Source organism: Mustela lutreola, chromosome 1 (assembly GCF_030435805.1).
Source record: "Mustela lutreola isolate mMusLut2 chromosome 1, mMusLut2.pri, whole genome shotgun sequence".
NCBI classification, from domain to species: domain Eukaryota; kingdom Metazoa; phylum Chordata; class Mammalia; order Carnivora; family Mustelidae; genus Mustela; species Mustela lutreola.
Genome location: NC_081290.1, coordinates 274,189,784 through 274,249,228, shown reverse-complemented (window position 1 = coordinate 274,249,228; position 59,445 = coordinate 274,189,784). Strand labels below are relative to the sequence as shown.

At 37.6% G+C, this 59,445-nt stretch overlaps 3 protein-coding genes and 1 pseudogene across 3 annotated transcripts; all 4 read right to left on the bottom strand.

Moving 5' to 3' along the window:
- Positions 1 to 17,809: 17,809 nt before the first annotated feature.
- LOC131822465 (olfactory receptor 4C11-like) lies at positions 17,810 to 18,724 on the bottom strand. Its single transcript, XM_059158785.1, has one exon. The coding sequence runs from the start codon at positions 18,722 to 18,724 to the stop codon at positions 17,810 to 17,812; it is 915 nt and encodes a 304-aa protein (XP_059014768.1).
- A 7,459-nt stretch (positions 18,725 to 26,183) lies between these two features.
- Positions 26,184 to 32,411, bottom strand: LOC131807870 (olfactory receptor 4C15-like; annotated as a pseudogene).
- A 2,788-nt stretch (positions 32,412 to 35,199) lies between these two features.
- Positions 35,200 to 36,162, bottom strand: LOC131807808 (olfactory receptor 4C6-like). The gene has a single exon (XM_059133497.1). It carries the CDS (start codon positions 36,160 to 36,162, stop codon positions 35,200 to 35,202), a length of 963 nt encoding a protein of 320 aa, XP_058989480.1.
- Positions 36,163 to 47,290: 11,128 nt separating this feature from the next.
- Positions 47,291 to 48,211, bottom strand: LOC131822450 (olfactory receptor 4C46-like). The gene has a single exon (XM_059158778.1). The coding sequence runs from the start codon at positions 48,209 to 48,211 to the stop codon at positions 47,291 to 47,293; it is 921 nt and encodes a 306-aa protein (XP_059014761.1).
- Between the last annotated feature and the right edge of the window lie 11,234 nt (positions 48,212 to 59,445).

The window sequence follows — 59,445 nt, the reverse complement described above, 5'->3', positions numbered from 1 at the left end:
CCAACTCCCTTCTCCTTTCCATCTCCCCACGTCTTCCATGTTATTTCTACTGCTCCACAAATAAGTGAAACCATATGATAATTGACTGTCTCTGCTTGATTTATTTCACTCAGCATAATCTCTTCCAGTCCCGTCCATGTTGATACAAAAGGTGGGTATTCATCCTTTCTGATGGAGGCATAAGACTCCATAGTGTATATGGACCACATCTTCCTTATCCATTCGTCCGTTGAAGGGCACCTTGGTTCTTTCCACAGTTTGGTGACCATGGCCATTGCTGCTATAAACATTGGGGTACATATGACCCTTCTTTTCACTACATTTGTATCTTTGGAGTAAATACTCAGAAGTGCAATTGCAGGGTCATAGGGAAGCTCTATTTTTAAATTCTTGAGGAATCTCCACACTGTTCTCCAAAGTAGCTGCACGAACTTGCAATCCCACCAACAGTGGAAGAGGGTTCCCCTTTCTCCACATCCTCTCCAACACATGTTGTTTCCTGTCTTGCTAATTTTGGCCATTCTAACTGGTGTAAGGTGGTATTTCACTGTGGCTTTAATTTGACTCCCCCTGATGGCTGGTGATGATGAACATTTTTTCATGTGTCTGATAGTCATTTGGATGTCTTCATTGGAGAAGTGTCTTGTTCATGTCTTCTTCCCATTTTTTGACATGATTATCTGTTTTGTGTGTGTTGAGTTTGTGAAGTTCTTTATAGATCCTGGATATCAACCTTTTGTCTGTACTGTCATGCAAATATCTTCTCCCATTTCGTGGGTTGCCTCTTTGTTTTGTTGTCTGTTTCCTTTGCGGTGCAGAAGCTTTTGATCTTGATGAAGTTTCAAAAGTTCATTTTTGCTTTTGTTTCCTTTGCCTTTGGAGACATATCTTGAAAGAAGTTGCTGTGGCTGATAACAAAGAGGTTACTGCCTACGTTCACCTCTAGGATTCTGATGGATTCCTGTCTCACGTTGAGGTCTCTTATCAATTTTGAGTTTATCTTTGTGTATGGTGTAAGAAAATGGTCGAGTTTCATTCTTCTACATATAGCTGTCTAATTTTCCCAGCACCCTTTATTGAAGAGACTGTCTTTTTTCCACTGTGTATTTTTTCCTGCTGTGTTGAAGATTATTTGACCATAGAGTTGAGGGTCCGTATCTGGGCTCTCTACTCTGTTTCATTGGTCTATATGTCTGAAACATACTTTAAAAAATAACATTTTGACAATCTTTTACTTACATCTCTTGTGTTCAATGTTAACTTCATTGATTGCCATTATGTAACAAATATCTGGAGAATTTTGAGGTTGGCAAAACTGAGGAAAACTCCTGTTTACCTTCTTTACTATACTGTTAATCTGAAATCGAGAACATGGAGAATCTTTGCATACGAATTCAATGTGGTATAAAATTTTAACAATGCCTATAGTCTAATATAGTCTATAATCTAATCTAGTGTTTTGACTTCTATATCTTTCTTTTTACCCTGAATTCCCCAGAATAATTCTTCTAGAAATATCATTTGAAAAATATTTCATAATTTTAATATAGTATGTCATGATTTTTCAATTTCATGTTCTTGCTCTTAGCATATGTAGTTTCATTGAAATTGTATATCATTTTCTGTTCTGATATAATTTGAAATTACTATACAGTTCTTTTCATACTACTACACTTCCCATCGTTTGTTTATTTATGTGACATTGTATAAATTTTTCTAAATGATATTTAATTGACTCTCTGTCCATTGAGATATTGATATTGCTTCTAATTTATACTCTCACAAGTAACGATTTTGAATAATTGATATATGACAACATGATATTGCCCCCCACACTAGAGATTATCAATGCTATTAATAATTACTAAAACGGGGGCCCCTGGGTGGCTCAGTGGGTTAATGCCTCTGCCTTCGGCTCAGGTCATGATCCCAGGGTCCTGGGACTGAGCCCCTGTTGGACTTTCTGCTCAGAAGGGAGCCTGCATCCTTTCCTTTCTCTCTCTGCCTGCCTCTCTGACTACTTGTGATCTCTGCCTGTCAAATAAATAAGTAAAACCTTTAAAAAAAATTACTAAAATGTTTTTCAGTATTTTGTATCCATTTATTAGCTATTTTTATTGCAGAATAATTCACAACTTATCATTAATTCTTCCAAGTACACAGAAGAATAAGAGAAGAAAATTAAAATCTGTCTCCATGTTATTGAATCTATCATCCTACTCTCCAGATATAACCCCTTTTGTTTTTTTGATATGTCCTTTTAGAAATAGTCTATCAGTATCCTTGCACCTGGATCTCTGCAACTGTTTTCTATATACAAGTATGGCCAATATTTCAATGTTGATGATATTGTAGAAAAGCTGATGAACACGCAGACAAACAAAAAAATTGTTTTGTGACATTGTCTTACTTTCTCACTTGGTAAGCTTTTGAAAAGAATGTATTTTATTAAGTGCACATACTTCTTATCACAAACCACGTTTTACATTTTTACTCTATTTTTTACTAAAATACTGCTCTTCTGAGAATTTTTCATCTCTTGTCAGTTTATATTTTGCAGTCTTGATATTTTATCTGGAATAGGTATTAATCTAGCAAAATAATTACATTCTTGGTCAAGAACACAGTTGCTAGACTTAAATGACCTGAGTTCAAATGCCATTTCCAATATTAACTGGCCTGGGAAAGCAATTTTTTAAACATAATCATGGTACCTCTCCAGATATAATGAGAAAACAATCTGGCTCATAGGAAATAAGTAAAAAATAAGATATTTGGAGTCGTACATAGTAAGAACTTAATTACATAATATTGCATAATAGTTGCATAATAAGTATGTACTATGTGAGTCCCAGGTTCTGCCTCTTTTACTATTAAAATTTTACCTTTTCTCTTTTTCTGTGATGTTTCTCTTGTCATATGGTCCAAGTCGTCAATTTCCCCATTTTAATTTATTCTCTTCTCAACACTTTTTTTTTTTTTTTCAATCACACGCGGATTTATTCAACAAGCTTAAGTTCGGGCCCAAGTATACCCAATGCAGTGGTGTAGGGACTTGAACCCTGAGCTTTGTTAGGGCAGGGGTATTTATGGGTTCTTGTTACTAAAGCAAGGTGGGGATTCCCGGAACCAAAGCAGGGTGGGGCTTGCTGAACCAAAACAGGGTGGGGCTTACTAAGGCAGGGTGGGGGAAAGTTCAGCCCTTGGGCACAGGGGTCTGAGATGGCTGCCAGAGCTAAGATGGCTTCTTTTCAACACATTTTAAAATTGTACTATCTATGGTCTTCTCTCATAATTTTATAATTACATTTTATTTAAATATTGAATCACAATTATCTGGAGTTATTAAAAGTGGACAAAATGCTCTCCTATTTGAAATTATGTAATATGAGTTTTAAGACCAAGGTAGATGAAATTATTCATTATGTAAGGGACTTTGTGATTGGTATTAGAAGAATACAAACCATCTGCCTGGGAACAGTGCAAATTCCCAAAGGATAGATTGACAGTAAAAATTCATAATTATGTTAACTAGACAGGTTCTAAACCAGATTTTCTGAGATGCAGCTATTATAAAGAAGAGCAGAGAGGTAGGTGAGCTCCTCTGTTAGCACCTAGTGCATAGAGGCTGAAGCCAGAGAGCCTAGATTCATACCCCATCCAACTGCCCACTATGGTTCTATGTTGAACAAGTCCCTTGATATCTCTGTGTTTCATTTTCTTCACCTGTAAACACTAAAAGTAAAATAAGCTATTCCATAGGGTTTTTAATGGAGGCTAAATCAGTATGCATAAAGCATGGGAGATGCAGGTCTATACTCCCTGCAATTGAAATGGTTACTTGTATTATGATTATTAGTATTAATTTTCCACTATGATTATTAATATTTACTTTCAAAATTGTTAATCCACCTTGCTCATTTACCTGTAATAGAGCTTCACAATGGTTTTACACACAAATTTCCTTTGCTTGATGGCTGAAATCATATCATTACTGTGGATCATGCCAATTGGCTCATGGTGGTCAGAGCCTGAGAATGATGTCTCCAAATGTCTTGAATAAAAACAAACAAACAAACAAACAAAAAACATAGAAAAGGGATATAACAGCTTCGTTATGTAGGGTCCATGATGAGAAGAAAGTAGAAATAAAATAGGCCCTTACTTGTAAAGAGTTTGTGATGCAAAGATATGATATGAAAAACAGAGGGGAGAGTATTGGAGATGAAAGAAATCAAATCAAAGTATTAGTAGAGATGATAGGGAAAAGAGTCAATATAAACCACAAAATTCTACACATTTTCTAAAGTCATAGTGGAAGAACTTGGAAAATCAAGTTTTCCTCAGCCAAAGGCCATGTAAACCAGGTTATGAAGTTTTAATATATTCTTGTGGTCAAGTATACAATTTGGAGACACAGAGAATATGAGAGCTGATTTTATTATGATTTATTCAGCACCTAAGAACAAAATTACTCAGTTTGTTTAAAAAAAAAAAAAACTATATTTATTTATTTGATACACAGATAAAAAGAGAGAGAGAAAGACCTCAAGTAGGGGGAACAGCAGGCAGAGAAGTAGAAGCCCGACACAGGGCTGGATTCCAGGAACCTGAGTTTAAAACCTGACCAAAACGCAGCCACTTAACCCGCTGAGTCACTCAAGTGCCCCATAAAAATCATTTAGTTGTTTAACAAAATTTAATCATCTTTTTTTTTTTTTTCTAAATGTAGTCCCATTGGACTTTGAGCTTATCTGTAATGCAGTGCTTACGTCCTTTAAGATGTTTGAGTTGCACTAAAGACATCCATCTTTGTATCCCCTGAACTGAGAAACTCAGGGAAAACCAAACAGGTACATTTGCTGTAACCCAACAAAATGAATCTGTGGTGACTTCAGAATTGTCACATCCCCTCATAGTGAAGGACCAGAAGTGCTCATTCTCAGGTGTCTCTGGGGCAGGATGGGTGCCAAACATAGACAGCAGCTTTCAGTGTTATTAACAATCATTCTGGTTTTTTTTGGCTTGTTTTGTTGTTGCTATCAAGCCTCTTTTTTTAGAGCAGTGTTAGATTCACTGCAAAGCCTAAGAAGGTACAGAGTCCCCATATAGTCCTGCCTCCACACAGATATCACTCCTGGCCATTATCAGCATCTCCCACCAAAATGGCACATTTGTCACAACTGATCATTTAACCATGACACATCACCATCACCCAGATGCCAGAGTTTAACCCAGGGTTCACTCTTGGTGTGGTACATTCTATGGAATTGGAATAATGTTAATGCCCTGCATCCATCATTATATATCATGCAGAGTATTTTCGTTGCCCTAAAAGCAGGGTCATCTCAGATTCCCAAAACATAGAAGATAAAAATTATTTTCACACAATGTCTAGTATTTGTTAAATTCTAAATAAAATGTCTTGCATTATTTTGTGTAAGAAAAAAAGAACACACTGAGTGAGAAATCTATGTGAGATTTCATTGTGAGCATTATCAGTTCATAGACACCACAGAAGCAGGTTGGTATTTCATAGACATGAGTATTATAAATGGCCAATTCTAGTCCAAAAGTGGACTTTCTAAGTTTCTAAACAGAATGAAAAAACGTCAGATATTCCCTCTCCTTCTCCTTTCTACCCTCTCCCTGTTTTTAGCTCCTTGGTATAACATGGAAAAGTAATCATTTTAAAAATATGATGAATCATAAAAATGATAAAATAGCTACTATTATTTTTCAAAAGCAATGGCTGAAATACTCACCATGACTTTCACAGACCTCAAATGCCATGTCAGAATTTTTCTTACCACCTTTTCTCTCACGGCCTCTGGACATGCATGCTCCAGCCACGCCTGACACTTGATATCCCTCATAAATATGCCCATACCATCTCATTCGATGAGAATTTAAACTCATCAAATTTTCATTATTCTTTAGTGCATAAATGACCTGCCTCTGAAACAATCTCCAGTCTCCATCATTACTTGTGCCCAGAATACCAGCTGCAGATACAGTGTCCTCAGCAAAGCCTTCCAAGATTTCCCAAACCACTTTCTTGCTAAAGAACTTAAACTAGTAAAATGTATGTGTGTATATGTGTTTAATGAATCATGCAACCCTTAATTATAGCCTTCTTTCTTTTGTTTTCATATCTTTGTTCACTTGAATTTATATCTCCTAAGGCAAGTTCACACTAATCTATTTTGTGCAATATAGGCTAGGCTGGCAGGCAGTTTAGCAGAGAGCAGTCAAAAAGAAACCAGTACCAGATCTGTAGCTTTTGTGCTCCATGGCAACTTCTCCATCTTGTACACTCCACCCTCCAACACCATACAAAACATCAGACTACAACCATAACAGTGTAGCCAGTATAAAGTCAGAAACCATAAACAGGTAAGGAAGAAAGCCATTGGTGTGTCCAGTACATGACCTGACTATCAAATGGATGGAAATTTTAAGATGTGTCAAAAAAAGAGACCAACACTTACATTTATACTTAAATACAAAACCCCAGTGCAAGGCTAAGTAAAGAACCTTGCTAGAGATGAAGAATGCTTCCTCCTAGGAATTTCCTAAAGACTTTGCTTCTCATTCATCCTCTCCATATATCATTCCTTACTCCAAAACCAGTAAGAGAATGTAATTCATAGGTGCCAGTGGGTTTGGACATTCAACAGTATCATTAATATCAGAACAACAAGGATCATAGTGTCATAGAATCATGGTATCAACAGTATCAGTGCATACCGATTGCATGTGGTTAGTACACATCCTTTCTTTCTCCTGACCTTCAACTTTGCAAATAAGAAATCTACCAGCAGAGGAGACTATATCTGCCACTTCAATGGGCCCTGTTTTCCATAAGAATTTCTCCTGAGGCAGTGCTGCATCAAGCAGAGGCCAGTGAAAGCCAGGAACCCTGACACATCAGAATCTTCTCATCAATGAGAGAAATATGTTTCTGGAACTTCATGCTTCTCAGGAGACAGAACTACAAAATGGCAACTGCCCGAAATACCCAGTCCCTAATGAGACTAAAGGACAAGATAAGGGACATTATTTAGTTGGGCTTGAAAACATACCTTATTTCTTAGACAGAAGGAGATGAGGTCCAATAGAGAGCTCATAGTTTTTGCTCTCACAATTCTGATTTATTTTGAAGATGAATCATGTGCAGTGTGTTTGCAACATGTAAACTGTACCTCAAATACGTCTACTTGGCTTTCTATTGCAGGATCTATGGGGAGAGAAGATACTCCACAGCAACCAGTCTTTTCTAGAAGGCTTGAGTTACACTCTTCTGAAGGGTCTGTAATACCAGCAGAAAGTTTATTACTGCTACTCTTAGAACTTTCTAGAATAAAAAGTAAATATCCTCACTGCTCTGTGACAGAAACATCTCTAAAGCCAGCTGTATTACCCCAGAACAATTCCCTGGCAGAACACATGGATGAAACATTTCTTCCTCAATCAGATAGTTATAGAGACTTTAGAGAGGTTCACAAATACCCAGTCATTTTTGTTTTTAATTTTTTTCTATTAACATATAATGTATTATTAGCCCCAGGGTTACAGGTCTGTGAATCACCAGGTTTACACACTTCACAGAACTCACCATAGCACATACCTTCTCCAATGTCCATAACCCAACAATCCTCTCCCTACCCCCTCCCCCAATGACCATTAGTTTGTTTTGTGAAATTGAGAGTTTCTTATGGTTTGTATCCCTCCTGATCCCATCTTGTTTTGTTTTTTCCTTCCCTAACCCCCAACCCTCCCACCTTGCCTCTCAACTTCCTCATATCAGGGAAATCCTATGACAAATACCCAGTCTTTGGAGGGATAAGGACTCTGTCCCTCCCACCCAACCCTAAATGATATGCTCTATAAACTACTTAGCTCAGGCAATGCTGAATCCCAGCAAACCATGGTGCCAAGGAATCCTGGACAAACCTGTCAACAGGCTGATTCTGTCCCCAGAGCCCTTCTCCTCTCCTAGTCCCGCGAAGGGAACCCGCTCATTTCATTTACCAACTGCTCCACTCATGTCCCTGCTCTAAGGAAAAAGGACACCTTTAAAGTCATTCTGAGGTATAGACTACTAAAATTTTCTAAAGACCCTGCTCTTTCTAAATAAACTGTCCAGACTTTTCTAAATAAACACAAATCTCTTAGCCCTAAAAAAAAAAAAAAAAAAAAAGCCCTAGTATATTTCAACAAAAGTGACAACATTCAATTCTAGTTTCATGATTTATGTCTCTGTGACTTTAGGGAAGTTTCTTAACTTCTCTCATCTTCCTATTCTAGAAAATCTTACTACAGATATAATAATTATTATCCATTTTAATGATGCTAATAAAACATAGATTATTACAATGGAAACTACTAATTAAAATTTCTGTATGTTCTAAAATATTTTGAAGTAATTAAGTTAGTAAGTAAGGAAAAAAGGTAAAGAAAGGGGAAATAAAAATTCTTTTAAATTTTTTCTATTTTAAAATGAAGTTGTTAAATGTAGTGATCCGAAGGGACACGAGCACCCATATGTTTATAGCAGCAATGTCCACAATAGCTAAACTATGGGAAGAACATAGATGTCCATCAACAGATGAATGGATAAAGAAGAGGTGGTATATATATGCAATGGAATACTATGCAGCCATCAAAAGTAATGAAATATTGCCATTTGCAATGACATGGATGGAACTAGAGGGTATTGTGCTTAGCAAAATAAGTCAGTTGGAGAAAGACAACTATCATATGATCTCTATTGATGATAAATATAAACTATAATGTGATCTGATATGAGGAAGTAGAGATGCAATGGGTGGGGTGAGGTGGGGGTTAGGAAAAGAATAAATGAAACAAAATGGGATCGGGAGGGAGACAAACCAAAAGAGACTCTTAATGTCACAAAAGAAACTGAGGGGGCCAGGGGAGGGGTGCAGGGGGAGGGTGGTGGGGTTATGGACATCGGGGAGTATATGTGCTATGGTGAGTGCTGTGAAGTGTGTAAACCTGGTGATTCACAGACCTGTATCCCTGGGGCTAATAATACATTATATGTTTATTAAAAAAAAAAAATGAAGTTGTTATAGTTTAAATACAATAAAATGCACCTTTTTTTTTTTTTTTTTTTTTTGGATTGAACAATTATATAGATTGCTCAGTGCTTGCCATGACTGGTTTATTCTCAAACCTTTCAATGTTTCACCCATTATCCACCTTGATGCCCTACACCAAGTCTTATCTCTTCTCTGATCAGTGCTCTCCAGCGGTACTCCATTGTTGCTCTCATCAAAAATGAAGTCATTAAATGTAACCTACAAGACTCTGCATGATCTGGACTCACCAATAATTCTCTGACCTCATCTAATACTCTCTGTGTTCCCATCTCACTGGATTCAAACCTTCTAACACATTTCTGCTGTGTATATCCACATGGGTGACGTACTCCCCTAATTCAACTATCTATTCAAATGTGATGTCCTCCATGAAGACTACTCTGACCACGTCTGTAAAGCTGCAGATTGGAGATAGAGTTAAGACGGTGGAGGAATAGGGGACCCTAATTTCATCTAGTCCCAGGAAATCAGCTAAATAGATATCAAATCATTCTGAACACCTGCAAAATCACCTGGAGACCTGAGAAAAGAAATGTTACAATTCTACAAGTGGAAAAGTGACAGTGTTTTGCAGGGTAGGAGCTGCAGAGACATAAATCCAAGGTAATCTCTGGGAAGATAAACCCTGGGAGGAGGAAGCCTCTGTAAGCTGGGTGCTGGAAAATGGTATAAGCAACAGAGCACAAAATTAAAACCTTTAGAAGTTTGCCTGAAAGGCGCTCAAGTGGTGAAGTGGGGCAAAATCCCTTGTGGACAATGTGGTCTCAGGATCCCCAGGGTCACAAAAAGAACGGGGATGCCTTACTGCACCTGAGTTCCCAGGTAGTAGCAAACAATGAGCCCAGGCACCAGCTTTCTGCTCAGTATTGCCATATACTGCAAACTGCAGCACATTCTGGTGACCAGTCTCTTGTCAGGGGTCCAGCAAGTGGGAGAACCATGGAGATATTTCCCCTCTCCCCTCCCTGGTAGAAACAGCAGTGGTAGCTCCTGCTGCTGTCCCTAATGTTTGGACACTAGAAATGGGGTTTGGTGCCTGAGATAGAAATTCTTGGTCACAGACTAGATGAACACAGTATGTGGACTGAAACCAGGCAGACAGGAGTGATTGAGTGTTCTTCTCTGAGGACTCACTAAAGGGTGAAAAGCATGAACTTTTTTCAGGCTTCTGCCATTTCATTCTCATCTTCTAAAGCCGTGGGAAAGTCTTCATGGAACAAAACCCACATAGAGCAATCTGGTGCCACTTAAACTGAGCCTAAACCCCTGGCAAACTCGGTGCAATTCCACCCTGGACAAAGACATCTGAGAGTCAGAATAACTTGACTTCCCCCAGAAGACCAGCAGGATTATCCAACTAACATCAAGTTTCTTGATCAACCAGAAATGCAAAAACCCAGTGCTAGAGGAAAAAAATATATAGGATTTGTGGTATTTTCTCATGATTCTTTAGACCTTTGATTTTTTTTTCTTTTCAACTAATTTCTTGTTTTATCCACACTTTTTAAAAGTATTTTTTAATCTTTATTTCCATATGTATAGTTTATCTTTTCATTGTATTTTATTTTATTTTATTTTATTTTTATTTATTTTATTTTATTTATATATATATATATATAAATATATATATATATATATATATATATATATATATATATATATATATATAAAAGTTTTCCTTTCCTGAAAATATGAGGATCTAGTTTCTTCTAACATACAGACCAAAATACACCCAGAATGCAGTGTATTGATTTGTTCTGTTCAACCATCTCATTCTCTTTTCTTTCTCTCTCTTTCTCTCTCTCTCTCTGTTTTTCTCTCTCTCTTTTTCCAGTTTCTGTCTCTTCTGAACAGGTGAATAGTTTAGTGTACATTTCTCTGGGGTTATTGCTCTTTTAGTATGCTGTTCTTTCATTAATCTATCCTACTTTGGACAGACTGATAAAATGGAAGAACTAACCCCAGAAAAGAGAACAAGAGGCATACTGACAGCCAGGAACAAGATCAGAGTCTACATAAGTAGGATGCTGGAAGTAGGGTTCAGAACAATGAATATAAAGATACTAGCTGGGGGATTCCAGGAGGCTTAGTCATTAAGTGTCTGCCTTCCACTCAGATCATGATCCCAAGGTCCTGAGATTGATTCCTGCATTGGCTCCCTGCTCAGCAGGAAGCCATTTTCTCTCTCTCCCACTCCCTCTGCTTGTATTCTCTCTCTTGCTGTCTCTGCCTCTGTCAAATAAAAGTAAATAAAATCTTAAAAAGAAAAGATACTATCTGGGCTTGAAAAAAAGCATAGAAGATACAAGATTATCCCTTTCTGGTGAAATAAAAGAACAAAAATCTAACCAGGTATAAATTAAAAAGGCTATTCATGAGATGAAATAAAAAAAAATGGAGACTCTAGCTGCTAGGGTAAATGAGGCAGAAGACAGAATCAGTGATATAAAAAACTAAATGATAAAAAATAAAGAAACTGAGAAAAAGAGGGATAAATTACTACTGAATCACAAGGAAAAAAATCGAAAGAAAAGTCATATCATAGAGCAAAACCATATTAGAAGAATGGGGTCCCAGAAGAAGAGGAAAGAAAAAGAGGGGCAGTAGGTATTTAGGAGCAAAGTATATGAGATATCATTCCTACTCTGGGGAAGGAACAGACTTTCAAGTCCAGGAGAAAAAGAGAACCCCCCTCAAAATCAATAAAATAGGTCAACACACCACGCTATATGTAATAGTGAAATTTGCAAATTTCAGAGACAAAGCAAAAGTCCTGAAACCAGCTCAGAACAAGACTTCCTTAACCTACATGGATAGAAACTTCAGAGACAGGCAACAGACCTATCCACAGACACCTGGCAGGCCAGAAAAGGTCTGGCATGATATATTCAGGGTGCTACATGAAAAACTATGCAGCCGAAACTACTTTATCCAGCAAGGCTGTCATAGAAGCAGAATAAGATAGGAGAGATAAAGAGAAGGAGAGATAAAGGGCTTTCAAGACAAACAGAAACTAAAAGAATTTGTGACACTAAACCAGCCCTTCAAGAAATATTAAAGGAGATCCTTTGTGTGAAGAGAGAGCCCAAGAGTAACATAGACTGGAAAGAAATAGAGACAATATACAGAAACAACAAGGGGCATGGAACCTGCTTAACATTTTCTCTCTCCCTCTGCCCCAAATCACTACCGCTCTGAAAGGGGGGGGGGAAGGAAAGGTAAAAAAGAATAAAAAGATCATGGGGTTATGGACATTGGGAAGGGTATGTTCTATGGTGAGTGCTGTGAAGTGTGTGTAAACCTGGAGATTCACAGACCTGTATTCCTGGGAATAAAAACACATTATATGTTTATAAAAAAATAAAAATTTTAAAAAAGAATAAAAAGATCAGGCATGCTAATAAGAATTTGGTATTAAATAACCATAAGAAAGACCTCACTGAGGAGAAATTAGAATAATGTCATACGTAGATGAAGCTATTGGGCAATCTCCCATATCTTAAGTAAGGAAAGTCTGCCTGATGTCCTAGAAATTGCAAGAAAGCCAACCAGTATGTCTGTAGCTAAGGGAGCAAGTATCGAAACACCAGAAGGTTCAAAGGGGCAATAGAAGGTCAAATCATTGTAAAAATTTGGTCTTTTTCTATGAGCAAAATGGAATCACTGCAGGGTGGAAGGAAGGACAATTCTGAGTTCATGACTATGATGGAAGTGAGAGATGATGGCAGCTCACAATAGATGGAAGGAGACGTGATGGTAAAAGAGATCATATTCTGCATATATTTTGAAGGCAAACAAATGTTTTTCTAACAGGTTAGGTGTGAGCTGTGATATTCTCAATTGTTTGGACTTCCATGATTTTGGCCTGAGAAACTAGAAGGATGGAATTTTCTGGGGAAGGCCACAGGTGTTTGACTGCAACAACAATCAGTCACTGTTGATCTCCCTGGCTGGGATGCGGCCAGTAGATGTGCTCAGCCTGGTGGTGGTCCCTGGGGAGGGGTCCTGGAGACACAGGGAGTCTAGGACCTGGAAGGGACTCAGGGGCCATCACTGCACCTCTTCCCCTGCAACACCATGTCTACTAAAAGTTTAGTAACTATTCACAGAAGACCTGGGCCTTATTTCCAAGTGGACTCCACCATGGCTGGGAATCTGGCAGACATGATTTTCACCATTGTGATACCCCTAACAGACCTGATCAAAACCAGGGTAATCGTGTAGAATGTGCTGGAACTATCTTACGGGGGGATCCTCTATGCTTTAAGCCCTTCTCAGAGAGGGGTCTACTTCTCCCCTTCCTCTACCCTTTACCCCCTGCTTTGCTCACTGTCCCTCTCTCCCCTACATAAATAAATAAAATCTTTTTAAAAGATTTTATTAAAAATAATTGTTACTTATTAATATTACTATTAATATAAAGTTATTTATTAATATAAACATTAATATAAATTAATATCAATAATAATTTTTTTAATTTAAAGAAAAGAAGTGGGGGGCACCTGGGTGGCTTAGTCAGCTAGTCATCTGCCTTCCATTCTGGTCATGGTCCCAGGATCCTGGAAAAGAGTTCTGATTCAAGCTCCCTGCTCAGTGGGGAGCCTGCTACTCCTTATCCCACTCCCCCCTTTTGTGTGTTCTCTCTCCCTCAAATAAATAAATAAAATCTTAAAAAAAAGAAAAGGAACAGAAAAAAAAAGGAAAGAACAAAAAGATGTGTACTGAAGGCATGCTACAGTCACAGGTAGATGTTGCATTATAGGACACACATGGAATGATGAGAGGATACTGATTTCTCCTGCTCTTGGAAATGTAAAGATTCAGCAATACACCACCTCAGAGCAATACACCATCTCAGAGCTCAAACCACCTATGAACACCTGCTCTTCAGGAAGCTTTCCCAACATGACTGTCTCATGAAAGAATTTCACCAGATTTGATAGCAAAACCTAGCAGTAATGAAATGTGCATTTTCATTCTGAATGTAAATTTGCAATTTACACAACACTAAAGAAAGGTAATCACCCAGAGCACCAGGGTGGCTCAATCATAAGTGCCTGCCTTTAGCTCAGATCATGATTTCAGGGTCCTGATTTCCAGCCACACCTCAGGATCCCTGCTCCAAGGGAAGCCCAACTTCTCCCTCTCCCACTCCCTCTGCCTGTGTTCCCTTTCTTGCTGTGTCCCCCTCTGTCAAATAAATAAATAAAATCTTTAAAAAAAAAAGAAAGAAAAAAGAAAAGAAAGGTAATTGCCCTGACACCTCAAAGCAACAAACAGTTGATGTGGCTGAGCAGATACCACATCATGAGCCCAGCCAAGGGTCACAGCTTGCACTAAACCACATCAGCCTAGTTTTGCTCAATTTGACCTAAGACTCCTCAGTACAGTCACTCTGGAATTCATCATCTTTGCTGTCTTCTGAGTACACACACCACAGTATAAATTATGCCTTAAAGAAACTAAATGAAAATAGTTAACATTTTAAAATTACATTATTCTGGCACCAGGGTGGCTCGGTGGGTTAAGCCGCTGCCTTCGGCTCAGGTCATGATCTCAGGGTCCTGGGATTGAGTCCTGCATCGGGCTCTCTGCTCAGCAGGGAGCCTGCTTCCCTCTCTCTCTCTCTCTGCCTGCCTCTCCATCTACTTGTGATTTCTCTCTGTCAAATAAATAAATAAAAATCTTTAAAAAAAATAAATAAAATAAAATAAAATAAAAATTATCATTATTCTAGTAGAACCATGCTTCTTTATGTGAAAGTGTAACAGCCCAGGCTCAGATGTTTCAGGAATCTTGTGTTTCAGGAAGGCAGTTTTTACCATGACTGTTTAATTATGCTAAAAAGATCTTCCAGGTGAAGTCATATACAACTTAAGTGGACTAAATACTATGCCATTTAATATATATATATATATTTATTTAAGAAAGGGAAAATGAGAGAGAGCATGAGAGGGGAAAAGGTCCGAGGGAGAAGCACAATCCCCTTGGAGCTGGGAGCCTGATATGGGACTCAATCCTGGGACTCCAGGATCATGACCTGAGCTGAAGGCAGTCACCCAACCAACTAAGGCACACAGGCACCTGAATACTACGCCTTTTCAACATGCTTTACATGTCTACTCTAAAAATAAATTGTTTAGTCAAGTTGCTAGAAAGAATCAAATAGAACATTTAACACAAATCAGAAAGAAAAATGTAACCTGACAGAAAAACTTTAGGCTAATCATCTTTACTAGATTTTTTTAAAAATCAGAGTTTAGATAGTTCCACCCAGAGGGACTGTATGTCCAGATTATATAATTGTCCTTTCAAAGAGTGCCTATCTGTGAATTTAAAATATCTAATATTGAGTTGTTAATTTATACACAAACAGGTTTCTAGAATATTAAACTGACTTTTGAAAGGGAAAAAATCAATCATTAAATATAAAGATATCTATAAATATATGAAAGCAAGTGTCAAGCAAGTGGTTGAGTGTACAAGTCTGGCATTCAAGGAGGAGGTCTGTAGTGGAAATGCAAATTTGTGAGTCATCAGCATAGAGACAGTATGTAAAGTCACAAAGACTCTTGATTTTATTTTACTTTTAATATAACATAAGGAAATGAAAATTTTCCTCTGAGCTTTAGTTTCCTAAATAAAGGTACTTTCAGAGAAATCTTAGATAAAGAGAACTGATTAAAAAAAGAAAAAGAAAAAAAATGCTTCCTGATTATCAGTGATCTTCCACAAACATTCACCTAATGAAGTTCCTAAAACTGAAGCTGAAAGGCCTTCTCTCCTTCAGAATCTCACTTTCATCACTACTTATTCCTTCTCCTCTTTTCTGTTCTTCCTCTCTGTTTCTATAGCAATACCAAAATATACCAATTAATAGCAAAGCTAAATTTGTGGCAAATGTGGTAAGGCAAGTAGCTTATTGATGCCTTATGTTACCAATCAAGAAATTCCTGTCTCATAATCTACAGGATTTGTATTTTTCTAAGATTTATTTATTTATTTGAGAGAGAGAGAGCAAGCATGAGAGCAGAGGAAAGGACAGAGCTAGAAAATCTTCAAGCAGACTCCCCACTGAGCATGGAGCCCTACAAGGGGCTAGGTCTCACAACCCATGAGAAAATGACCTGAGCAGAAACCAAGAGTCAGATGCTTAACTGACTCAGTTACCCAGGAACCTCTATAGAATTTGTACATTGAGAGATTTTCCAGTACAGGAGATGAACTTTAAGTAAGTCTTCCAAACTTTCATTGTCAGAGTATGAAATTTGACCTTTCTCCTCAAGGAGGCTTACTTAACCAAAGCCTCTCAGAATGGATTTATACGGATTCATCTGCCATACTTCAAGCTCCATCTGTAGCTTCTTTGCTACAGATCTGTAGCAAAATAGTCTTGATTATATTTATTCTCAGAGAGATACTCATTTCCCACTCTCACAGGAAATGACTATAGTTGTCCCTACTCATTCATTAACAGTACCTGAAATAGAATGTAAGTCTAATGACATACATGAAAAATATAAATTAAAACACTAATGTTCTTATTCTAGTCATTAGTCAAGACTTTTCTCTCCAAAGAGGGAAATCTCTATAGAAAGTCAAATTACCATGCAAACTTTGCTTAATAAAGGTAGAATTCAAGAAACCATAACCTGAAACATCTCTCTCAACCCAGAAATTTGCATGCCATGCCAGGCAACCAAGCAATCTTATCCACTAGTTATGAAACAATCCCTTGTATATTCCTTTTTTGGATGAAATATTGTAACATTAGCTCTATTTTCTCTGTCAGCTGTTGCTTTTCTCATATGTGTGCTCATTTGTTTTTATAATATAACACTCAGAATTGGATAAAATTGTCCCCAATTCACCAACCATTAGGAAAATGCTTGTGGACTTATATGAGAAATGTATATGACATTAAAATTTGAATAAATAATGGTAAGCATGAAGAACAAAGAAAAAAGATATTAAAGTACATAGAAATTGTGGATCGACACAATGAATTTATTTGTTATAGCCAGAATTATACTATTTGAATAGAAGGCCATGAGTTATATCCTCAAACATGCTCAAGAGACAAGAAAAAGAAAAGGCCAATTTTACAGAAGTTACAACAGGAAGACAAGGGCCAAATAGCTTAATTAGTTGATATGTATGGTCCTGTGGGATCATTAGCTTCTAGTACTGACTTGAGGATATTCATCATTGAGCCAGAAAAGAAAAGATCAAGATTTAGTAGTGTCAAAATAGATTTCCAACAAAATAGGCCAGTCAAAATTAGGGACCAGTCTTTCAACCCAGCTCAGAACCATGGAAAAGAGAAACACAACCAAGAATAATGTACAAAGGAGGGAGCTAAGGTGATAGATGAAATAAGGGCTACCTCACAATCTGCTGTGCAGACAGCAGAAAGGTGAATTGGGCTTATCTCCCACAAATACTACTGTATTTGATAGTGTGGCAGTGTATGATGCTGACTCAAAATGAAATGGGTCTGTGCTCTGTAGTCATTCTACAATATCTACAAAGAACCTACTGGGAGAAGATTCAATTATCCACACTGGGATGAAAACATAGAAATGATTTCTATTAGCCCAATTTTATTTAAGCTGTTACAGAATTAGAAATTGGAGTCCTCTGTTTTGTTGTGTTTTGTTTGTTTGTTTTTCCATTTCAAGTCAGAGTTTGTTGCACCATAACTTCCTCATTGCATTTTTCACTTCTGCATTTCTCAGAGTGTAAATCAGAGGGTTGAGCAAGGGTGTCCCAATAGTGTAAAACACAGCCACCATTTTGTCCATTGGAAATGTAGTTACAGGACGATCATATGTGAATATACATGGGACAAAGAATAAGATGACAACGATAATGTGGGAGGTGCAGGTAGAGAGGGCTTTCTTTCTTCCTTCTGCACTCTGGTTATTCAGAGAATGTAAGATAAAAATATAAGAGGTAAGTAGGACAATGAAACTTACCATGCAGATAGCCCCACTATTAAAAACTATGTGTAAATTAATTAAATGAGTGTCCATGCATGCAAGTTTCAACAAAGTTGGCATATCACAGAAATAATTACTGATAACATTGGGTCCACAGAATGGTAGTTCCAAAGTCAAGAAAATCTGTGAAGAAGAATGGATAAAAGATACCACCCAGGCCAGATTCACCATTGTACCACAGACACGGTGGCTCATGATAGTTGTGTACCGCAGGGGCTTACAAATAGCCACATAGCGATCTAAGGACATGAGGACAAGCACCAAGATCTCCATGCACCCAAAGAAGTGAAATGCAAAAATCTGGGTCATGCACTCATTGTAGGAGATGACTTTCTTCTCAGATACAGAGTCTACTATCAACCTAGGAGCAGTGGTTGTTGAGAAGCAGGTATCAGCAAAGGATAAGTAGAAAAGGAAGAAGTACATGGGGCTCCCAAGTGTCCGGCTGTATCTTATGGTCATCATAATCAGTAAATTTGCCATTAGAGTTGCAAGGTATAGAAAGAAGAAGACCACAAACACGACTTTCTCTTTCAGAACATTCTGGGTTAGCCCAAGCAGAATGAATTCACTCACATTGCTATTCAATTTCATGGTTACAGCGAATGTAGAAACTGTTCATCTGCAGAGAAAATTGGGGAAATAGTGACCTGGCTATGGTGATGAAATTGTACTCAAAATTGCACTTATATAGTTCTAATTCCATCAACACATAAATCAGTGGCTCTCAGTTTTTCATATATTGAAATCACTTGGGAAACTTGGTTTTTGTTTTTTAATGCTATGTCCATGCTTTAACCATGAGCATTAACTGAAGGTCTTCTTATGTGGACCAAGATTTTCAGTGGTAACAAAGCTCTCACGTAATGGTTAGTTCTGCCAAGTTCTGAGAACTAATGACTTTGCTGTATGATTTTGATCAGGTCACTTCAAGGTCTTGAGGCTTTATCTTCATTTGACAATTAGATACCCTAATAGATACTTTATTAAGTATATAACTATGTGTATGATGTGCTTACAATGTAAATGCAGCTGAATTACTGAAAAAGATTATCCCTTTTAATTTTAAAATATATACAATTGGAGACTCTCTCTTAAAATAAACATTTCTTGATTTGGTCAACAGTTTGCCTTTATTATTCCTGACCTCTTGAGTACCTTGCTTGGATTATGCTTTAAGAAGAAATTTCTTCCTAATTCAGCTTCATGGCAGCCATAATTATACCTTCTTCTATTGCTTCCATTTAGGAAATTAGCACAATTTATTTTCATTCTGTCTACAATGTTTCTGTACATTTTAATATTGGTGAAAAATAATGTAGTATTTATTTTAGTATAAATTTTGAGAAGCTCTTTCTGATAAATCAACAATCCTTCAATGAATCAATAACAAAACAAAGTAGTTACCAATATATACTAAGTACATACTAATATCTTCAATCTATGTAAGGGGGCATATAAATATTTCTTCAGCCTCTTTTCAACCAAGTCAGAAGGATAACACACCTTTAGATAAGACCATTACTGATATAAGAATTACATAAAACCATATGTGATAATACCAATTGAATTTTGGTTTCAAAAGAACAATGGTCACTTAATTATCAATTGGCTGGTCAGTGAAGTTTCAAAAATGATAAAGAAGTGAAGTATTGGCCTTAAATATGTAAACTGGATTTTCCAGCACATTTCTCTGAAGTTCAAGTATGCTATAAGTTTGTTCTCAATTTCTCTAAGTAGAATATAAACTTCCCATTTACCCTAATAAAATTCCATGTCTAAATAAAATTTAAAATTAATTTGCCATCTAGCTAAAATAATACTAGAGTTGTATGATAAACTAGAGATGTTTAAACTATATGCTGTGATCAATAGTTCCAATGGTCTCTGACAGCATTAGAAAAGAATGAAAATAATGATTGTTTTGTTTTAAAACATTAGATTCCTGGGGATCTGGTTGACTTTAAAAGGTTGTAATAGAGAGGATCAGGGGCAAATAATGGACAATCAGTAAATCCAAGTGATGTAGCTCTATTTGTTCTCGTTTAAATAAGCAAAAAGAAGATTTGGGGCATTAAGACAAGAAAGTAGCATTTATAAGATATGCACATTATATGAGATCAACACCACCACTCATAGTTCTATCACTGAATTTAATCACTATCCCTTCACACTCCCAGACTATCTTCTCTCTCAGATTTTGGGTGACTTCACAGTAATAGAGCATGCTTCTTATTCTCCTTAATCCTAATTTTAACTTTTTAACCTGTTTAAATTTTACATTTCAAATTATATTGCTACCAATATAATTTTGGTTTTCTCAGGTCAATAGACTTCTACCTCTATCTCTTCTATTAATAAATACTTCTTCTTATTAAATACATACATAAGTTTAATATATATACTTAATATTTAGATTATACACACAATTGAATTATGCAATCCCAGATTATATATGTTTCTTGTTCTGTAATGTTCAAACATCACTGAAACAATATTCCTCTTTTATTAGTATTTTTGACATTCACATTTTCTTGCAATTTTGTTGTGGCCCCTTGCTTTATGTACAGAAAAATCTGTATGCAGAGTTTCACCTGTGATCCAGAAAGTTTCTGTGGTACAGAACAGTCAGGCTAAAGCAGGAATGGGATGCTACTAGGTAGCATTTTCTGTCCCTAGTATTCACCCTCCACAGCATATAAAACATCAAATCCCTATCATCATTGCATGCAAGAGAAGGTAAATCCTGAAAGATCAGAGAAGGGTGCCATCTGATACCTTAACTTCCAGTTCTGTAAAAATCGGGTTCTATAAACTGCATGGTGAGGAATAGGGAAAACTAGATACCCAAATGAATAATGGTGAAGAGGAAGATAGGGCAAGGAGAGCATAGAGTCAGAGCAGGAGAGAGGAGAATGAGAGTGAGGAGACACCATGAAGAGAAGGGTTAGGGGAGAAGATAGAAAAGGCCTACAAAAGAGGGGAGGTGAGCAAACCATATTGGAGAGGGTCGTTTGACCTGAGTTTTCATTGGAGAGTTCAATTCTTTCTTTCTGACCCACCACAGGGTCCCTCACCCCAAAACCAGACAGAAGTTGCAGGGGTGAGTCATAAGCAGAGTCTTAAAAACCCAAGTGTGTAGAAAGTGCACTCTTAGTTACACCCAGCCCAGAAGCATCGTGACTGACCCAAAACTTTTCAAATCAGGGGCCTCCCCAAGAGAGAAATTTCTCCCAAGTTGGCCGCAATGCCATGCTGAAGTTTCTTGCTCTACCCCACCCCTATATTAAACAGAGATGATTTGAAAGTAGGAAATCCTTGCACTGAGGCCAGCAAAGATTTGGGAAGCCTTAACTACCTCAGCACCCCATGGGTAGAAATAGTGTCCAGGAACTTCACCATTTGTTAGAAGACCCTCTGAATATAGATTCCATCAGATCAGGCTTGACAAGGGAATGTGAGGAAATGATCTCAGACAGACTAAAAAGCTTACCTCTTTGCTTATGAGGAAATAGATGACTTCCAGTAGAGCAAATTTTTTTCATATCTTCACCTTCAATTTACTTAGAGGGTGAATCATATGAACCTTGAATAAAACATGCAAACTATACTTCATTAAGATTTGTCAATGTTTTTATCACAAGAGGTGATGGAATATAGAGTCTATGCAGAAAAGGGACTCTGCATGTGGCCCTACATTACACAGTTCCACCCCCAAAACACGAATTTAGACAAAAACAACAAGCTCTAGATTGGAGTAGGGGAGATGTTCATAAAAAAGAGAAATTTCTTAATTCAGTTCCTCAAAACTTTGTGAAGGAACCTTATCCCTGCACTCTGAGAGAGAAATTCCTTTGAGGCTGCCTCTCTTCCCAGAGTTGCTCCTTTGGAAAACATATGAGTAACTGATTTCTTCCAAAGCACTGCATATTTATGGCAACTCTCACACAAGTTTACAAATGCCTAAGGCAGGCATCCAGCCTCAGGAACTCCAGGAAAACCATTACTCCCAACCGTCCCAAAGGATGTCCAATGTGTCAACTTGTTCAGACAGTCCATGGGCAAACACATGCTTTGGGGCCAATTAGTTAGCTTCAACTCACTGTGAACTGCAGGAGAGGAAAATCTGTTCACTTCTCCATAAGCTTTGCTTCAGCCCATCTCTTCTAGAATCATGAAAGTTGTTGAAGCCAACATGTAGGATAGACAGACATGAGCCCTAGCCTCACCATTATTTGCTATGTGATGTTAAGCAATTTTCTCACCATATTTAATTTCCAATTTTCTCTTAGGAAAAGTCAACCAGTAATAAAAATTTCTTTTTCTTTTTCTTTTTCTTTCTTTCAACTTTCTTCTTTTGAATACTTTTTTTAGAGAGAGAGAGAGCACAGGAGTTGTTGGGGGGAAGGCAAAGGGAGAGAAAGAATTTTAAGCAGGCTCTACACCCAGTGAAGAACTCCACACAGGGCTCAATCTCTTAACTATGAGATCATGACCTGACCTGAAATCAAGAGTCAGAAACTCAACTGACTGAGCCATCTAGGTGTCCCAAATATATATATATATATATATATATATATATATATATATATATATAATTTTTAACATTAATATTCAGTACTCCCTTTCCAAATCTTAACTACGCTTCTAAGTCAATGTAGAGAGGAAGAAAGGAAATAAGGAATGGGAAGGAATTTTTGAATACATGTCTTCTGTGTTTTCTTTTTAAATGTGTGTGCCATCCATGGGGTACTGGGTGGTTCAATCAGTTAAGTCTCTAACTCTTAATTTGGGCTCAGGTCATGGTCTTGGGGTCATGAGGTCGAGCCCTGTGTCAGACTCTGCATTTAGCACAGAGTCTGCTTGTCCTCCTACTGTCCCCCTCACTCTGCTCCTCCCCCTACTTTTTTCTCTCTTCTCCCTCTCAAATACATACATACATTCATACATATATACATACATCCATACATAATGTGTACACAAGTCTTTAAAAAAAGATGTGTGCTGTTCCACATAGCGACACAGAAATATGTGCCATTCTTCCTATCCACACAGAAAGTTGTCTGAGAAAAGTTATAAGCTATCAAAGATGATATAGATTGCATTAAAAATTACTTTTCCCATGGAAAATCATGTTACTACCCAGCACTCTGGAGGATAGTTTGCAAGGAGATCCTGAAGTGGCCAAAGGCAAGAAGATGAGTCAACAATCTCATGAAAATTCTTCAATCTCTGAGTAAAAAGGCCTTTAGTGATCATTAAATTTCTTGTACACCATAAGACTGGATGACATTGAGGTTCCAAATTCTGTCAAAACAATGCCAGAGGAGTGCCTGGGTGGCTTAGCAGGTTAAAACCACTGCCTTCAGCCCAGGTCATGGTCCCAGGGTCCTGGGATCGAGCCCCGCATCGGACTCTCTGCTTAGTGCAGAGCCTGCTTCTCTCTCTCTCTCTCTCTCTGCCTGCCTCTCTGCCTACTTGTGTTCTCTGTCAAATAAATAAATAAATAAAATCTTAAAAAAAAAAATGCCAGGATTTCCTGAAATCACTTGACTATGCTCATCCCATCAAGAAACTGTGTGGAAATAGAACAAATGCCAACTGAGGTTTGTCTTTTTTTTTTTTTTTTTTTCAGCATAACAGTATTCGTTATTTTTGCACCACTCCCAGTGCTCTATGCAATCTGTGCCGTCTCTAATACCCACCACTTGGTACCCCAACCTCCCACCCCCGGCCCCTTCAAAACCCTCAGATTGTTTTTCAGAGTCCATAGTCTCTCATGGTTCACCTCCCCTTCCAATTTACCCCAACTCCCTTCTCCTCTCTAACTCCCCTTGTCCTCCATGCTATTTGTTATGCTCCACAAATAAGTGAAACCATATGATAATTGACTCTCTATGCTTGACTTATTTCACTCAGCATAATCTCTTCCAGTCCCATCCATGTTGCTACAAAAGTTGGGTATTCATCCTTTCTGATGAAGGCATAATACTCCGTAGTGTATATGGACTTCCTTATCTATTTGTCTGTTGAAGGGCATCTTGGTTTCTTCCACAGTTTGGCGACTGTGGCCATTGTTGCTATAAACATTGGGGTACAGATGGCCCTTCTTTTAACTACATCTATATCTTTGAGATAAATACCCAGTAGTGCAATTGCAGGATTCCCAACTGAGGTTTGTCTTAGTTTAAGCCCCCTCTGTCCTCATCTTAATATCAATCAGGGCACTGATTTAAACTCTGCTTATTTAAAGTTGTATCTTACAAAGGAAGGTTTCCAATGAATAATTCAGAAATGCTGGCTATATAAACCCAACTGATACAATGAAAATTTGAGGAGAGAAATTATTTTAATTGGATCAGTAATAGTTCAGGGGTGCCTGGGTGGTTCAGTGGGTTAAAGCCTCTGCCTTCGGCTCAGGTCATGATCCCAGAGTCCTTGGATCGAGCCCCACATCAGGCTCTCTACTCAGCAGGGAGCCTTCTTCCTCCTCTCTTTCTGCCTGCTTCTCTACCTACTTGTGATCTCTGTCAAATAAATAAAATCTTTTTTTTTAATAAAGAGATAGTTCACAATTAAAGTTCAGATCACTGGGAGCAAGACTTATTGTTTTCAGAGAGTGGAAGAGGGAACAGAGTGTGAAAAATGAGAAAGTGCATAGACAGCAGTGGCTTTATTTTCTACTTGAATTTTGTATATACATTTAATTATATTTTATATAAAAGATTATAAAATATAATTATATATATTATAAAAAATTTGTCTATATAAATATATAGTATAAATATATATAAAAATATATACATGTAGGGCACCTGGGTGGCTAAGAGGGTTAAGCCACTGCCTTCAGCTCAGGTCATGATCTCAGGGTCCTGGGATCAAGTCCCGCATCAGCAGGGAGCCTGCTTCCTCCTCTCTCTCTGCCTGCCTCTCTGCCTACTTGTGAACTCTTTCTGTCAAATAAATAATAAATAAAATCTTAAAAAAATATATATATATATACATGTATGTACATATATACATATAATTGTATTTTATATAAAATTATATAAAATTTAATTTTATACATATTATATAAAATTTTATATATATATAGAGAGATACCATTACCAAGATCTAATATCAGCAATAACTACATTCCTTTGCCAAACTTTACTTTGATGTCTTAATGTTACAGATATACTTAAAGGGGCATATGGGAAGATACCTCATTTATGCACTTATTCAACAGTTATTCACTGAACTCCTACATAAGGATGTTCTAGATTATTATGATACATAATGAACAAAAAAAAATTCCCTGCCTCAACTAGAGCATACAGTCCATGAGAGGAAACTGACAAAAAAAAAATAAAATAAGAAAATTAAATTATATCAGCATATCAGAAAGCAATAACTTTTCTTGAAACATAAAAAAATAAAATAAAATAAATAAGAGTAGATGGGGAAGTGAGGTCATAAAATCCAAGGTATGAGTTCCTCTTTCAGAACATAGTCATATGATGTACGATCTCCTATACTGCTCAGTTTATGAGAATTCTTGATCTCTTCCACCCTTGAGTCCTGACTATTGTCTTCATTGATCACAGAGATCAATATCCTACACATAAGTTTCTTTTAACTTGAAATAGTTTAAGTTTGTTTCTAATCTCTCAGATGTTTTTTATCATTCCTCCACAAAGATTTACCAAAACATGGGATGAGTGGCAAGAGTTTTGATGGGTAATTTCTCTTCCTAATCTTTCACTGAATCTTACATATTAAGTAAACATAATCTCCAACACTTTTTAATTTACTATGAATACTGAATTACCAAATCAGAATTGGTAAGTGATCTAAGTGTGAAAATATTTTTCCTGGCACCATATTACTGGCTTTTTGTCTTTTTCTTTTTCTTTTTCTCTCTTTTTTTTTTTTTTTTTCCCAATATATAAGCTCCTATTAAAGAGGACAAAACACACAAAGATTTTGTTTGGAATATCTGACTTTTATTCTTCACAATTTTTTGAACTTCAATGTTTCATTTGTCTCTACAAACCACCATTAGTCTGTTTCATATTTTCTTTATGGCATTTTTCATTTCCCTATTCCTGAAAGTGTAAATAAAAGGATTGAGCAAAGAAGTTAGGATGGTGTAAAAGACAGTCACCATTTGGTCAAAGGAGAAAACAGGTGCAGATCATGCATATACAAATATGCAGAGGACAAAGAAGAAAACCACAATAGCGACATGAGATCCACAGGGGGAGAGAACTTTCCACTACCCTTCATGGGTTCTCAGAGAAAGCAAGATGACAACATAGGAGACAAGCAACAAAAAGAGTATTATGATGCAGATAGACCCACTGTTAGCAACCACCAAAAGGCCAAAGATGTGTCAGTGCAGGCAAGCTCCAGTAATGGGTACAAATCACACATGAAGTGATCAATGGTATTGGGGCCACAGAAGGGCAGGTGGAGAGTGAAGAAAAATTTTATCATGGAATGCAGAAAACTCGCCATCCAGTCTATACCATCAGAATGCCACAGAGCCTATAGTTCATGATGGTTGTGTAGTGTAGGGGCTTACAGATGGCCACATAGTGATCATAAGCAATGGCTCTGAGGACAATCACCTCCACCCCAGCAAAGAAGTGTTCAGCAAAGAGCTGGGTCAAGCAACCTCCAAAGGAGATGGTTTTCCTCTCATAGAGAGAGTCCACAATCATCTTGTGGGGCAATGACAGTGGAGAAGCAGGCATCCAGGAAGGACAGGAATGCCAAGAAGAAGTACGTGGGGGAGCCGAGGAGTGCTGGGCTGTTGCTGATGGTCACCACAATTAGCAAGTTGCCCCTGACAGTTGCAATATATCCAAACAAAAATACAACAAATACTGTTTTCTGAACTAGGATTTTGTGAAAGTCCCAGGAAGACAAACTCAAGTTACAAAGTTTTGGTTTTGCATGATTTCCAAGGGAAAGCTCAAAGCTGCCAGAAGGACCAGGTAGAGGCTACAATTATGAGAAAGAAAAATGTGTTTCAGTCCAGTGTAAAGTGATATAGTCATCATTAAGAAGTTGGTGCATCTACATGAAAAATTATCTTCTGTGTTTCTAGCATCACTGTGAACACAAAATTCAAATTTGTTGAAGGTGGTAGTGGAAGCTCAGGAAGAACTGAGGAGGAGAAAAAGGATTATTAAATACTTTAAAATAGCCAGAGCTCTAGTAGGGGGGAAAGGAGGTACCCCCACGTGTGGAGAAATAGTTTATCTCAATTACCAATTCTAGTTACTTAGCAGTGGCTTCCTGGAGTGAACTGCTGAGAAGGATTCTAAGGAAAGGAGCATGACACTGGAGTTATCATGTCGACCCCTGAGCACAGAATAAGAGCAGAGTACATTTACATGCTATCCCTGCTAGAAGTTTGCCTGATCTGCAAACAGAAGAATAACATTCAGGTTAAGAAGCACTTGCAAATCATGGCTACTCTCAAATATTTCTTTGAACATCTGAAATGAACATAGCCTTTAAGGTGAGTTCATTCATTCCTTATAAAAGAGAAAGATACATGGGAAAGTTCCATACAAACACAGAGCAAGCATCCATGTGTTGAGTTGCTTGGTGGTTGTTTTTGTTTTTGTTTTTGTTTTCTTCATCATTTTAAAATAAGAACTGGAATTTAGAAGGGGGGAAAAAAAAAACCTATACCAGAGTGTTGCCATGTTTACTAAGTTAAATAATACCAAAACAAAACAAACAAACAAAAAAAGTTCTAGGCCTAGTGCCTTGGATACAGTCCATGTTAGGTCTTATCTTTATTGTACTGGTACGAAACTCATGCATACAAAGATAAATTTGAGAATAGATGTTAGATCTTGGATGTTAATAGAGAAAATTTAGTTCTAATACCCAAGTCTTTCCCACTGTGTCAACAGAAAGGAACAAGACCTTTCCTCTCCTTGCAAGAATGAAGAGCAGGTTGGCCTTTCAATTCTCCATCCAGCTGTAGAGGTTTAAGCCTTCTGATTCCCTTGTTCATGTTTGGATGAGGCCTTTTGATGAAGAACACAGAATAAATGAATTTAGAATCAGAAGATAGTGCCCAATTACTTAAAGATACGATCTATCAACAATTTGGCATTATTTTTAAGCACTGTCTACACACACAGTAAGCTTCAAATATTAGATCATCATAAGGTAAAATATGTGGTTTTATTTTAAATCATGTGTTTTAAAAATATACTAATTCTAAAGTTGCAGTGAAAATGCTTTATTCATGCAATCATTTGAAAAATTCCTTTCATTATTTCCAGAATGACAAGCATATTTGTGTTCCTTATAGTAGTAACTCCCACACTAAAGGTTATTCTAAAAGTGAAATAGGGTGTTAACTTTTATAACAGAAGATGATGTCATGTAATTTATAATAGTGAAAATTTAGAAATACCTAACGTGGTCAACAATAGGAGGATGCTTCTGCAATTCAGGCTATGACAAATTGATAGCACCTGATGCTGACAGTGAAACACTAATTAATAGTGTGAGGACATGAATGGTGAAGCATTTTTATAATGTGAAAAGAGAAAAACAACAAATGCATAATAACTCTGCCCATTTATACAGATGTGTTAATATAATCAAAATCAAGATATGAACTTACAAAAATAATAAACTTTTGTTTTCAGTAAGTATCTAGAGAGAACTTTATGAAATTTAAAATCAAAAATCAAATTTATTTAAGATGATTTATTTATTCTCGAGACAGATTATGAGCGGGAGGGGCAGAGGGAGAGGGAGAGAAAATCTGAAGCAGACTCCAGGCTGAATGCAGAGTTGGAGGCAGAGCACAATCTCAAGACACTAGATCAACCACCTGAGTTAAAAGCAATAATCAGATGCTTAAGCCAATGGATCACCCAGACATCCCTAAAAATCTTCAAATCCACAACACCATCATTTTCCATCAACTTAGCAGTTCGGGAAAAAAAAGGAGAGGGGGCTTGAGAAACATTTTATCAAGTGTCCAGTATAATTAATTTGTGCAGGTGGAACTCTCATAACATAACATAGTTTCTTAAACTAAAATTGTTAAACTGTTATAAGCTTTTCACCAATAGAGGTATCATGGCCAAAACTTTCCCAAAGATTCAAAGTTCTATCCTTTCTCAATAGCCATACTCTTCAATACACTGGAGGTGCACCAGAGATTGCTCAAGGACCCTCCTGGCTGTAAACGGAACTATGAACCATCTCCTGGGCTGTGACCTGGGAAATTTTGCCTCCCCACTCTCCCCTTTGCCCACTATTTCCTTCCCACTCATTTTGGCACAAAGCTAATTCTAGCATCAATCATTCTGAAAATAATAGAAATTCTTGTTTCAATTTTCAAGTATGTTTATAAAACTATATGAGAATCCTAAGAATTCTGACATTGGAACGTTTAATGTCTTCATTAATCTCTCCAACCCTTTCCTCATGTGCTTCTAGATGCCTCTCTCTGTTTTACTCAACTCCCTTCTTTTCCCTCAGCTTATCTTCTAGATCACTGATTCTCTTTCTGTTTCATTTACCCAGACTGTTAGAGTATTCAGTTTAGAATGCAACTCATTTTTTTCTTTTGATTAAAGATTTTGTTTATTTATTTGACAGAGGAAGATCACAAGTAGAAGGAGAGGCAGGCAGAGAGAGAGGGGGAAGCAGGCACCCTGCTGAGCAGAATTTCTCCCAGGATCCTGAGATCATGACCTGAGCCAAAGGCAGAGGCTTATCCCATTGAGCCACCCCCCTGCCCCTAGACTGCAACTCATTCATAGCATTTTTTTAATCTGACCTGATTGGATCTCATTTCTGTCCTTAGAGATTCTATTGTGACTAATACTTTATTCAAGCCTAGCTCTTGACTTTATGATTGCTCTCCTGAATTATTTCTCTGACATCTTGCTGATACCCATATCCATTAGTTCTGTGTCAGAGGACATTAAGGAAAAAAGAAACAAACAAGCAAAACTATATGAGGAATTAATAGTATGGTCACCATTGTAAGTAATATTCTATAATCCTATTTGAGGCTAAATTTAAGATTTTATGCACTTATTAGTATATTTTAGCCACATATGGATGTCTTTTTTTTTTTAAGATTTTATTTATTTATTTGACATACAGAGATCACAAGCAGGCAAAAAAGCAGGCAGATAGAGAGAAGGGAGGAATCAGGCTCCCTGCAGAGCAGAGAGCACGATGAGGGGCTCGATCCCAGGACCCTGGGATCATGACCCCAGCAGAAGGCAGAGGCCTAACCCACTGAGCCACCCAGGGGCCCGGAAAGAATAAAAAATAGGATTACATGACTAGGACGTAAATAGGTATATGTTGCATTACATCAGCATTTGGATTTAACCTGAAGATGAAAAACTAAATAAGTTCTAATTTCATTAGCCTTGATGTATTAGGTACTCCTAAACCTCTGAAAAATGTTTTCATTCTAACAGCTGCCTATTTATTGATAACATATTATTGTGTCAAGTGCTGTCCTGTGAACACCACGTGAATTATTTTGTTTCCAAATCCTTTGAGATGTTTTATATATGATCTACATTAAAAATGAAGATTTAGGGTGAAAAAAAAGTTATACAGCTGGCCCAGCGGTCCACAGCTAAGCGATAGACTAATGCTTGCATTAAACTTGGTAGCTGGACAACAACACCATTCTTTTAAGTACTATCTCACACTTTAAAATTCTCTCTGAAAATGCAAAATATGCATTATAAATCTCACCATTTTTCAGTTTCTTGAAAATTCTGGTGATGGTAATCTCTTATACCGCACAGAGAAAAGCCCCTTCAATGGCTACCCAACATGTAAAGTGTGTCCCAAGTCTTACTTGTACATATAAGAGGGAGAGGAAGAGTAACTCTGGCTGACAAGGTAGAGAATGTTCCCCACTACTTATCAATCTTCAACATGGTCTCCAGGAAAAAAGTAAAGAAGCAAAAGTTTCCTTCTTGGGGCACCTGGGTAGCTCAGTGGGTTAAAGCCTCTGCCTTCTGCTTGGGTCATGATCCAAGGGTCCTGGGATCCAGCCCCACATTTGGCTCTATGCTCCGCAGGGAGCCTGCTTCCTCCTCCTCTATCTCTTTGAATGCCTCTTGCCTACTTGTGATCTCCGTCAAATAAATAAATAAAAATCTTAAAAAAAAAAAAAAAAAAGAAAGAAAGAAAGAAAGAAAGAAAGAAAGAAAGAAAGAAAGAAAGAAAGAAAAGTTTTCTCCTTGGTTTCCAACTGCAATTTAAGGAAGTTTCCCTGAAAGGTCATGACCCTATGGAATTGCTTCTCTGTTCTCACCAGGGTTTGGCAATTTCACATCAGTATGATTTTTCAAGATGCAGTTTCCTGTTGTTTGATTTAATCAAGTATTTGCAAAACTTTAATGTCTCCAACAAATTAAAGTTTTTTCTTTTCTCCTTTTCCAAATTCTTCTGGGTTTCCATTTGAAGACGCTTTCCATTCCCTTTATATTCAGGAATACAAAACTGTGCACTGGGATAAAATACAAGATCTCTGTGCAGCATTAAGACAATGTGCCCATGTGCTTACTAAATACAAGAGCTGAGTCCTGGGATGAAGTACAACATAATCCACAAGGACCTGTAATGTGTTGGAAGTAGAGTAGCAACAGGTGCTTGTTAAAGATTAACACATTTTATGAATAATGTGCAAAGATGTATAGTCTAATCTGAAATCTACTTTTTATTTTTCAGTACTTAAGCTATATATGTCATCATTTTAAAACTAAAGGACACAATTTTTAAAGATTAAAGAACTTTTTCTCTTTTCCATTTTTTTGTTAAAAGAGAAGGAAAGGCAGGTCTGTATACTCTGAATCTAGGTAGCCCTGGGGTTGAAGCTTGAGGGAAACTTATACTTAGTTCATGATGTCCCTTCAGAGAGGGCACATACCCAGGAGTCTGTTGTTCTACACACTCCTGTATCCTACCTATTTTTATGTCTATTCACATCTGACAAAAAGAAGCAGCATTGAATTGATTCATCAGAAAAATGAACCTGCAGAAGCACTTTCACCGGTGGTATTGAGGGACAGGTGTTATTCCCCTGTGGTGTTAAGGAACAAGTATTATTATCTTTTCACTAACAGTTTAGAGAGAGATTCCCTGACCAGAAGAACCATCTGACCAGGACCACATTCCTAGAGAAGCTGATCCTCTAAACACATGACTCAACAGCAGGACTCCAGCAATTATTTCTGGAACTCTGGACCCTACTTCAAACCACACTTGGCATCTTCCGCTTTTTTCCATGCCCTGTTTTCTCCATCACTAATTACTTGATTCTGTTAGAGGAAATGAGAGCTGTAACACTGAAATAATAGTGTGAAGGTGGGGGAGACAGATAATATAACAAACATGTTATTTGTGCAAATATTAGGTGAAATTTCAAAAAACAGACTTACAAATCAAAAATGAGAGAGGATAGAGATAGAGACAGGCACAAAGAAATGTATGAAATGAGGGGAATTGATCCAATAAACCATTCTACCCTCAGATTTAAAATCTTGCCTTCATCATTTATTAATATACAAAATCTATACCAAGTTTCCAAAGATAGATGGCTTAATCTCTGGGCCATTTCTTCCATTCGTTAAAGTTCTTTATTAACAGGCCTACAGAAAAATGTTTACAAAGCAGAGCTTTATGGTATGTTCTGGTTTGTAGAAGATCCTGTCCCCTATCTCTATGTCCCTCACCCTGGTTTTATTGCCAAGGATGTTTAAACATAGTTACACATACATACAAATTTAAGAATCAAGTTTATCAATTTTAATGAAAATATACTTTGTCATTCTGGTGAAGTGGTGTTATTAATTCATTATAGAAAATGGTATCTCAAAATCAGGGCCTTACTGGGCAGAGCCAGTCAAATTTCCCAAAGGTCCACTGCCTAGGTGAATATCCAGGGTGAGATAGAGTGAGTTACTGCTGGAGTTCTAGAATTTCAGGGAAAGAGAAGGTACTTTTGTATTTGCTTATTGTCTCATTAGAACACAGAAAGATTCTTCAGTCTTCTGACTGGGATTAATGATGGAGTCCATAAGATAAGAAATGAGGAAAGACTACTCAAACACAGGACACAGATGTCACTGGTGACCTTGAAATGAGCATTTTCAGTGTTAGGTACTGAAGTATCCCTGGAAAATGTTTAAAGAGAATATAAAGAATTGGATAACAGGCATCAAAGAGCCTCTTAGGTTTTGCTACAAAGAGGAGGAAATGAAATGGAGTAGTATGTGATAAAGGAAATAAGACCAAGGGAAGATTTCATTTTAAAAATAAAAGAATTGACAGACTGCTTCTTTGCTGAAGCAAATGATCCATCAGTAAGGGAAATACAGGTGAAATAAGAGATGCCTTTATGTAAGTAAAATGGAGGTGAGGCTCAGAACACAGATTGTAAAGAGATTGGTTGCCTTTGGATAGGAGGAAGGATTATGTGTTTATTGGAGATGGTAAGAAGGTGGTATATAATTGAACAGATGCTGTTCAATTATAGTCATGACTGTAGAAATGTTCTTCTGATGATTTAATATTTCTCAGTGAAATAGGAAGCAAGTTCATCTAATGTTTTTCCATTAATTTCATGCTTGCAATAGTTTTTTAAGAAGATATTTTCTCCAAACTATGACACCATTTTACTCTATTTTGCTATGCAATTGTATCATGAATGGTACTGAAATGTTCAGTTCTTATAGAGAGAGAATCATATGATTTATAAGCTAACATTAGTAACAGCAAGTTCCTATAAAAAGGGAGTAAGATCAAAACTTGTTTCAGATGTTACTGTTAAGAAGTCAATCTGAGGGCTTTTAAGGGGCAAGGGGTGGGAGGTTGGGGGAACCAGTTGGTGGGTATTAGAGAGGGCAGGGATTGCATGGAGTACTGGGTGTGGTGCAAAAACAATGAATACTGTTATGCTGAAAATAAATAAATAAATAGTTAAATTAAAAAAAAGAAGAAGAAGAAATCAGGCACTGGGGGTTCCTGGGTGGCTCAGTGAGTTAAAGCCTCTGCCTTAGACTCAGGTCATGATTCCAGGGTCCTGAGATTGAGCCCTACATTGGGTTCTCTGCTCCCCAAGGAACCTGATTCCTCCTCTCTCTCTCTCTCTCTCTCTGCTTGCCTCTCTGCCTAATTTTGATATCTATCTATCTCTCTGTCAAATAAATAAATAAAAATCTTTTAAAAAATTGTTAAAAAAAAAAAAAAAAAGAATACAGGCCCTGAACTCCGAAGTAATATGATTAACAAGAAAGCTATTTAATATGAATGAACTTATAAGAGTTAAGAGAAGAAATTTGCATTCAAACTGACAGGTACTAATTTCAACATAAATGGTAAAAACAGCTCTTACCTATTTAATAGAAGATGGAGCTTTTGGACCTACTTTTGACAGTAGAAAAATTCCCAAACAGAGTACAAACATTTGAGGCTAGGAATATCATTAAGATCCTTCCAGTTCTGTAATTCTAAAATTAAAACAGAAACATCATAATCCTAAATTTTTTACTTATAACCAGTTATTTATGCTGCCATGGGCTTTTTGTTCTCTTTTGACATTAGGCAAAATGAAAACAAGTAAAATGAATCCAGGAATGAAGAGGCAGAGAATAACTAAGGGGAATGCCCAGGGAAAAACATCAGGAGAGACTTGTTTAAAGAGATGTGGAAACTTCACCTTAAGGAAGTAAAAATAGGAAAAAAAAAAAAATGAGATGGAGCCAGCCAAGCAATAGCTCTGGGAAAGAGAAGTTCAGCAGCAAGCAGATTAAGAACAAACAAAAACATCGAACCAGGACTGGAATTATTGAAAATCAGACTTGAATTAATTTAAAAAAAAAAAAAAGGAAGAGGAAAAATGGTTCCCAGAGTCTTCTAAAAACAAGGTTGGAGCAAATGTACTAGAGAATTAGGAAAAAACTTGATTATAGTATCTTAATCTGAATGGCACACATAAAAGATGCCATTGACTCTAGGGCGCCCAATGATTTGGAATGAATGGGACTTGCAGGAACTCATTATCCTTGTAGGAAAAATCTTTCCTTAGCACATAAGCCAATGACATCCAGGGCCACTCGTTTCATCAATTTCCTCATGGCATTTTTTACCTCAGCATTCCTCAGGGTGTAGATCAATGGATTTAACATGGGCACAACAATGGTAAAGGACACAGCCATTGCCTTGTCTATGGGGTAAGAGGCCACAGGCCGCACATATAGGAAAATGCATGGCACAAAGAACAAGATGACCACAGTGAGGTGGGAGCCACAGGTGGAAAGGGCTTTGTGCCTCCCTTCAGAGCTACAAGACCTCAGGGAGCAGAGGATAACCACATAGGAGGTGATGAGGATAAGGAAGATGGTCACACACATCACCCCACTGTTGAGGATGACTAAGAGACCGAGGGTGTGCGTGTCCATGCAGGCCAGTTTCAACAAGGGAAACAAATCACACATAAAGTGATCAATGACATTGGGGCCACAGAAGGGTATCTGATACATGAAGAGAAGCTGTATTGCTGCGTGGAAAACTCCCCCCAGCCCGGCCCCTCCCAGCAGCAGATAGCACATGCGAGAGGTCATGATGGTCATGTAGTGCAGGGGCTTACAGATGGCCACATAGCGGTCATAGGCCATCACGATGAGAAGGATGATCCCCACACCACCAAAGAAATGTTCCGCAAAGAGCTGAGTCAGGCAGCCTTCTAATGAGATGGTAGTGGTCTTGGAGAGAGAGTCCACAATCATCTTCGGGGCAATGACAGAAGAGTAGGTGGCATCCATGAGGGACAAGCAAGTAAGAAAGAAATACATAGGTGATCTCAGACTCTGATTTGTGATCACAGTTACCACAATGAGTAGGTTTCCCAACACTGTGGACACATACATGGTTAGAAACACAGCAGAGAGTATTTTCCGCAGCTCTGGGTTCTCTGTAATGCCCAAAAGAATGAATTCAGTCACATTGTTTGGATTCTTCATTTACTATGGGCTGATATAAGCACACCACTCTGAGATAGAAAATCTACAAAAGAATATTGTTTTTAATTAGTAATCACTAAGTGTGTTGGACAAGTTTTACACTGTGTCTCAGACCCTCTTGACCTGCTTTTTTTCTCCAGCCACTAATATGGCCACCAGTTGCTAACAGCATAATCTCATAACAGCTCCATTTTATTTGATCCCAAATGATACAGGGAAAGTACCCCTCCAGTAGTAAAGTTCTTCTGGCTCTGGATACTTAGCAGAGGCTGTCTGCCCTTGGGTGGAAACACATTGGAGACTACTTTAAATGGGAATATAAAATAAGGTTCTCTTAGGCTCCTCTAAAACCCAAAGACATACTCTTCATATTATCCCTTTTACTAAACTAGGTACACAGCTTCCAGGACACTGTTTGCAGTCTACAATATAGGCTAACCCTAATCTATAGCCCAAGAACTTCGATACAATTTTAGTAGCTCTAATAAAGTAGAAGGAACATAGTCTCAGAATCAGGAGAGCTGGGTTTTATTTCAAATTATTCCTCTAAGTCCTAGAGTGTGTTGTGACACTGTTCAGCATTCCAGGCCTCCATTTCCTCATCTAGAGAAGAGACATTTATGGTAGATGACTGGTAAGTTGGGGGTTCAAAGAAGCCAACTAATGGACTCTGTCCCTCTCAAAGACAACAGTTCAGAAATACCTGCATGAAATTTTCACACTTCCAAACAGATGTCCAGTGAGCCATCTTAGGACTTAAGGTATTAAAAATCACAATACATTATTATAGATAATAATGCTTGTTCTGTCTAAAGTCTATAAATTCATCACAGTTCTTATCGGCCACTAATACATACCTCAATCAGACATTCAAGACTTTACCCATAGAAATCACCTCACTTTATATTGAAGCCGAATGAAAACTTCCAGACTATCTTTATGAAGCCAGCATTACCCTGAACCCCAAACCAGGCAAAGATCCTACCAAAAAGGAGACTTTCAGACCAGTATCACTGATGAATATGGATACTAAAATTCTCAACAAGATCCTAGCAAACAGGATCCAACAGCACATTAAAACTACAATTAAAAAAAAAAAAACTTCATTGAGATATCATCTTACACCAGTTAGAATGGCCCAAATTAGCAAGACAGGAAACAACAAGTGTTGGAGAGGATGTGGAGAAAGGGGAACCCTCTTACACTGTTGGTGGGAATGCAAGTTGGTGCAGCCTCTTTGGATAACAATGTGGGTATTCCTCAAGAAATTAAAAATAGAACTTCCCTATGACGCTGTCATTGCACTCCTGGGTATTTACTCCAAAGATACAGATGTAGTGAAAAGAAGGGTCATATGTACCCCAATGTTTATAGCAGCAATGGCCACGGTCGCCAAACTGTGGAAAGAGCCAAGATGCCGTTCAACAGATGAATGGATAAGGAAGATGTGGTCCATATACACTATGGAGTATTATGCCTCCATCAGAAAGGACGAATACCCAACTTTTGTAGCAACATGGACGGGACTGGAAGAGATTATGCTGAGTGAAATCAGTTAAGCAGAGACAGTCAATTATCATATGGTTTCACTTATTTGTGGAGCATAACAAAAAGCATGGAGGACATGGGGAGTTAGAGAGAAGGTAATTGGGGTAAATTGGAAGGGGAGGTGAATCATGAGAGACGATGGATTCTGAAAAACAAGGTTTGAAGTCGTTGGAGGGTGGGAGGTCGGGGTACCAGGTGTTGGGCATTATAAAGGGCATGGATTGCATGGAGCACTGGGTGTGGTGAAAAAATAATGATACTGTTATGCTGAAAATAAATAAATAAATGAAAATGACCTAGAAAACTAAAAAAACAAACAAACAAACAAAAAAGATTACTCACCATGACTAGGTGGGATTCATACCTGGGTTACAAGGATGGTTCAATATTCACAAATCAATCAATGTGATAGAACAAATTAATAAGAAGATAGAAAAACCACATGGTCCTCTCAATTGATGCAGAAAAAACTCAATTGATGCAGAAAAAAATCAAAATCCAGTATCCGTTCCTGATTAAAATGCTTCAAAGTATAGGGATAGAGGAAACATTCCTGAACTTTATCAAATCTATCATGAAAGGCCCACAGAAAATATCATAGTCAATGGGAAAAAGCTTGCATCCTTCCTATTGAGATCAGAAACATGACAAGGATGCCCACTCTCACAACTCTTGTTCAACATAGTATTAGAAGTCCTAGCAACAGCAATCAGACAATGAAGAGAAATAAAAGGTATCCAAATTCGCAATGAACAAGTCAAACTCTCTCTATTCGCAGACAACATGATTCTTTATATTGAAAATCCAAAAACTCCACCCCCAAACTACTAGAACTCATACAGCAATTCAGCAATGTGGCAGGATACAAAGTCAATATACAGAAATCAGTGGCTTTCTTACACACTAACAATGAAAATACAAAAAGGGAAATTAGATAATTAATTCCATTTCCTATAGCACCAAGAACCATAAGATACCTGGGAATAAACCTAACCAAAGAGGTAAGGGAACTGTACTCAAAGAGCTACAGAACACTCATGAAAGAAATTGAAGAAGACACAAAAAGATGGAAGACCATTCCATGCTCTTGGATCGCAGGAATAAACATTGTCAAAAGGTCTATACTGCCTAGAGCAATCTATACTTATAATGCCATTCCGATCAAAATTCCACCTGTATTTTTCAAAAGCTGGAGCAAATAATCCTAAAATTTGTATGGAATCAGAAGAGACCCTGAATCACTAAGGAAATGTTGAAAAAGAAAAATAAAACTGGGGGCGTCACGTTACCTGATTTCAAGCTTTACTACAAAGCTGTGATCACCAAGACAGCATGGTAATGGCATTAAAACAGACACATAGACCAGTGGAACAGAGTAGAGAATCCAGATATGGACCCTCAACTTTATGGGCAAATAATCTTTGACAAAACAGGAAAAAATATACAGTGGATAAAAGACAGTCTCTTCAATAAATGGTGCTGGGAAAACTGGATAGCTATATGTAAAAGAATGAAACTCGACCATTCTCTTATACCATACACAAAGATAAACTCAAAATGGATAAAAGACCTCAACGTGAGACAGGAATCCATCAGAATCCTAGAGGAGAACATAGGCAGTAACCTCTTCGATTTCAGCCACAGCAACTTCTTTCAAGATATGTCTCCAAAGGCAAAGGAAACAAAAGTGAAAATAAACTTTTGGGACTTCATCAAGATCAAAAGGTTCTGCACATCAAAGGAAACAGTCAAGAAAACAAAGAGGCAACCCACGGAATGGGAGAAGATATTTGCAAATGACAGTACAGACAAAAGGTATATTATATCCAGGATCTATAAAGAACTCCTCAAACTCAACACACACAAAACAGACAATCATATAAAAAAAAATGGGCAGAAGATTTGAACAGACACTTCTCCAATGAAGACATACAAATGGCTATCAGACACATGAAAAAATGTTCATCATCACTAGCCATCAGGGAGATTCAAATTAAAAGCACATTGAGATACACCAGTTAGAATGGTCAAAATTAGCAAGACAGAAAACACCATGTGTTGGAGAGGATGTGGAGAAGGGGAACCCTCTTACACTGTTGATGGGAATGCAAGCTGGTGAGCCACTTTGGAAAACAGTGTGGAGTTTCCTCAAGAAATTAAAAATAGAGCTTCCCTATGACCTTGCAATTGCACTCCTGGGTATTTACCCCAAAGATACAGATGTAGTGAAAAGAAGGGCCATCTGTACTCCAGTGTTCATAGCAGCAATGGCCATGGTCGCCAAACTGTGGAAAGAACCAAGATGCCCTTCAACGGACAAATGGATAAGGAAGATGTGGTGTATATACACTATGGTGTATTATGCCTCCATCAGAAAGGATGGATACCCAACTTTTGTATCAACATAAACGGGACTGGAAGAGATTATGCTGAGTGAAATAAGTCAAGCAGAGAGAGTCAATTATCATCTGGTTTCACTTATTTGTGGAGCATAACAAATGGCATGGAGGACAAGGGGAGATGGAGAGGAGAAGGGAGTTGAGGGAAATTGGAAGGGGAGGTGAACCATGAGAGAATATGGACTCTCGAGAACAATCACAGGGTTTTGAAGGTGCGGGGGGGTGGGAGGTTGGAAGAACCAGGTGGTGGGTACTAGAGAGGGCAGGGATTGCATGGAGCACTGGGTGTGCAAAAACAATGAATACTGTTACTCTAAAAAGAAATTTTAAAAAATTTAAAAAAAAAAGAGATCACCTCACTTTTTTTTTATATGTTCCTTCACAGCCATCAAATCCACTTCTTACTACCAGAGCACACACCCTGTTCTCTCTAGTACAGTGAGAAGCCATGGGTTCAGAGCAAGTAGACTTCACTCTCTGTCCCACTTATGATACTTACTTCAATCCTGCAAAAATTAAACAGTGTAATAGTGGTTAAAGTTAGTATGTGTTGTAAAGTTATTTTCAGATACTGTGCTAAGAGCTTCATGATTTCCTCTTTTATGTCCCACTAAAGACTTATGAGACGTGGAATGGTATTATCTTGATTCTCTGATGCGGTGGATAATGCTAGGAGAGCTTGTGAACTTTGGGTGAGTCTGTGAGCAAATCCATAGCACAAGCTACTAACCATCATCTTCTACAGCCTCTCTAAGAATTATATACCCTGCCTCACAATAGTTTCATGAGCATCAAAAGAAGTACCAGCATGAGAATATTTGGGAAAGACTAACAAAATTTTCATGATTATTCTCTATTCTTCTAAACTCCTGACTTCCTCCTGCCTCTGTGTATGCCATCTGTTGTCAAGAAATCCATTCTCCTCCCTCCGGCCTTACTTCCTCTTCAGTGTCCCTTTCACCATCACCATCCTAGATATTTGTAACGATAAACATAGGGTGCATATCAGCAATAATTCAATTGGCTTCCTAGCCATTTTTAAAATTTCAGGTTGGTTCTATCTCCTTATGTGGATGCTTAAGAATAGCTAATTTATCTATTTTCACAAATTCCTAATGCTGCACTGTGCACATACAGGTCATTTAATTAAATTTAATTAAACCAGGAAATGGAATTCATCCAAGGAAAGCAGTATTGAACCTTGGGCCCAGGCAATGGTGGTACCAATCCTGCATCCAGAAATGAGAGATTGCCATTGCCAGAGCCTGACTGCTATTCCTCCAACATCCAGGCTCACATATCCACATATTTATTGTCTTTCAGCTCTCTCTTTTCTACTCATAGACAGGCTTTAACCAAACCCAAGAGCCATATGGAAGAGCCATACCTTGGACTCCCAGTTCAATGTTGAATCACTGCCTTCAAACACACACTTATAGTTGTTAAGCTCATGACCTGCATTAGGAATACATTTAAATTTTGATAATTTGCAAAGAGCGATTAAAGTAAATCCAGCCCAAAAGTGTTGATAGCTTAAGGCTTTCTATCCAAAGGCAGAGTTTGTGAGTACAGACAAAACAGATGAACTACTGATACATTTTAAGTATAATCATACTTAATAAAAGTACATATGTAATTATGTATATATGTAAAGTGATTTTATTGTTTCAATAATTTCAAAAATAGTAATTCAAATTAATAAGAAGATGTTTAATACTCAAGTAACTTGTTCAGGTTACCTCCAGAAGTCAACCTGATGTCATCCTTGCGACCTCCAAAAGGCAGTTAACTGACGGTCCCAGGAAGTAGAAGGCAGACAGAATACAATAAATATTCCAGGATAATGTCAAGGTAACCAAAGTTCTGGCCCCATCCAGGATCTACTTACATGAACTTTCATCAACAAAAGAGCTATACGTTTTTACTTATTAGAGTTTCAACTTAGCAGATCCAAGTAAATCAGGATCTGCTCTGGAAACAAATCACATAAACATGTAATGGGAATTTGTTTTGATAGGTTCAGAGTGTCTAATAATTTTTAAAGAAATATTTAAAACAGTTGCTTTAAGTGTCCAAGGGCTTAAATAGGTAACAAACCTTGTAGATGGCAGAAGAATTCAAATTTCACCGAAATGGGAAAGGTTGTGGGGTGGGTGGGGGCAGATAATCTATTTACAAACAATTTATGGAACTGTGCCCACCATTTGGCTGTATTTTGAGCTTATTTTGTAAGCCGTTTCCAACTCACATCTTAGAAGAAACACCATTTAATAAGATGTTTTCCTTCACGTAATAAATTTGAGCTAAAAAGAGGGCAGGGTGACATTTTCAAATGGCACAGAATTTCAAAATGTGCAGACTTGCATCATTCCAAGTGCATGCCCTGGAGGCTGTGTCTCTACTGACAGGAGCTTATCACCATACCACTGAATTCCTATCCCATCCCTGCAGTGATCTGTTTTTCCCAGGGCAGAGCTTCACTGGATCCAGGCCAGGCTGATGCTCCACAAACACATCACCAGATCCTGGCATTACCATTAACCATTCAATTATCTGCTCCACAAGTAAACTCTCTTCTTCAGGAACAGAATGGCCATACAACAATCCATCTGCCTAATGACACAGATAAAGAAAGGTCAATATACCAGGCAAGTCCTGGGACCAAATTGTTCCCACTTAGCCTGGTGTCGCCTTCATCTTTTAAGACTACAATTAAAAATGTGTCTTATTTTACTGCAGGAGTCATGCCGTTATTAAGGATTAAATAATGTACCTCAGCTAGAAAAAATAAGGACTCAGTTCTTTCTTGCTCCATAACAATTAGTATTCTAAAATAACATGTTTTCCATTTAGAAATATTTGGGGTTATAAACTTCATTCTTTTTTCACCTTCAATAGTGAAAAATATTAATATGCAACATTTACAGCATGGTTCACAGTGCCCACTGCAAACTCATGTGTTAGATAACCTATTTATAAGAAGAACAGGGTTGGGGGAAATAATGTGATTAAACTTGAGCTTAAGCAAAATTCTAGCTGGGCTTCAAACAACTACACACATCCATTTCCAATTTTTCTCTTCTGCAACGCCCCCTGAATAAAATGTTGTTCATCATACTTACTACTAACACAATTACATTTTTCACTCATGAGTTAACTTGCTTATTAACCATCTGTTCCTCATGGGAATTAAAGTTCCATATAAACACAGCCTCTGTTCGTATTATTGAACACCTTATACCAAGCCCCCGAAAGCTCTCTGGCAATTTTCAGGCACTCAATAGAATTATTTGAATGAATGAAGTAAGAATTTCCTACACTTAATTGATCTTGGAGACACCATTTTCAAGTAATAAATATTAAGACTATGGACTAGCAATATAAAAAGCCCTATAGAAATGACAGTTAGCTCTTCATAGTGCGACCCTCATACCCAGACTGTCAGTCTCCTCAACAATTGGGTTATTTATTTTTCCTGCAAATATCTCTCATCCATATGTCACTATCTTTCAAATGTGACCTTTTGAATTGCATTTCCTGAGCCCATTACATCCCACTTTACATGACATCCATGAAGGGAATTACATCGGTAGAAATCAGATCATCAAGTGGCTTTCTTCTGACCCAAGAAGAATCAGGAAAGTACAAAAGCCGGGGAAGCAGAACTCAGGGGAGAGCTGAACAGAAGAAAGTGAACCTTAAAATAAGGACAGAATACCTCAAGGACAATCTTCACATTGCAGCCAATGAATAGTTCTATGTTTGGGTGTTTCTACATTATGCTAGCAAAGATTATTGTGAAGTGGGATGAGGAAAGAAGTCAAAGTCTAAAAGACTTGCTATTGTGGCTTAACCCTTATTCATTCTTTTTTTTTTTTTTATCAAAGGCATAGAGATCTATCTATTAAAACTTATTACATTAAGAGACTTAAAGATATGAAGCCCTATCAAAATGTATGCATCATAGCCTGCAATAAGGGTTAGACCATTCCTTCACTTAATTCCTGAAATTTTCACAGAACTGGTGCCCATATAAGCTATTCCATGCTTGCTGTGCAGCCTGCTTAAGATTCTCTCCCTCTCCGTTGCCCCTTCCCCAAATCATGTATACACACACATGTGCACTCTCTCTCTCTAAAAAAAATTAATAAAAAAATTAAAACTTCAACGGATGAATGGATAAGGAAGATGTCGTCCATATACACTATGGAGTATTATGACTCCATCAGAAAGGATGAATACCCAACTTTTGTAGCAACATGGACGGGACTGGAAGAGATTATGCTGAGTGAAATAAGTCAAGCAGAGACAGTCAATTATCATATGGTTTCACTTATTGTGAAGCATAACAAATATCATGGAGGACAAGGGGTGTTAGAGAGGAGAAGGGAGTTGGGGTAAATTGGAAGGGGAGGTGAATCACGAGAGACTATGGACTCTGAAAAACAATCTGAGGGGTTTGAAGTGGCAGGGGTGTGGGAGGTTGGGGTACCAGGTGGTGGGTATTATAGAGGGCATGGATTGCATGGAGCACTGGGTGTGGTGAAAAAATAATGAATACTGTTTTTCTGAAAATAAATAAATTGAAAAAAATTAAAAAAAAATTAAAGTCCTTATAAGGCAAAGTATCTTTGTACAATAGATCCAAATATTATTTATCTCATTAATTTCCCAGGGTAAATATACTTCCATTTTGTTTTAAATCTGAGAAATAATCAGATGGCATTTAACCTTCATGAGAGAATCTAGATGATGAGATCTTTTACAAAGGAATATCTTAACATTTCTTAAAATTATTCACAAATCAGCCAGACTCCATCTACTGAGAACATCAGACTGCCTTACATTTCTCCTTTTTCTTATGCCTTCCACGTTTGCTGTTGACAATTTATAATCTGTGTCCTTTTCATCTTCTCACATCAGTTACCCCTAAGGCACAATTGTTGGCCCTAGCTTCCCTCTTCAAATCCCCTCTTTGGTCTTAAACTAGAAATAATATTTACTCAATACTTTTCCTATCCTTATCCCTGGCTTAGCCTTAGCTCCTATCCAACTGTCAAAATAAACCACCATTATTTCGTCTGGATTCTGTTGAAATGTTTAATTCTCACCAGCACATGCCAACTTGATCATCTTTGGTATACTAAGTGTTGTTATATCATCTTCCAGGCCTGGACATTGTGGGACAAGTTTCTTTGTCTTAGGATTTGAGATAGCCATGCATAAGCTAGGACACAGAGTCACCCCCAAGAACAGGTATACCATGCTCTGGCATTACTATATGGTCAGTTAAGAAATAGCTCCAGATGACAAGTGAGTTTGAGAAAGGGGTATTTGTGAGAAATAACACGGGCTGGAGTGTTATAGTCAGAGTCTCATAAAGTGTTGTATAGTCATGGAGAATTACCTGATCTTTCCCATGTGCAGAGAGGAGCATTGTTGCTTAAATATGTCTCTACATGTGAGACAAGGTTTTAGCAAATTTGACACCATATTTCTTAAAAAACAGAGAGAATCATTAAGACTGAAGAAGAAGGGGCACCTGGGTGGCTCAGCTGGTTAAGTGATTGCCTTCAGCTCAGGTCATGATCCTGGAGTCACGGGATCAAGTCCCGCATCAGGGTCCCAGCTCCATGGGGAGTCTGCTTCTCCCTCTGACCTTCTCCCCTCTTATGTTCTCTCTCTATATATCTCTCTCTCTCAAATAAATAAATAAAATCTTAAAAAAATAAAAGACTGAAGAAGAATTAATTATCTATAGACATAAATATATAATATAGACATAAATATATATATACATATATATATATTTATGTATATATGTATATATATACATATGTATGTATATATATGTATATATGTATATATATGTATATGTATATATGTATATGTTTATATATATATGTATATATATGTATACATATATATATGTATATATATATACATATATATATATGTTCCAGGCAACTGTGTTTTATTTGAAAGAAAGTAGGACTGAGATCTGGAAGACCTGGACTTGATTTTTTTTTCCCAAGTAAGATATTTTATTTATTTTTTAAATTTTTTTTATTTTTTATAAACATATAATATATTTTTATCCCCAGGGGTACAGGTCTGTGAATCACCAGGTTTACACACTTCACAGCACTCACCGAAGCACATACCCTCCCCAATGCTGGACTTGAATTTTATACCTGTAAATCGTATACGTTTGACCTGAGGCAAGTGACTTAGTAAGCCTCTCTTGTTACCTATTTGTTTCTCTGTAAAATGAGGACAGTAATATTGGAATTATCAGCTTTCCACATGGATAAATCACCTGAGCTGTATATGCCTGACAAATAATAACATGTTCATGTAACATAAATGTAGGTGTCAAACCTCCAGAGCAAAACTTTTAAAACTTAACCATATGCCCTTTTGTTGAGGTTAAATAAAACAATGTTTACTGTTGTTGCTTCAAATGGTTCAAGTCTTGGTAAGGAAAAAGAAAAGGTTTCCTTTATAGTAAAAAAACAAACAAACAAAACAAAAACAATAAAAACTGTGACTTATAAGAACATTTAAAAATAAAAAGACCAAATTGAGAATAATTTCAAGATTTCTAGTTTATTTTTTTGTGCCAAAAAATAAAACAAAACAAACAGAAAGAGGTTGTGAATTAGTCTACTCCTTTCGTTGGTGTCCTCTTCGCTTTGGTACATTCATCGGGCTAAAAAAAAAAAATCAGGAGTCATTCTTTTATTCCCCAACTGCTCCCTCTGATATATCTACTTAAGAATTTTTATTCTCTTGTTGACTTAACCATAGGTTAAGAAAAAAAGAAGTCACATGGAATAAAAAATTTCAGTCAAGTAACCAATGGGAAAAATTTAGTAAAGTAACATAAGACCTTGGAGAAAAAAAAATACTCTAGAATAAACAAACTAGGGATTTATAGTTGTTCTTTCTATTCTTTTTTTGCATCTGTGAACACTGTGGCTTTGATAAAGTACATTAAAAGCTATCAAAAGCACCTATCAAAAGGCCTAGCCACTGTTAAGTGCTTCATCAGTGTTAGAATATGGGAATTTTTTTTTTACACTATTGATCTGCAAAATCTTCCATTCTCTTTCACACTGTACAACAGATAGAATCCTCCCTATTAAATAAATCATCCCTTCCTTGGCATTAGGAACAGACTAAGTTATCCTCCTCTTCAACAGACTCCTCATGGCATTTTTCACTTCTGTGTTTCTCACTGTGTAAATGATAGGATTCAACATGGGAGTGAGGATTGCAAAGAACACAGTCACCAACTTGTCCACAGGGTAGGTGACTACAGGATGCATGTAGGTGAATCTGCAAGGCACAAAAAAGAGCACAACTACAGTAAAGTGGGAGCCACACGCTGAGAGGGCTTTGTGCCGACCTTCGGAGCCATGGGATTTCAGGGAGCTCAGGATGACTATGTAGGAGAGGAGTAGCATGGAAAAAATGAGCAAGCACATGGCCCCACTATTGGCTGCCACCACCATTCTCAGCATGTAGGTGTCACTGCAGGCAAGTTTCAGCAGAGGGAAGAGATCACACATGAAGTGGTCAATCACATTGGGACCACAGAAGGGCAATTTGACCATGAAAAGGATCTGCACAGTGGCATGCAGGATACTCCCTATCCACACCACCAGGAGGTGGCAGAGCCCCGGTCGCATGATGGTCATGTAGTGCAGGGGCTTGCAGATAGCTACATAGCGATCATAGGCCTTGACAATGAGGAGGATGATCTCTGATCCTCCCAGAAAGTGTTCCATGAAGAGCTGAGTCAGGTAGCCGCCCAAGGAGATGGTTCTCCTCTGGTACAGCAGGTCGATGATCATTTTGGGGGTGGTCGCAGAGGTGTAGGATGCATCTATAAAGGACAAGTATATGAGAAAGAAATACATGGGAGCCGAAAGTGTGGGGCTGAGGGAGATGGTAATAACAATGAGCAGATTGGCCAGCACAGTAAATTTAAAAATGAACAAAAAGAGCACAAAGAGTATTTTCTGCAAGTGTGGATTCTGCGTGAGTCCCAAGAGAGTAAATCCAGTCATAATGTTGGGAGGTGTGAGGTGATTCATTCAGGAAGAAACACCTTCCTGGGGCCTGAATTCCCTACAAAGGGATAAAGAGAGACACCTATTATCCCTGAAAGGATTGTAGTCAGATTTCATAGTACAAAAACAGTGACTAACTGTAGAGCATTCTCTGGGCACTCTTTGCATCAACATTTGTTTCAATTCTTTCTTACTTTCTCTACAATGCATTCCGTCTCCACAGATACCTCATACTTGTGACCTGTAAACACCCATAGCACAACCTGGGATGAGTAAATTTACTGAAAAAACACTGGGCTATAAACATGACATTGGGATTTTCCTGGTTCCCACTCTCCATGACTTTGCTAAGTCATGTCAGTGTCCCATGCTTCTGAGCCCTCCTCTGTGTCTGTGAGCTTACAAATTGTTAACTCTCACATGTATTTTGTAAAGTATGAATTATTCCCTCTTCTGAGGGAATTTACATTCCCTCACATGTGGAAAAAAAGACATGGTCATAAGTATCAATCATAAGCAGGTGATTTAAAATGGTAGATGTACAATCTATTGGTGACATGTCTTCCCTGGTACCTACCATAAAATATATAGTGTTCCTGTGTTTCTTCACTGTGCCTACCACAGTGTCAGGCCCAATGTCTACAGTGTCTGGTCCCTGTTAGGTAATGAATAAATGCTTGGTGAATTACCACATTCCTGTATCTCCATGGGTAAGAATGCACTCACTTTCCCATCACATAAACATAGCTATCCAAGCTCTCTTGTCCTCCCACTCTGTTTTTACTCTTTATTTTATGACACATAAATAGACTTCTGAAGAAAAAAGTTGTATTCTAGCTTAATAGTTTCTGACAAAATTTATAAAGTGAGTATGAAAATACAACTTGCTTCTAAGAAAGAATATGTTCTCGGGTCATTTTACTTTCAAGATTATTACAGTGTTTGTTAGTTAATATTTTTTATTCTTCAACATGCTGTTCCACATACAATTTAACATAACCACATTCAGTAAATGGGCAGCTTCAGTAGAACAGGATAAAAACTCCTAGATGGGTGTTCATTACATGATGCTGTATCAAGCAAAGGAAACCCTTATTTAAAAGTTTTGAAAATAGAAATTTAATCAGAGAACAGAAAGAAATGTTCTGTTAGGTAAGATAGATCACATACTATCTATACACATACATATATACAAACACACACACAAATATGTAATATCTACTATTTACTGTAAGTGCCCATTAAATGTTCACTCATTCAAAAAACATTTATTTGCACTTCCTATGTATATAAATGTATGTTTGTCCAGAGAAGGTCATAAAAAGTGTCCCAGTTTAAATGCCTTTGGTTATCCCTCCCCAACACGTTATCACCAAACGGCAGCAGAGCTATCATTCATGATATCCCTCCACTCCTTTACATATCTCCTATGTGCCTTCTCATGGCTTCTTTTCCCATCCTCCTAAAATGTCCATCATCCATCATTCCTGGTTGCAGGGTATTGCAATACTAATACAATGAGGAAATTTGGGGACATATAGTTCCCAAAGGAAACAGAGGAGGAAATGTAAATATAATGAAATGTATTTTTTTAATTTATTTTCAGCATAACAGTATTCATTATTTTTGCACCACACCCAGTGCTCCACGCAATCCATGCCCTCTCTAATACCCACACCTAACCAAACTCCCCACCCCACCACCACTTCAAACCCATCAGATTATTTCTCAGAGTCCATAGTCTCTCCTGGTTTACCTCCCCTTCCAATTTCCCCCAACTCCCTTCTCCTCTCTAACTCACCATGTCCTCCTTGCTATTTGATATGCTCCACAAATAAGTGAAACCAGATGATAATTGACTCTCTCTGATTGACTTATTTCACTCCGCATAATCTCTTCCAGTCCCGATCATGTGGCTACAAAAGTTGGGTGTTCATCCTTTCTGATGGAGGCATAATACTCCATAGTGTATATGGACCATATCTTCCTTATCTATTCATCCGTTGAAGGGCATCTTGGTTCTTTCCACAGTTTGGCAACCATGGCCATTGCTGCTATAAACATTGGGGTACAGGAGGCCCTTCTTTTCATTATAGCTGTATCTTTGGGGTAAATACCCAGTAGTGCAATGGCAGGGTCATAGGGAGGTTCTATTTTTAATTTCTTGAGGAATCTCCACACTGTTCTCCAAAGAGGCTGCACAAACTTGCATTCCCACAACAGTGGAAGAGTGTTTCCCTTTCTCTACATCCCCTCCAACACATGTTGTTCCCTGTCTTGATAATTTTGGCCATTCTAACTAGTATAAGGTGATATCGCAATGTGGTTTTAATTTGAATCTCCCTGACGAACATTTTTTCATGTGTCCGATAGCCATTTGTATGTCTTCATTGAGAAGTGTCTGTCCCTATCTTCTGCCCATTTTTTTGATATGATTGTCTGTTTTGTGTGTGTTGAGTTTGAGGTGTACTTTATGGATCCTGGATATCAACCTTTTGTCTGTACTGTCATTTGCAAATATCTTCTCCCATTCTGTGGGTTGCCTCTTTTGTTTTCTTGACTATTTCCTTTGCTGTGCAGAAGCTTTTGATCTTGATGAAGTCCCAAAAGTTTATTTTCGCTTTTGTTTCCTTTGCCTTTGGAGACATATTTTGAAAGAATTTGCTGTGGCTGATATCGAAGAGGTTACTGCATATGTTTTCCTCTATGATTCTGATCGATACCTGTCTCACATTGAGGTCTTTTATCCATTTCGAGTTTATCTTTGTGCATAGTATAAGAGAATGGTCGAGTTTCATTCTTTTACATATAGCTGTCCAGTTTTCCCAGCACCATTTATTGAAGAGACTGTGTTTTTTCCACAGTATATTTTTTTCCTGTTTTGTCAAAGATTATTTGCCCATAGCGTTGAGGGTCCATATCTGGGCTCTCTACTCTGTTCCACTGGTCTATGTGTCTGTTTTTATGCCAGTACCATGCTGTCTTGGTGACCACAGCTTTGTAATAAAGCTTGAAATCATGTCGCTTGATGCCCCAATTTTATTTTTGTTTTTCAACATTTCCTTAGGGATTCGGGGTCTTTTCTGATTCCAGACACATTTTAGGATTATTTGCTCCAGCTCTTTGAAGAATACCAGTGGAATTTTGATCAGAATGACATTAAAAGTATAGATTGCTCTAGGCAATATAGACATTTTAACAATTTTTATTCTTCTGATCCAAGAGCATGGAATGGTCTTCCATCTTTTTGTGTCTTCTTCAATTTCTTTCATGAGTGTTTGTAGATCCTCGAGGACAGATCCTTTACCCATTTTGTTAGGTTTATTCCCAGGTATCTTATGGTTCTTGGTTCTATAATAAATGGAATCGATTTTCTAATTTCCCTTTCTGTATTTTCATTGTTAGTGTATAAGAAAGCCACTGATTTCTGTACATTGAGTTTGTATCCTGCCACATTACTGAATTGCTGTGTAAGTTCTAGTAGTTTGGGGGTGGAGTCTTTTGGGTTTTCCACATAAAGAATCATGTCATCTGTGAATAGAGTTTGCCTTCTTCATTGCCAATTTGGATACCTTTTATAGCTCTTTGTTGTCTGATTGCTGTTGCTAGGACTTCTAAGACTATGTTGAACAAGAGTGGTGAGAGTGGGTATCCTTGTCGTGTTCCTGATCTCAATAAGAAGGCTGTGAGCTTTTTCCGATTGAGGATGATATTTGTTGTGGGTTTTTCAGAGATAGATTTGATGAAGTTCAGGAATCTTCCCTCTATCCCTATACTTTGAGGTGTTCTAATCAGGAATGGATGCTGGAATTTTGTCAAATGTTTTTTTCTGCATCGATTGAGAGGACCATGTGGTTCTTCTCTCTTCTCATATTAATTTGTTCTATCACATTGATTGATTTGAAATTGTCAAACCATCCTTGTAGCCCAGGGATGAATCCCACCTGGTCATGGTGGATAATCTTTTTAATGTGCTGTTGGATCCTGTTTGCTAGGATCTTGTGGAGAATCTTAGCAACCATATTCATCAGTAATATTGGTCTGAAATTTTCCTTTTTGGTAGGGTCTTTGCCTGGTTTGGGGATCAGGATAATGCTGGCTTCATAGAAAGAGTCTGGTTTTCCTTCTGCTTCAATTTTTTGAAACAGCTTCAGGAGAATAGGTGTTATTTCTTATTTGAAAGCTTGGTAGAATTCCCCAGGGAATCTGTCACGTCCTGGGCTCTTGTTTTTTGGGAGGTTTTTGATCACTGATTCAATCCTGTTACTAGATATTCATCTATTCAGGTTTTTTATTTCTTCCTGGTTCAATTTTGGAAGTTAATAGTTTTCTAGGAATGCATCCATTTCATCTAGGTTGCTTAGCTTATTGGCATATAACTGTTGATAATAACTTCTGATGATTATTTCTACTTCCTTGGTGTTAGTTGTGATCTCTCCCTTTTCATTCATAATTTTAAGAATGTGGGCTTTCTCTCTTTTCTATTGGATTAGTGTGGTAAATGGTTTATAAATCTTATTGATTCTTTCAAAAAACCAGCTTCTAGTTTCATTGATACATTCTACTGTATCTCTAGTTTCTACCTCATTGATCTCAGCTCTAATCTTGATGATTTCCCTTCTTATGTGTGGACTTGGTTTGATTTGTTGTTGATTCTCCAGTTTTTTAAGGTGTAGAGACAGCTTGTGTGTTCTAGATTTTTCAATTTTTTTGAGGGAGGCATGGATGGCTATGTATTTCACCCTTAGAACCGCCTTTGCTGTATCCCATAGGTTTTGGACCAAAGTGTCTTCATTCTCATTGGTTTCCATGAATTGTTTCAGTTCTTCTTTGATCTCCTGGTTGATCCAAGCCTTCTTAAGCAAGGTGGTCTTTAACTTCCGGGTGTTTGAGTTCCTTCTGAACTTTTCCTTGTGATTGAGCTCCAGTTTAAAGCATTGTGATCTGAGAATATGCAGGGAATAATCTCAGTCTTTGGTATTGGTTGAGTCCTGATTTGTGACCCAGTATGTTGTCTATTCTTGAGAAGGTTCCATGTGCACTTGAGAAGAATGAGTATTCTGTTGTTTTAGGGTGGAATGTTCTGTATATATCTATGAGGTCCATCTGGTCCAGTGTTTCATTCAATGCTCTTGTCTCTTTATTGATTTTCTGCTTTAATGATCTGTCTATTTCTGAGAGAGGCGTGTTAAGATCTTCTACTATTAATGTATTCATATCAATATGACTCTTTATCTTGATTATCAGTTTTCTTATGTAATTGGCTGCTCCCATATTGGGGGCATAGATATTTACAATTGTTAGATCATCTTGGTGGATATTCCCTTTTAGAATGATAGAATGATGTAGTGTCCTTCTGTATCTCTTACCATAGTGTTTAGTTTAAAATCTAATCTGTCTGATATGAGAATTGCTACCCCAGCCATCTTTTGAGGCCCATTGGCATGAAAGATGCTTCTCCATCCCTTCACTTTCTGTCTGGGTGTATCTTTAGGTTCAAAATGGGTCTCTTGTAGACAACATATGAATGGGTCCTGTCGTTTTATCCAATCTGCAACCCTGTGCTGTTTTATGGGCACATTTTGGCCATTCACATTGAGAGTGATTATTGATAGATACGTTTCTATTGACATCGTGTTACCTTTGCAATCTCTCTTTCTGTAGATTGTCTCTATATTTGTGTTCAATGCTATTCTTAGGATTTTCCTCTTTTATAGAACCCCCCTTAATATTTCCTGCAGTATCGGCTTGGTGGTTTCATAGTCTTTTAAGCCTTGCTGGTCTTGGAAACTCTTTATCTCTCCATCCATTTTGAATGTCAGTCTTGCTGGACAAAGTATTCTTTACTGCATGTTTTTCTCATTTAATGCCCTGAATATATCTTGCCAGCCCTTTTTGGCTTGCCAGGTCTCTGAGGACAGGTCTCATGTTATTCTGATGGGCTTTCCTCTGTAAGTACGGAGCCTCTTTGTCCTTGCGGCTTTCAAGAGACTATACCTACAATTATGATTCCTCAGTTTGACTATCAGGTGCCTTGATTTTTTTTGGAATCTATAATGTTGGGTGGAGACCATTTGGCCTCTAGTACATGAACGCTGGTTCCATCTGCAAGATTGGGAAAATTTTCATGAAGAACTTGTTGCATTATATCTTCTAGACTTCTTTCTTTCTCTTCCCCTTCAGAGATTTCAATAATTTTGACCTTGGAACGTTTCATGGCATCATTTATTTCCCTGATTCTGTTTTTGTGGTTTCTAAGCTGTTTGTTCCAGGCTTCCTCCTTATCCTTTCTCTCTATCTGTTGTCCTCCAGATCACTAATTCTATCTTCTGTCTCAGTTACCCTAGCTTTGAGAGAGTTTAGATTAGATTGGAACTCATTGAGAGCATTGTGAGCCTCCTCCCTGGTAGCTTTAAGCTCTGCCCTAACATTGTGAACATCATCTCTCGTCGCTTTCAGCTCAGCCCTAATCAATTCCGTTTGGTCATCCATGGCTTTCTCCAACCTAGCTATTGCCTGGATAATTGTTAGCCTGAATTCTCTTTCCGACATATTGTCTATGTTGATAGCCATTAGCTCTGTTGCAGAAGGTCCATCCTCTGTATTTTTCTTCTGTTGGGCATTCCTCCTCCTAGTCATTTTGGTGAGAGATGACTGAACAGATGTAGCTGGATGTATTGACCATGGTGCAATCTAGGTGTACCCTGGAACACTTCTGAGCAATCAGGATTCCCTACCCAAACGAGAGACAAAAGAAAAGAAAAAGAAAAAGAAAAAAAGAGAGAGAGACAGGAATAAAAGGGAAGATGAAAGAGAAGGTTCAGCCCAAATGGGTCCCAAGGTATGATTTATGAAGTATGCATACAAAAACAGACAAACAAAACAACTGATAAAAGTATATGACAAGAGAAAATATATATATATATGTGTGTGTGTGTGTGTGTGTGTGTGTGTATGTGTGTGTGTGTGTATATATATATATATATATATATATGCAAATAAAAGAAGAACCTCATCAAAAAGGACCCCAAGTGTAAGATTTATATACTATCAGGACAAACACAAAAACAGAAACAGTAGTGGAAGAAAAAGATGGGAGAGTGGTTTTAAATTCTCAGTGTGGGCTAGGAAGGTTGTTTTGATTCTTCCTGGATGTATCTTGATATCTTTGTTAAAGGACTCAACTTTCCTAAGATAAAGGGGGATTAAAAATTGGTTTACTACCAGTACTACCTATAGGGGTAGTATTGATTGGGGGAAGGGGATTACTTTGAAGTTTAACTCTATATGAATATTAAAAAATAAAAATAAAAAGGAATAAACTAGACTAAACTAAACTAAAATTTAAAAAAAGAAATTCAAAAAATAGAAATGCAAAAGAAAAACACAGATGTATGTATCAAAAAGTTCAGGTTAGAAGGTTATTATGGAATTTGATGTACTGTACAGCTCACTGTGATAGTAAATAGGTTAAAAAATTATCTATATATAAGAAAAAATGAACCAGAATAGTGGGAACGAGTTAAAAATAAAAGTTGTCCTATGAAGTAGTGGTGGTTGTTCTCTTGCAGTCTTTTATTTATTTATTTTTTTTCTTTCTTGGTTTGTTTTCTGGGGGAGGAAACTGCCATGTGGGTTTTCAGTCAATGATGTTCCCTGACTTAAGTCCTCCCGCCCCCCTCAAGAGGGTGGGCTCTGAGGAAACTGATTTTTTTCAGGCTTTTGTTCTCTGGCGGTTTTTATGTTTGTTCACTGTTTTTTCTCTCACCTTGATTGCTTTTGATGCTTTTTGTAGTTTTAGAGGAAAACAAACTGCACCCTGACCTCCCTCTCAGAGAGAAGCCTCAGTCTGGCTGCATAGCCCAAATAAGTTCCCCCTTGGTCGCTGGCAGAGCAGGTTCCAAGTCGCAGTCCCTGGGGATGCAGGATCTTTTGCTTGTACCCAAAACCATGGCAGCGGCAGCTGTCTGGGAGCTCCAGACCACCAGAGAGGTTCCAAGCAGCAATCGCACACTGAAATTTTTCCGCTGGCCCGGGCTGGGAGTGCCTGGTCTTTCTTGGTCTAAGATTGCACGGCTTGCACAGACCTCTTTCAGGGGAGGCTGTGGGTCACGCACGCATTTCAGGCTCTGAGAATGGGGCGCAGGTCTGAAAGCGCCAGACTGGACCTTCACGCACCTCTCTCAGGGGAGAGTTTGGGGCATGTGTCTTAGGCTCTGAAACAATGGCGCGGGTCAAAGAGCGCCGGCTTGGCCTTTGTACCTGTCTCAGGGGAGGATGAGGGGCGCGCGTATCTCAGGCTCTGTAGCAGGGCTCGCGCATTCTGCCATCCCGCGTGGCTCCCATCCCCTCACAGGAGCCAGAACCCACGCATTCTTGGGCTTGCTGGTGTCTTAGGGACCAAGACCTGGTTTCTCTGCCACAATCTCTCTGGCTTAGCTCCAGGGGAGGCTGTCCTGGAACCAGGGACTTAAGCCCCTGTCCCTAGCCGCCCCAATTCCCACAATTGCCCCCCCCCCCCCCGCGATCCTTTGCTTTTTTTGAGTGCTTTCAACCAGACTCCAATTAATGCTGGTCCCTGGCCAGACACAGGGCACTCTCACTCGTACTGGGTTATTACTTTCCAACCGGTCACCTCTGGTGGCTCCCTCCCCCTTTTGTTTATCTTCTGATATCAGTCCGATGTTCCCACTCTGCTTTACCTGCCCACTGGCGTCTTCCACCCCTGTAGAGATCCAGACGTGTATAATCTCAGGCTGATTTCATGGGTGATCGGAGCTCTTTGGTAGGTAATCAGCTCACTTTGGGGTACAGGTTGAAAAGGCGCCTCCTCCTACTTCCCTGCCATCTTATCCCATCCAAAATGTAATTTTTAAGAAAATATTTCCTTTCCTTGCAAAGGTAAGTGGACAAATAAAATTATTTTTTAATTATCCAAAATGAAAATTTTACTCATGTGTAAAAACCAAGTGCAGAAGCTTCATTGCATTCCCTTATTCTGAGGTGCACTCCCTCAACAGATCATAAAATAGTATAGTGGACATAAACTCAGAATAAATACAGTTAATGAGAGATTTAGAAATAGCTGTGAAGAAATAGAAATTATTTGGTCCTTTTGTTTGGCTCCAAAATATTCTTTCTAAGAATGAAACCCAAAGAAAAATGCTTTTAAAAGAGAAAAATCATTATGTAGAAATCTGTTCAACAAAATTATTATGAGCTGTGGAAACTAGAAACTGCATACAATGTCCAACATTAGAGAAGCAGGTAAGTAAAATATAGTGCACCTCTTTGAATAATGTGTCATTTATAAGAAAGATGTTTTTAAAAATTGTACAATGCCTAAGGAAAAGTATTAAGTGTAAAAATAGGTGGTCGAAAGTTTGGAACAAATTTGAATATATAACATGATTCTAATTAATTGACATATAAATGTGTATATATTAGTAAGAATATATGTTTTCACTTCTAAACTGGTGGGATGTAGTTTTTTCTGTTGTGATGTCTGACCTCCAGAAAGGGTTTAATACTCAAATCCATGGAGTGTGAGACATGATTATATGATATGTTAGATGTATTTAAACCTGAGATTCTATAATTATATGAATTTCTGGAGAAAAAAATTATCTCACCTACAGACTTGTCTAGCACAGCTTCATGGCCAGGATCCCATGAAAATCCCTACATAATGATTTTTCTCTTTTAAAAGCTGTTAGTTCACCAAGAAATAAGTTAGGTTGTAAGATTGAAAATACCAACTCACTCAGCTCCATTAAGTGTCTTCGTTGATTTATGAACAGCACGTTTCTCTTGAGCCTCACAGGCACAACCACATACCCTGTTTGTAGGTGCATTCTGTGAAGTTTATTAGCTATGGCTAATTGGACTTCAGGGATATGTCACCGTTACTACTCAATCTTACCAACAACCTAATTATTTCATGTAACTTAACTGAACATGAGAGCAGAAGTTTTATAGTATTCATCTTTAATTTTTAATTATTTTCCTTTAGTCGGTATGAAATCCATAACAAGAGCAAAAACTCCATAACAAGAGCAAAAAACAAAGTCGAGCACTTACGAATTTATATGCTTGATATAAATGAGCTTAATACAGGGCTTTATATTTGGTATTGTATAAATTAAACACTTACAAGGATAAGAATCTTACCTTTTAAATTTTAATTATAATATTTTGTGTCTTTTGACTGATCTATCATTCCTGGTAATAATTTTTAAATATTATTTAAAGATGTACATTAAGTGATATTTATGAACCTCATTATAATATTGACCCTACAAACCAGCTAAAGCTTACTTCTTCAAAGCAGTTGTTACTTGGGCAGTTGTTACAAAGTTGTTCAAAGCAGTTGTTACAAGTAACAAGTTGTTACTTGTTAGATTAACATAATAGTGAAAATAATCCCATTCTATGAATCAAGTCACAGATGATAAAATGCATTTATTTCAGCCACTTAAACTTAATCTCTGATATACCTATGAAAGGAAAAAGAAATATGCATCTGAATTCGCAGTTCATGACAAGGAATTATAAGGCAGGAACTGAGAATGCTATTCACTGAGGCAAAGAAAGAAGCCAGGCCTGTAAATCTTGGCTCAGGATCCTAATTCCTAAATTATTGTTTTACAACTAAAGTGTCATGACACGTTTATGCTGTCATCAACTGTGATTTAGAATACAATTATATACTAAGAGAAATAAATATTAATTTTTGGAATGATTTTTAAACAAATTTAATTCAATTCAATTCAGAAATATTCCTATATAGAACCACATTCACCCTTGTTCAAATATGTTTCCTTTATTAAAAGAAAAAGAAATTGTACATAAATCTGAATTGGCTCAAGAGAATGTGGTCACTGTGAGCAACACGTATCATGAGGAGAACAATTTACAATAACTGAGACCAACTAAACCCAGGTTTATTAGGCACTTGAGTATTACAATGCTATGATAATATTTGTGATGGCAGATGCCAAAGAAAGTTTGAATGAGGATGGAAACTTAAAAGCTATAAGGAATACACATTTTACTGAAGTATCATCTGAGAAGATGTCTTAAACTTGTCTTTCAACTCTTGACTGAAAGCCAGAGCCAGATCAGAGAATTAGCATGTATTTAAACAGACATCATACTCAACATCAGGAAAGATTGCAATCCATTCATATTGACCATTAAGTGGTCATCCAGTCTCTACCTAGCTACAGTGCTCGGCAATTGCATTAGAACCTCTACAC

What these genes read in the sequence shown, in the direction of transcription:
- LOC131822465 (XM_059158785.1), bottom strand. Translation starts at nt 18,724, where the DNA reads ATGAAATTGAATAGCAATGTGAGTGAATTCATTCTGCTTGGGCTAACC.
- LOC131807808 (XM_059133497.1), bottom strand. Translation starts at nt 36,162, where the DNA reads ATGAAGAATCCAAACAATGTGACTGAATTCATTCTTTTGGGCATTACA.
- LOC131822450 (XM_059158778.1), bottom strand. Translation starts at nt 48,211, where the DNA reads ATGAATCACCTCACACCTCCCAACATTATGACTGGATTTACTCTCTTG.